This window comes from Bos javanicus, chromosome 8, assembly GCF_032452875.1.
Source record: "Bos javanicus breed banteng chromosome 8, ARS-OSU_banteng_1.0, whole genome shotgun sequence".
In the NCBI taxonomy this organism is placed as follows: domain Eukaryota; kingdom Metazoa; phylum Chordata; class Mammalia; order Artiodactyla; family Bovidae; genus Bos; species Bos javanicus.
Genome location: NC_083875.1, coordinates 22,401,522 through 22,471,745, shown reverse-complemented (window position 1 = coordinate 22,471,745; position 70,224 = coordinate 22,401,522). Strand labels below are relative to the sequence as shown.

At 38.5% G+C, this 70,224-nt stretch overlaps 2 protein-coding genes across 2 annotated transcripts; both read right to left on the bottom strand.

The window, feature by feature from the left end:
• Positions 1 to 16,777: 16,777 nt before the first annotated feature.
• On the bottom strand, positions 16,778 to 17,569 carry LOC133252491 (elongation factor 1-gamma-like). Its single transcript, XM_061425137.1, has one exon. The coding sequence runs from the start codon at positions 17,567 to 17,569 to the stop codon at positions 17,015 to 17,017; it is 555 nt and encodes a 184-aa protein (XP_061281121.1). The 3' UTR covers positions 16,778 to 17,014.
• On the bottom strand, positions 17,523 to 18,205 carry LOC133252492 (elongation factor 1-gamma-like). Its single transcript, XM_061425138.1, has one exon. The coding sequence runs from the start codon at positions 18,203 to 18,205 to the stop codon at positions 17,696 to 17,698; it is 510 nt and encodes a 169-aa protein (XP_061281122.1). The 3' UTR covers positions 17,523 to 17,695.
• Between the last annotated feature and the right edge of the window lie 52,019 nt (positions 18,206 to 70,224).

Here is a 70,224-nt window from a genome sequence, read left to right as displayed (position 1 = left end):
TGTAGAAGCCTAAACAGTCAGTCAGTGGGTATGAGTCACCCGGCTGTGGTCAGATTAGAAATTCTTAAAACATGATATAGAAGTCCAGATCTGAGGGGAAAAACGAAGAAGGGAGCTCTCTACGGCTTCTATCACCACCTCTACCTCTTGGAAGCCTAATTTTCCTTCTTTAGTTTTGGACATGTACAGATTGAGATGCTGCTTGTTTTCTAATCTTCCTTTCTTCTTTTGTTTTCACCCCCCCTTTCCTGACTTTTAAAACCAGACACTTATTTATATTGCACGTATAACAGACCATCATTAGGGAATTGATCTATGTAAAAATGCTTAAAAGAGGGAGAAGATGAAAGAGGAGAGACAGAAGAGGTAGAGATGGGCAAGAGCAGGGGAGGAGGGAAAGTGAGGAGGACGAGGACCCTGAGCCTGCAGAGACCAATGAGGAGAAGCAAAGCCTGTGTTCCTTTAAAAGACAGACTGATGATGTCATACTTTGCTAAACAATAATTTTCTGTTTGCCCATGCTACAACTAAAGAAAACAAAGGCAATTGTTGAAGTTCACCTAATTTAAGTTTTAAGGTGTTTTGACTTTAAACATCTTCCAGAGCAGTTTCTGTATTCTTGAGATTGCTCAGTAGCTCAGAGCCAAGGATAAGCTGGCCCCTGGGTGTTTTCTATTCTGAAGAGCTCTCCAGAAGACTATTAGGTTTGGGCAAGAACAGTGTTCCCACTGAAAGTCTCCTTGGCCTGCATTCTGAAGCAGAGTAATACAAAATCTAATTGGAAATAAAAGGCAGCAGCTGAAATGTCCTTTTCTTTACAGAACTCCATATCATTTACAGCAGTCAGAAGTTCCTGTTTAGTAAATGCCCGTGCTCTCCCTTAGCACTGAGGGTTCAAAGAACCTGCATGATGTTCTTTTTTTTTTCCCTTTTCTTTTGCATTTAGCACAGAGAAAGTTTCACTGCAAGGGTCATTCAAAGGAAACAGGTGGCTTGAGTCACGTTCATTCTTACAGGTCCTCAAGTACTTTTGAAGTCGTGATTATTTTTACTTTGAGGACACCTAGTGGCAGTTTATTGAAAGTGAAATCGCTCAGTTGTGTCCGACTCTTTGCGACCCCATGGACGGTAGCCTACCGGGCTCCGCGGTCCATGGGATATTTCCAGGCAAGAATACTGGAGTGGGCTGCCATTTCCTTCTCCAGGGGATCTTCCCAACCCAGGGATGGAACCAGGTCTCCTGCATTGCAGACAGACACTTTACTGTCTGAGCCACTAGGGAAGCCCTAGTTTATTACCTGTGTCCTTTAAAGCTGGAAGAAGCTACAGGATGTAGTAACCGCAGGCGAGCCTGTTTTTCTCAACACCTTCAGACTGAAGACAAACTTGCTCTGGCCCTGGGTGATTGGCTGGCCCTTGCCACCTTCTACAGCCAAATCCCTACCCTCACCTTTCACAGTTATCAAACAAAATCCCCTGCCTAATTGTTTCACAAGTGGTTTTTAATGAGTTCATTTTTTATTTGCCACCAATGACCTCTTTTTAAACATTACAGGATGACCAACATCTGGTCAATTCACCAACTAATGAAAAGATCCTGACGGTCTATTTTAGGCAGACATTTTGAAGAGTTTAGAAATATAAGACAAAGATCTAGGTGCATGGGATTTTTTGGGGGGGGAGGGGGAATCTCTTCTGATGGTGAAGAGCTCCTTCTCAGCTGTATTCTCAGAGCCATGACTTCATCCCTCTTCCCTTTTCCTTATCTCTAAAATGGAGGTGAGCTGTGCTTAGGTTAGAAGGTGGGTGTGAAGATTATAAGAAATCTCGCGATAACTCTCATAGCACCTAGTATCTGGTAGATACTAAATAATTGTTAAGAGCCTTCCCTCTCTACTCATCTAATTTTACTCCTGACCTGGGGCATGGCCCTTGCTCTGGTTGTCTTCCTGACAGAAGACAGCTGTTCACTGTTTCACTCTGATTCATCCCCATCTCAGTCCCAGAAACTTAACACATCTCACCACTTTCATTCTCACTTGCAATACAGATCTACTGACTTGCTCTGGATCCATCTTACAACCCTATTCTGTTAGAAGGAGATAAACCACACAAAGTTAAATCTCTATAGGCAGAGTTTCCTGTTAGTTATGATACCCAGCATCAAAACGGACTGTTTTAACAGTAAATTCCTTCCCTGATGGTCAAGAAGAGATGATGTGATTAGCTCTTTGCCAACAAGCCGCTCATCCCCTACCCCCTGCTTTTTTTGGCTTAAGTTTAGACCGGATGGTTTCTACAATCCTCACTGCATTTGGTATAAAGTCCAAGCATTTTGATATGGCCTTTAAGGAGCCACAAAACTGTCTCTGCCTACCTCTTAAGCTGCATCATGATCCACTCTTGGACTTGCTTATTACATTCCTACCCATTAATTAAAAAAAAAAATCTCCCATAAACCAAGTGAGCTCTTTATTGCTTGTGAAATTTGTACACGAGTGTTGTTTCCGGACCTCTCATTCTTCTACTCTTTATCTGACTAACTCCTTCTTAGAGGATTCATACAGGTTGCTTCCCTGGAAAGTTCCTTCCTGACACTAATCTAAATTTAGTCTCTTCCTTATACTCCTCTTCTTAGCACCTATCATAATTTCTAGCTATGTGTTTATGTTTATATTTTGTTTATTGTCTGTGTTCCCACTAGAAACAGATTTTCAGTGAAAATAGGGACATGGCATTTTTATTTATTTCATTTACCTAGCAAGATATTGGCTCATGCAGAGCACTCATTATTGAATGAATGAAGCCAACGCTATTAATGAGGAAAGTTCATTTATCATTTCCGCACACTAACCTGCCCTACATTTCCATCCACAAAGTATTTTTGTTCAGCAGCCTTCTGGGGATTCCCCTTTGCCTCAGAGGTTATTTTTGGCTGCTGATAGTTTCTAATGAACAAGAATTGTTTCCTAAGAAGAATCTCTATTTACCATTCAGAAGATACTTTTCCCCCTTAAAATAGACAATTCAATTAATGCTCCTTATATATCTTTTTGTTTAAACTTATAATAGCACAAATTCTTCTTGGACAAATTCCCATCACAACAGATAGCTTTGTGTAATGAAAAGATTTTTTCATGCCCTGAGTTTTGTGGGTTGAGAAGTAATCCAAAAATCCAAGTCTGTTTTTCACTCAGTGAGTAATGCACAATTCCGTAGTTCAGAATTTCATAGAATTTCATAGTTCTTTTTCTTTACATGTGGTTAAGCCTAACTTACTGGGGCTTCCCAGTTGGTGCTAGTGGTAAAGAACCCACCTGCCAGTGCAGGAGAACTAAGAGAGGCAGATTCGATCCCTGGATGGGGAACATCCCCTGGAGGAGGGAATGGCAACCCACTCCAGTATTCTTGCCTGGAAAATCCCATGGGCAGAGGAGCCTGGCAGGTACAGTCAATGGGGTTGCAAAGAGTTGGACACAACTGAAGCAACTTAGCACACACGCACAGTATGAAGAGCAGTATATTTAGATCCAGCATTATAATTTTTCAAAAACTAACCAGACCTTAAGACTAGAAATCTTTATAATTAAAATATGAATCATTTTGTCTTACTTTGGCTTCCCAGAAAGCAGAATCTAAAACACAGATTTTTGTACCAGTAGCTTATTTGTGAAGTGGTTTCAAGATTAAGACAGGGAAGGAGAGAAATCCAATGTGAGGGCATTATTGAAATTATTTTTGTGATCAATAGGGGCCTATGCTATGCTATGCTAAGTCGCTTCAGTCGTGTCCGACTCTGTGCGACCCCATAGACAGCAGCCCACCAGGCTCCTCTGTCCATGGGATTCTCCAGGCAAGAACACTGGAGTGGGTTGCTATTTCCTTCTCCAATGCATGAAAGTGAAAAGTGAAAGTGAAGTCGCTCAGTCGTGTCCGACTCTTAGCGACCCCATGGACTGCAGCCCACCAGGCTCCTCCGTCCATGGGATTTTCCAGGCAAGAGTGCTGGAGTGGGGTGCCATTGCCTTCTCCAGACCTGCATATAGGTTTCTCAAAAGGCAGGTCAGGTGGTCTGGTATTCCCATCTCTTTCAGAACTTTCCAAAGTTTATTGTGATCCACACAGTCAAAGGCTTTGGCATAGTCAATAAAGCAGAAATAGATGTTTTTCTGGAACTCTCTTGCTTTTTCGATAATCCAGTGGATGTTGGCAATTTGATCTCTGGTTCCTCTGCGTTTTCTAAAACCAGCTTGAACATCTGGAAGTTCACGGTTCACGTATTGCTGAAGCCTGGCTTGGAGAATGTTGAGCATTACTTTACTAGCGTGTGAGATAAGTGCAATTGTGCGGTAGTTTGAGCATTCTTTGGCATTGCCTTTCTTTGGCATTGGAATGAAAACTGACCTATAACCTTGATACGGCATGTTGTAGGGGGAAAAAACCTTGAATTCTTAGTGAGGGTTTTTCTTTTATTTTTCTCCCCTTTTAAGAGTTTTTCAATAACCTTGTAACTCTCTCATTGAAGTTCAGCAAAACTGGCCACAGGGCGAAGTCGTTTGTGGTGGTTAGCTGAATACTAGCAGCTGGCCCAGCTTATCTCAGTGCTTTGAGTCAAGAAACGGCAAAACCTTTAAGACTGTGCTTCTATGAAGGAACTGGTCAGAGAGCTTTGATCTCCCAGGTGTCTTGGTAGCTATAGACGATTACAAAGTGATACATTATCTCCACTGACATTTTCCCTAAAAAGATGATTTCCTTTGTTTTAATTGAGACTAGAGTTGAAAATTGCTTCAGAGTCTTAGTGCTGGGCCATATTTAGAAACACAACCTGGAATCAAGATTGCTGGGAGAAATATCAATAAACCTCAGATATGCAGATGAAACCACCCTATGGCAGAAAGTGAAGAGGAACTCAAAAGCCTCTTGATAAAAGTGAAAGTGGAGAGTGAAAAAGTTGGCTGAAAGCTCAACATTCAGAAAACGAAGATCATGGCATCTGGTCCCATCACTTCATGGGAAATAGATGGGGAAACTGTGGAAACAGTGTCAGACTTTATTTTTGGGGCTCCAAAATCACTGCAGATGGTGACTGCAGCCATGAAATTAAAAGATGCTTACTCCTTGGAAGGAAAGTTATGTCCAACCTAGATAGCATATTCAAAAGCAGAGACATTACTTTGCCAACAAAGGTCTGTCTAGTCAAGGCTATGGTTTTTCCTGTGGTCATGTATGGATGTGAGAGTTGGACTGTGAAGAAGGCTGAGCACGGAAGAATTGATGCTTTTGAACTGTGGTGTTGGAGAAGACTCTTGAGAGTCCCTTGGACTGCAAGGAGATCCAACCAGTCCATTCTGAAGGAGATCAGCCCTGGGATTTCTTTGGAAGGAATGATGCCAAAGCTGAAACTCCAGTACTTTGGCCACCTCATGCGAAGAGTTGACTCACTGGAAAAGACTCTGATGCTGGGAGGGATTGGGGGCAGGAGGAGAAGGGGATGACAGAGGATGAGATGGCTGGATGGCATCACCTACTCGATGGACATGAGTCTGAGTGAATTCCGGGAGTTGGTAATGGACAGAGAGGCCTGGTGTGCTGCGGTTCATGGGGTCTCAAAGAGTCGGACACGACTGAGCGACTGAACTGAACTGAACTGATATTTAAAAACAAATACATGAACCTTAATTTTAGTCACTTGCAGCAAATGTGGTCATTCCACTTCCTAGTGTTTTGAAGTGCAGTTATGAAAGATCATCATAATGAAACCCAAAGTTTCCCCAGGCTGTGGTGTATGACTATGCCACGGGGAATATAGTCACAATGAAAGGAACAGGTTTTCTCTTTTTTCACAACAGAATTGTAGATCCGCTTCTCTCTTATCATGTTGATATTCGATCCTGAAATGTTCTCGCTTGTATTGTCCATCTTGCTGCTGCTGCTGCTTAATCGCTTAAGTCGTGTCCAAGTCTGTGCGACCCTATGGACTGTGGTCCACCAGGCTCCTCTGTTCATGGGATTCTCCAGGCAAGATTACTGGAGTTGGTTGCCATGTCCTCATCCAGGGGCTCTTCCCAACCCAGCGATCGAACCTGAGTCTCCTGCATCTCAGGCAGATTCTTTACCACTGAGCTACCAGGGAAGTGCATATTATTCATCTTAAGCCCTTGCAAAAATTCTGCAATTCACTTTAAGCATTGAGTCTCTACTTTTTACATTGCAAAGTGAGACTTAAAACATTTCCTGAATATGTCTTGCAAAACATCTGAGAATTTTCCTGAATGACTTAAAATAACTTTGGTTTGTTTAAACCAAGATCCAAACAAACCACTTGCCGATTTATTTCACTGAAGACTTTTTAAAGTCTGTTTTAATCTGGAATAGCAGTTTTTCCTCACTCCCCTTTTCATGGTTGTATCGGTCAGTTGTCCTATAGATTATTTCACTGTAGCAGATGCTTTTCGTACCCTGCTCATATTCCTTGCACATTCATTGTTCTCGTGTACTCTGACCCAGAAGACTCCAAAAGAAAGCAGCTTACTATGACTCTGCCCTTAGGCTTTCTTGCCTCTTTCTACCATCAGCTATACACCCTCTTCCTGTTACCGAAAATGGAAGAATGACTGCTTGCCACTCAAAAGCAAATAAAGAGGCAAGTTAGTGGAAAGGAAAATTTGGTTTATTTAGGAGCCTGGCGGGGAAATGGAGGAGGGTGGCCTCTTGTCTAAAGGCCAACTTTCCCCACTGACAGTCAGTGGGCAAGGGATTTTACAGATGGAGGGAGGGGGCTATATGCCAAAACAGCACAGTCAGCTCTGGCAGTCATCTTGATATTAGTCATGCGGTGTTCTGATTAGCATCATTTTGATTGTTTTAAGTATAGTTAAATCTTTCATTTCAGGATTGGCTTGTTTCCATTTCTTAGAGACAAGTTCTCAGAATTGTTGCATATTACGTCATAAGTTCTCAGAATTGTTGCATATTATGTCATGGCTTCAGTCTTGTCCTCCCGTAGTTAACTTCTTCCCCCCGGTGGGACTTTCGATATCTATAAGACAGATCACAGAATATGGTTCAGAATATTATCTGTCACACTTGAGGAGGAATTAAAGGTCTTGATTTTACTTAATGACTAAACTCGTTATTTGGTCTCATTTGACTGTTTTCCTTTGTTTCTACATTTTCTCACTTCTTTGATTAACCTTATTCTTCAGTTGAAGTTTTTCTACAGATGCTGGGGACATGCAGGCCAAGGACCATAGAGTCCTGCTCCATGTCACTCCCACTCCACCACCCCAAGCAGCCTTCAACCAATGACCGAAGTGAGTGAATAGAGGATGTATCTTCCTAACCTTTTGGATAACTCTGAGATAAGTTCGTAAACTATTGATGACAGGAGCATTCAAATGAAGATGTAGGATCAGAACACAGGTGAAATCTATTCCCTCTGTGATATGAGGAAGCATTAATATCAGATTGTTATTGTGAACACTGAGTACAGATTTTCCCATAGGAAAGTCCTATACCAATGGTATTAATTACTACAGCAGTTTGTCATTCTGAAGACAAACATTAAATTGTAGAGCTACTTTTCCTTATATTTACTTTCAAAGTATAAATACTTTCAAAGTATTTTCTTTTTAAAACTCATAGGTTTAAGTTATAATTTGCAGGTTCTATGAAATTCCATGTACAGGCAAAGAAGGAAATGCCTTTGAAAGGGAGAGATACATTTTTCTTAATCCAAAAGGACCTCATTTGCTGCAGTTCCAGAGAATCTTATTTTAACTTTAATTCACTGATGCTTTAATAGTGTTAATCTGAAGCAATGGAGACAGCTTTATTAATTGGAATCTTTCATTACAGCCATGATTTCATTGCTAGGGGAGTAAGTGGCCTATGTTTTTTAAAAACATTCATTAAAATGTCAATAAGTATCAGTCAGAGAAATCATTTCCCAAACCTTTTAATCTTAAAAATAGGGTGAAAAGAACCTTCACGCTCATATCTTTGTGCCAACAAGGGCTGAGATGAGCAATGTCTTGAGTTAGAGCCCAGAACTGGCTGATTCAGTTTAGTGCACAGTTTTTTTATTGTCATTTGAAATTAAAGAGCTAAACCAAAGTTTAAAAAAAATACATAAGAGAAGAGCAGCAGCTTATGCAGATCATTTGCCAAGTTGTCCTTTATAGGATAGAAGGCATACAAAAATGCAGTTTTTACAGGAGTTTTGACAGGCCTAGAATCCTCATTCATGTTGTGTGTCTTAGATCATCCCAAGGGTCTAATGACAGAAATAGGTCATCTCCCCAGAAAAATGCTCATATTTACAAATATTTTACATGCTATTTTGAAGCATTATTGACACACTTCCTCCCCTAAAGTCCATAGATTTTAGGTAATGAACTGCTGGTTTAGGTGTTCAGTTCCCAGAAACAGTCATCAGAAGGACAATTCAACATTTAATCTTGAGTTTGAGCCCTGATGTCACATAAAGCTGTGTTATAGTTTGGTTTGAAAGAGGTCTGAATTTCAAGGGATGATGTGATCAGTACATTGGCTCCCATACTGGGATATATCCACTCATACTTACTTTACCTAATCATTCAGAGGAAACAAAGCAGTCTTTCAATTCAAAGCTAGTTTGAAAAAACATAATGAAAAAATAAGACTCTCCAAGGAGTTGGATGTAGGCATTAGAATGCAGTTCAAGAAGCAGACAGGCATGGAATATATTTCCATGAATGTTCCTTCTAGGTCCCAGCTGGATAATGAAAACCTGAACCCTTCACCTGAAGAGTAACAGGAGGGGTTTGGATCAGAGAAGGGCTGTGTTTGTTCTCTGCATCTATCTTGTTTCTAAGCACATGTTCTCTAATTCAGGAATTGAGTTTCTACTTTGTGCCTTAGAATGGGTCTGGACATTTAATTTCTTGATTTTATCTTTAAAATTCAGCACATTTCTTTTCTTTATTGGGCACAGTCAGCACCATCTGAAGTTTGCTTCAGTGGAGCTGAGGGTGAGTATATTCCTAAGATGACTTATGTGCTTGGGAGCTTTCTACTATTTCAAAGTAAATACATGCAGTTTTCTAAGAAGGCACCCCTAATGGTAGCCATTTAATTTCCCCACATTTGTAAGGTATATGTAATTCATAAAAGGCTTTCATATTAATGACCTTCTGAATGAAGGACAGGCATTACTATGTCCAGCTTATGGGTGAGGAAATGGAGGCTTGCAAATATTTGAGGCATACTGTCAGTAAATGAGAGCTGAGATTACACTCCGGCTCTCTGACCTTTATGTGGATGCTTAAGTTCTTAAGTGTACTTGAAAGTCCATTTTTTCTTTTACTCATATGTTGGTTAACTGAATTTATTTAATCATAGTTATGGTTGTGACTAAATATCACCTTGGGCCCATTTCTGGCTGCATTTCCATCCTATTAGTTCTTGGGTGGATTGGGTGGATTTGAAGCCAGAACTAGTCTGAATTCTGCTTCTGAATCAGTTTGTCTCATGATGAAAGTAGTCCTTTTGTTTTTAAAGGTTTCTACATGAATTACCGCATCTGTTTGATGTCATTCTCAGAAAAACAATTCATCCATGAAAGGTCATTTCACATCAGCTTTACAAAAGAATAATCTTAATTTTGTATGAACTCATTGTATAAAGGATTGTAGTTATAATAAAACCCCATCATCAAGGATGCCAGAGTGAAAGCCTCCTGCTCGTACCTGTGTCATTCTTACATTCTTGGTGCCTCCAAGTGCATGGCACTGGGTGGGTGTCTACTTAATTGAATATTTCAAAACATCATCACATTGGTCTTGTGGAAATAAAATTTGAATTTAAGAAAACATTTCCCAAAGCTTCTAAATTTTACAGAAATCTTAGCCTCCATATAGGAGGAAAGTTCTAAAAGTGCTAAAACTATAGCATTCCAAAACATCCTTCATCCTAGTATTGTGCATGAAATAGGACTAGGAACAAGCAAAAGCAAGCTCACCAAACACACAAATATGCCATGCACTCAACTTGACTTCTCAACAAAGAGGAAAATTAAAACTCTCTTTTCCTATTTCTGCATCTTTGCTTCTAAATGTTGACCGATTGCTTTTAGGTAAATATGTGTGTGTTGCTGTACATTGAAATATAGCGACAAAACACCCGTAATGCTGACAGTGGAAAATGCATGCCTCTGTGGTCTGAAGAGCTCAAGCAGTACCTTTCTTTCAATTTTGTGTAGAGCAGAGCTACACCCTGCTTCTATGTTGTTAAGCACTAATTGCCTAATTACAGTGCTTTGGGACACTGTTAAAAATTGTGCCTGAGGCTTTTCAGCAAATTCAACTTTAAAGCAAATGATCCTAGTAAACACAGTACTAAACACAGTACAAAGTTTCTTCTAGAAAGATTATTTAAGGCCTATTACACTTGCTAGATCTTTAAATTACAAAACACTTGAGTACTTAGTGAGCCTGTTGCCTCTTCTCATGAGGACTTTTTTTCAGCACCAAACTATAGAAGGAAACATTATGTATTTGAGAAGAGTAGGCTCAGATCATGTGGCATGTGTAGACGTCGGGGTAGGATGCTGGGACTTTCCCCATAAGCCACTAAGTAAGCAGATCTTCTTAATCTGAAAGCAGTTTCCTTTATATGAGGTTGCACAGAGTTGGACACGACTGAAGCGACTTAGCAGCAGCAGCAGCAGGCCATTTTGAAGAGGCATAATGAGTTGTTCCTTATCAGGGCATTATTTATAAATACAGAGTTAAAAGTTTATCTCAAAAAATACTCTCCTTGTGTTAAAATACAGTCATGTAAGCTACAAGGGATTTGAGTGTGTGCTAAATCATTGCATTATTTGAACACATTCCTTTCTTAAAATCTGTGTGGAAAATTGTATCAAACATTTTGCATTATTGAGAATATGTACAACCACAACCACAATATGAGGCATTTTCTCATACATTTCTTTTTAGTTTTTCTCAGCTCTCGGCTGGCATTTCCAGATCCATTTTACAGAAGAGGAAGTTGAGGCTTGGATGGACAAATATCCTTGTAAGATCACACTACTGGTAAGAGGCAGGAGCATGGGTGTTATGTATAGGTTAATTTCAAGTTCTTGGACTCAATTGCAATGTGTGTGTGTGCGTGTGTGTGCGTGTGTGCGTGTGTGTGCATGTGTATGTTTGCGTGTGGGGGTAGGATGCTGGGAGTTTCCCCACAAACCACTATATAATTCTAGGACACCAGCAGGGTGTCTAAGAATCCCACTCAATTCAATTCAATTCTTACTCTATCTGTTGTACCTAAGTATAGCATCAGGTTCCACCATCAGTCCTATACGACTGTCCCCCTGCCCCCAATTCAGACACCAGTTGCAAGCACAGGCTGTTACCTATACTTCTGACAACTGGCTATGAATCAGAGCGTCCCACAGTCTCCTCCTCAGATTTGAAAAATTTGCTAGAGCAGCACACAGAACTCAGGGAAACATTTTGCTTCCTAGGTAACCTGCTTATTACAAAATGATATAATTCAAGAACAGCCAGATGCGCAGGGAAAGGTATAGGAAAGGGCTCAGAGTTTCCATGCCCTCTCAGAGTGAGCCATTCTCCCCAAATCTCCATTGCTCACTAACCTGGAAGCTCTCCAAACCCTATCCTTTTGGATTTTTATGGAGGCTTCATTACACAGGCATGAAGGATGCAGTCAATGGCCATTGGTGACTCAATTTCCAGCTCCTCTCCCCTCCTAAGAAGTCAGGGGATGGGACTGAAAGCTCCAAACCTCTAAGCACATGTTAGGTCCTCCTGCTAGTCAGCCCCCATTCCTAGGTTGCGGGGGGATCCCAAAATCACCTTATTAAGTATAACAAAAGATATCTTGATTGCTCCCATCAGTTAGAAAATTCTGAACTCTGTGCCAGAAAAGAGGACAAATACCAAATGTATATTTCTTATTATAAATCACAATATCAGTTAAAAATGAAAACAGTGATGACATTTATACAGAAGATAGGGCAGAAAGGGAGATTTTAAAAATGAAAAGATCTATAAAATATGCTGATAAGAAGTTGATTATAAATAAATTTTAAAATTGGGGATGTATTTTAATTAAATGTTTTTAAAATCTTTTAGCAATTTTTTTTAAATTCTAGGCATACAACATAGTGATTTGATGTTATTATAGATTATACTCCAGATGAAGTTATTATAAAATGTTGACTATATTCTGTGTGCTGTACATTACATCCTTGAATCTTATTTATTTTATACCTAGTAGCTGGTACCTCACAATCCCTTTCCCTATCTGTTTCACCCCAACTCCTCTTGCCTACTGGTAATGACTAGTTTACTCCCTTTACCTGTGAGTCTGTTTCAGTTTTTTGTTATATTTGTTTGATTCAGTTTTTAGATTCCATATATAAGTGAGATAGTATAGTATTTGTCTTCCTCTGTGTGACTTAGTTCTTTTTTAAAAAATTTACTTATTTTAACTGGAGGCTAATTACTTTACAATATTGTATTGGTTTTGCCATACATCAACATGAATCCACCACGGGTGTACACGTCTTCCCCATCTTGAACCCCCCTTCCACCTTCCTCCCTGTACCATCCCTCTGGGTCATCCCAGTGCACCAGCCCTAAGCAACCAGTATCATGCATTGAACTTGGACTGGCGATTCATTTCATATATGGTATTATACATGTTTCAATGCCATTCTCCCAAATCATCCCACGCTCTCCCTCTCCCACAGAGTCCAAAAGACTGTTCTATACATCTGTGTCTCTTTTGCTGTCTCGCATACAGGGTTATCGTTACTATCTTTCTAAATTCTGTATATATGCGTTAGTATACTGTATTGGTGTTTTTCTTTCTGGCTTACTTCACTCTGTATAATAGGCTCCAGTTTCATCCATCTCATTAGAATTGATTCAAATGTATTCTTTTTAATGGCTGAGTAATACTCCATTGTGTATATGTACCACAACTTTCTTATTCATTCATCTGCTGATGGACATCTAGGTTGCTTCTATGTCCTGGCTATTATAAACAGTGCTGCGATGAACATTGGGGTACACGTGTCTCTTTCCCTTCTGGTTTCCTCGGTGTGTATGCCCAGCAGTGGGATTGCTGGGTCATAAGACAGTTCTATTTCCAGTTTTTTAAGGAATCTCCTCCACACTGTTCTCCATAGTGGCTGTACTAGTTTGCATTCCCACCAACAGTGTAAGAGGGTTCCCTTTTTTCCACACCCTCTCCAGTATTTATTGCTTGTAGACTTTTGGATTGCAGCCATTCTGACTGGTGTGAAATGGTACCTCATAGTGGTTTTGATTTGCATTTCTCTGATAATGAGTGATGTTGAGCATCTTTTCATGTGTTTGTTAGCCATCTGTATGTCTTCCTTGGAGAAATGTCTGTTTAGTTCTTTGGCCCATTTTTTGATTGGGTCATTTATTTTTCTGGAATTGAGCTGTAGGAGTTGCTTATATATTTTTGAGATTAGTTGTTTGTCAGTTGCTTCATTTGCTATTATTTTATTCCATTCTGAAGGCTGTCTTTTCACCTTGCTTATAGTTTTCTTTGTTGTGCAGAAGCTTTTTAATTTTAATTAGGTCCCATTTGTTTATTTTTGCTTTTATTTCCAATATTCTGGGAGGTAGGTCATAAAGGATTTTGCTGTGATTTATGTCAGAGAGTGTTTTGCCTATGTTCTCCTCTAGGAGTTTTATAGTTTCTGGTCTTATGTTTAGATCTTTAATCCATTTTGAGTTTATTTTTGTGTATGGTGTTAGTGTTCTAGTTTCATTCTTTTACAAGTGGTTGACCAGTTTTCCCAGCACCACTTGTTAAAGAGATTGTCTTTTCTCCACTGTGTATTCCTGCCTCCTTTGTAGCATAATACATTCCAGGTCCATCCATGTTGTTGCAAAAGGCAAAATTTCATCCTTTTTTCTGGTTGAATAGTATTCTCTTTTTGTCTCCATGAAATTAATTGACACAGTTGCCTATCCTGGTCTCGAAGTCATGTCCTTGTGTGGGTATTCCTATGCAGTCTGTGTGTTCCTGGTGGTTCAGGTGGAAGAGCTAGATCTAAAGTGAACACAGGCCATGTCTTCTCCTGGCTGTACTGCAGTTGGTGCCTTGGTGCAAGGTGTGGCTAGGGATGGAGGGGCTATAGCTAGAGCCAGGTGTGAGCTGGGGCTTCTCTTGGGCTCAGTAATAATCTCTGCTGTGGTTGGGGGCATGGCCGGGGCTCAAGGGCTTGGAGCTGCCCTCCTGAGCTGTCTTTGCTCCTTCCTTTGTGTATATGCACACCCGCCATGGCAGTTTCTGCCCTGGCTAGAGGCAGGACTGAGGCCCAAGCTGGTTCCGTGGTGAGGCAGGCAGGGCTGAAGCAGGAGGCTGATGTGGGCTGGAGGGTCTGTGGGGCTGTCCTGGCAGGATGGCCAGAGCATGAGGCAGTTTTCAGTCTGCTGTTTCTGTGCTGAGATGGGGAGCAAGCAAACCTGTGCATGCGTTCATTGAGAGTGGAGTCTTGGTTTTTCACACTCCTCTGTTAAGCCCCACTGATATTTAAATCAATTAAGGCGATTTGTCTTCCTGGTGTTAGACCCCACAGCTGGGTTACCTAATATGTTGCTTGAACTCCTCACTCCAAAGGGAGGCTCCCCAAGCCTGTGATATCCTCTTCCCCTTGTGGGTCACCTGCTAGGGGTGTGGGTCCTGCCTGACTAGATCACTTCTCCCCTTTCTACCATACTCCATGTGGTTCTTTCTTTGGAGCTTTGGTTGTACAAGAGCCATTCTGCTAGTCTTCAGATCATTCTTAGAGAATGTTGCACTGTATGTATTTGTAGTTTTGATGTGTTTGTGAGGGAAAGTGAGCTCAGAATCTTCCTGTTCTACTATCTTGATCCCATCAGTCTCACATTTATTTTAAAATCACTCTCCATCTTTTATGTTAGTCTAGGTTTCAAGTATCAGATTTGCACAAAGTGGGACTCACCCACAGCATTTAGAACTATACCTATGTAACACTTGTTATATCCTTTAACACATGTAATTCATATAATCCATTCACCTCTCTTGGTCTTTCTAGTTAATAGATATTGTGGTGTCTTTTATTGCATTGATAACATATTATGATATTTATATCAAATATCACCTTTATATATATATCTACAAAGTCCTTTTATGCCCTTCCCTGACCTATTTGAATTTAATGTTAAGCTGTACACATAATTATGTACTTCAAATGTAACAGAAATAGCCTTGACTTTCATCATCAGTAGTTTCTCTTTTGGTGTATTTTTTAAGATTTTTTTTTTTTTTTTAGTTTAGACTGTGAAAATCCAGAAGTAGGTAAATTTACTCAGAAGGGTCACCTTAGAAGTTAGTGTCTATGTATATATTCACTACACCTAACCAAATCAACAAATTAAAAAAACAATAGAAAAAAAACTCTCAAGGGAACATCTCAAGAAAAAACTTACTTTTGGTGTAGACTTGCCTTGTCCATAGTAGGCATACAAAAATATTTCTTAAATTGAATTGAATAGATTATTCCTTGTTAAGGGCATTTCTTTGTTATAATCTTGACACTGATATATGATTTGACAATGCTGCAAGTTAGATTTTCTGAAAAACATACTCAGATAGCAATTGGTACCAACTTCTGGTAGGGAGCGTTCTTAGGGAAATAGCTAGGAATGGGCAGAAAGAGAAGTCGGTCTACAGTGTAATCTCAACCAAGACTTCAGTCAACCCCTTAGGGAGCTTTGAAGATGGGTTGACCCTTCTGATTTGTGTCTTATTCTGGTAAGAGAGCCTAGACCTTTATAATCTGGAACTGACCACTTATTTAGTATGAACTTCCCTACTTCCTTCCTAGTAAGAGTCTGACCTTGGCCAAAACAGCTGACTCCAGCTAAGGGCAATTTCTGGAGAGGGTTGACTGTAGAAATAGCAGTACTTCCAGTGGCTGGAATAATAGGAATAAATCCTGGTACTTTGTAGGAGGATCTGAGAGAGGTACACACTGGATTCTGTATAGGTAGGAAGTTAAATTCAGCAAAAATGGCAAAAAGCAGTATTTTGACCATGTCATTTTTTTTTCACATCTCACCTTTCAATCTCTAATTCTGTCAAAGGATGGGCATTTTTATTTGTTTCTTTACTTTCAATACACAGGTAGATTTGCAAAGTCTGACTTGGCTAATTATTCTGACAATTTCCTATTCATTATCTCACATAGCAGGGAGCCTCATTGGACCATCAAGCCTGTAAATTTATGATTGTACATCAATCTGAGAAATATATTGCTAGCTGCTGGCTCTGGGCTTAGGGAGCACCAGATAAGCCAGGATGTGCACAGTTAGCCCCAAGGTTTGGTCAGGAGCACTCGGCCATCCGACAAGTAAAGGAACTTTGCAGTAATTGAGAAAATGAACACCTTGGGTTATTTTCTTGCTGGCAATATTTAGAAGCTCTTATCATTGAATTGCCCTGCTTTGTTTCTCATTATCTATCAAAAGCTTTGCCAGGAAAGAAGCTATTTGGCACAGATTGAATTTTAGCTTGTTTGGGGGTGAAGAAGGTGATTTACAAAAGATGTTAAGTTCTAACACAGTACAGATTCAGGGCTTTCGATTTTTATATTTTGTATAATTTTTCATTACATGGGTGAGATGGTGGAACTTAATCTGCAAGTTCTGAAGATCTTCTAAAAGTTTACATACTATTTAGCTATATATACATCTGGACATTTTCTTTGCCTTTTTTTTTTTTTTTTCCAATGTTCAGTTTCCTTTAATGACCCCCACTCTCCCCGAAGGGCAGGTGCAGGCGGCTGGGCGATGGCAAGAGGTGTTCATTTGAAGATCTTGCCCTGATTGAAGGCTTTGCCCACATGCTGGAAGGCCCCTTCCCAGCAAAAGTATTCTCGAACCAGCGTCTGGGTCTCCTCGCTGCCGGGATCCAGTTTCCGCCATGTGTATGACTCCTAGTCCACCTGCCAATTTGGACTCAGCAGAAAAGCAAGCTCCTGGCCTCGAAAGACCCAGACCCCAGAAATGGAGCTGCTATTGTTGGTTCCAAAGAGAATGACACTGGCAAAGGCATTCTTCCTCAGTTTGTCCAATCGCTGGAACATTCCAGTGATGAGGTTGCAACTCATGAAGGTCTGGGTGAGCTCTTCAGGGAAGCGATACTCAGAGTACCACAGGGACCAGCCATCCTTATCAAAGTGATCCCAAAAGTACGGCAGCGCCACGGAGAGCGTATCCTCGTTGGAGTACTTGCGCTTAAATTCATCCAACACAAAGGTACTCTTGGGCAGATGGGCAAAGGGATCCTTGGCCTTCGGCTCGGCAGCCAGCGCCTGCTCACATTCATCCAGCTCCTCCTCAGGAGAGGGGGCAGCCGCCTTCTTCTCCTCTTTGCCCTCCTTCCGCTCCACCTGGGGCTTCGGCTTCTCTTCTCGAGAACCTTTCTCCTTCCGTGGGGTGTCCTTTTTAGGCTGGCTCTCTGCAAACTTTTTAGCATCAAACTGGGCCATTTTCTCACAGAGTTTCACCTCTCCCAAGACAGCCCGGAACTGGGGCTGGTTAATGCAGGTGAGGAACCAGTGGTTGGTATTAGGGAAGGCCTGGCAAAAAGAAGGCTCCAGAACCTGTTTGTAAAGCTACAACAGGGTGCAGACAACTGTGATGTCAGCCAGCGTCACGCGTTCGCCCACCAGAAAAGTTCTCGTCTTCAAGTGAGCATCCAGCAGCCCCAGAATTCGCCTCATCTCCTCCTTTGCATTCTCTGTGGCCTGCTTGTTGTGGTGCATGATGCCCAAGGTAGGGAACACCCAGGTGCTGGCCGGTGGCACTATGTCGCTATCAGCAAAGCTCACCCACTGCACCACCTGCGCTGCTGCCTCGGGAGTACTTCCCCGCAGCTCCTCGTTGCTCACATAGTAGGCAATGGCATTGCTCTCGAACACACAGAATCCATCGTCACCCTCAAAGGCTGGAACCTTGCCAGCAGGAAATTTACGGAGAAATTCGGGGGTGCGGTTGGTTTGGCCAAAATGGAAGTGGGGTGGTGCGGAGAGCACGCGGACCTGAGCCCCGCTGTACTGAGCGGCAATGAGGGCCTTGAAGGCCCTCCAGTTTTCAGGATATGTGTACAGGGTCCCAGCCGCCATGGTGATTCCGCAGAGAAAGCTTTCTTTGCTTTTTTACTGAGTATATTTGGCTGTAATTAGATGTTCAAAGTGACATACGATACCAGAAAGCTTAGAAATCATTGCACTAAAAATAAAACAAAATAAGACAGGATTCACTCTCTGATTTTTCAAAGCTTCTCTATATCATGCTTAAAAGTGTATTTGGACACTCCACAAGTACCCTCTTCAAGTTTTCTACAACTCATTCATCACAAGCAAACCCAATCACTGTTTTCTCTATTTCTGTTAATACCACAGTCGTTTAATCCTCAGTTTAGAGATCTAGGCATTATTTCCTTCTCTTTTGCTTTGTTCCCCGATTCTGAGATCCATGTCATGATGTGGTTGAAAGACAAATTATTTTATTTCCTAGATATCCACTTATCTTGGTGGACTCTTATACACTGCTTCTCATGGTGCTTCATGAAACTTTGCTCAATGAGAAATAGTTCTGGAACAGGATAGTTATAAGAACAGAGTAGAAACTATTTCTTTATGTTAGGACAGAAAGAGCCAGTAAGGTCTAGTTTGTGGGGAAAATACTTAGTTTTTTGCATTGTGGTGGATGAATTAGGAGAGGGCCTTTCAGAGATCAAGCTGAACCTTGCTACCTTATCTCAATGATTATATAGGGGAAGCTATATGATCTGGAATCAGTCGCATGTAGGCTGAGTTTCAGAGGTCAATACTCTTTGAGAAGACTTGCTGTGAACTCTGCTCAGTAGCAACACTTCATACCTAGAGGGGCAAAAGACCTCATTTAAATTCACAATTTGGGGGAAACACAGATGTTAAGTGAAGAAACAGTCAGGTCACACAGGCAAAAATTCTTGTCCCTAGCAAAGTTAGGCAGATTTTCCTGGTGTCTTATGAAGTTTGCCACACATTCCTGAGCAGGAAGCTGCTCTTCTAAGACCTCCCTTTCTATTTCCCATGTATTCTTACAATGAATTCATTGTAAGCAATGAATTGGAAGCAATTTGCGTGTCTTTTCCTTGAAACTCTTGAGAATCTTGCTAGGCTGATAAAACCTCTCCAACTTAGAGGAAATATTGCCCTGCCAGTGAGCTTACAGGTGTTTACTGATGCCCAAGAGTCCAGTCACAAGATAGAAAGCCTTTTATTCCACTAGGAAAGATGAGGAATAGGGAGGAAAAGGAGGAAGTCAATTTTTATTTATTGGGAATCTATTATGGTACAGACATTATACTAAGCCCTTTATTTAGATTATCTATTTGTATACATGACACTACCATCCAAGGTAGATGTAACTATCCCAGAAGAGGAAATTAATGCCAGTGAGTTTATGCAACTTGCCCAAAGTCAGTCATCTTTCCCTTAGGAGAATTTGTCATTTACCTATTTTCCCTCAGCTCCAAGTCAACTCTCCTAAAACTTCTTTGCCAAGGTTGTTCTCTTTTTATTTAGTTGTTAAGTTGTGTCAAACTCTTTTCTGACCCTGTGGACTGTAGCCTGCCAGGCTCCTTTGTCCATATGGAATTTTCCAGGCAAGAATACTGTAGTGGGTTGCCATTTCCTTCTCCAAGGGATCTTCCCAAGCTAAGGATCAAATCTGCATCTCCTGCATTGGCCAGGCATATTCTTTACCACTGAGTCACCAGGGAAGTCCCTGTTGTCTTTTAGGATCTGCCAATAGGGGCACTAGAGAGAGACTGGAAAGCGTAAGGAGGAGGGAGAGGACTTCTCTCCTGTTTTACCTATTTCTACAGTGTGAAGTGGGCTTCCCTGGCGGCTCAGTGGTAAAAAAAATCCACCTGCCCATGCAGGAGATAGGCTCAATCTCTGATCCAGGGAGATTCCCTTGGAGAAGGAAATGGCGACCGACTGCAGTAACCCACTCCAGTATACTTGCCTGGGAAATCCCATGGACAGAGGAGGCTGGTGGGCTATGGTTCATGGTGTCGTAAAAGACGTAATTTAGCAACTAAACAAAAACAATGACAACATAGTAGGAGGCCCTAGCAGCGAAAGTTGGTTCCAACCTCTAATTACTTTTAGCACCCTAAGAACAGTGTCTTCATACACTCTTGGGGTACCAGCCATGGCCAATTATGTGCCCTGTCCTTTGAGGGCTGAGCACCAATTCCTAAGGCTCCTGGTTCATGCCATAGGTCCTTGTAAACTCCTCTCTGCCTTATCTTCTTTCAGTCTTAGGGTAGTAACTGCTTCTTGCCTAGTCTACCTCACAGCTCCCTTCTTTCTATTTTAGTCATCCAACACCTGTTGTACCAATTTCCTATATTAAGCCCTTTGTGTGTGTGTGTGTGTGTATGTATATTATTTGGCCATACTGTGTGGCTTGTGGGATCTTAGTTTTCCCATCAGGGATTGAACCTGGGCTAACATTGTGAGAGCTCAGAGTCCCAACCACTGGACAGCCAGGGAACTCCCAAGTCCTTTGTGTTTTGAAATGTCTCCGTGGTTTCTGTTTTCCTGACCAGATGTAGATTGTGTGTGTGTGTGTGTGTGTCTAACTGTGGAGTGGATACACACGCAACTGGGAGTACCAAAGGCTGGAGAAAACTAGAAAAATCTCTGATCTGGTCCAGTAAACTGCTGGCTGCATCAGAGGAGTGTTAGAGGAGGCATTATCTTGACTGAGAAGCTCTTGGAAGAAAATGTATGATTTCCACGTTATCCACAGTTAGAATGTCTCTTAAAGCACGGAAGAGTAAGGTTCAGAGAAATGCTTTAGATGCCGTGTCTCTTTAAAGTGAACGCAAAAGGCCACACAGAGGAGTCAGGTTTTCATATTGTGGCCTCTTTTCACTAAGTCAGGCTGTAAAAGAAAATCATTTACATTTTGATCCTTTTCACTGGAGATACCAGAATAGTCCGCCATCACGTGTCCAATCCCTCTCTTACTTTCAGAGAGCTTGGGGTGAAATGGCATGAAAAATTTGTTCCTCCCCCATCTAAAAATTACTCAGTTTTTCTTTCCGCTCAAATGTCATTGAATGCTTTCAATTGTTTTCTAAGGGAACAAATTACCTATTTATTGAAATGAGTTAACTGTAGCTTGCTGACAAACAGTATTTCATTTTCAGGAGCAGCTGTCAGACTTTTAAAACATGAAAAGCCCATCAAAAACATTTTAGAAAGTACAGCCAAAACCTTATAAGTGCCTTTCTAAAATCTGTTCTGCTCAGATGTATTCAAGGTAATTAACTAGTAGTTTTTGTATTCTGGGCAGAGGATTTGGGTTCTGTTTTTTGTTTGTGTGTGTGTTTTAGAAGTTTTCATGGATACATTCTTAAGTTCAACAAATGTACACCGCATGAAGCAGTGACGATAAAAATGACCATATTACATTGGAGACCTACAGTCTGCCCAAGGGTAATGAAAATTTCTTCCAAATTGGGGTGGCATGGAGCACCCTGATTTATCCCTCTCCTTTGCTTATAATTCCCTTTTACCCAGTCCTCCAACCTTATTTTTGGGTAGAGCCCTTTGGGAGCACACCAGATGGAATGATCAAAAGCCCAGATGGGAGGTAAAGGACCCCTTAATGCTAAGCAGTTTGGAATAGAAAAAAGCTTGGAATTTCAACTGGGTACCCATTTTCTGAAATGTATTTCATGTAATCTTGCCCCACAGTTGCTCCATGAAAACAGCATTACTCCAGTCACTCATATGAGGGGAATGAGACAGACCCTCACTTGGGGATTTGGGGCTTCCCAGGTGGCGCTAGTGGTAAAGAACCTGCCTGCCAGTTCAGAAGACATAAGACACATGGGCTCGATCCCTGGGTTGGGAAGATTCCCTGGGGGAAGGCATGGCAACCCATTCCAGTATTCTTGCCTGGAGAATCTCCATCAGAGAAGCCTGGTGGGCTGCAGTCCATGGGGTCATAAAGAGTTGGCCATGATTAAGCGACAGCACAGCACAGCAAAGTGACTTAGCACACATGCATACACTTGCAGATTTAGCACATAAGTCATAGGCTAAAGACTCTCAGAAGTCCTTCAGTAAAGAACTCATCTAACTTTGCAGAAGGAAGTAATTTCCACATTTATGTGACCATGGAGCATCTCCTTCCTTTTACATTTTGTATGGTGCAACAACCCAATCTAATTTTACTTGGAACACATGTTTGGGATACTGTGTATAAATGAACGAAGGAAGAGGAAGACATTTACAGGTCCTTCAGTAAGTGAAGCCAAAGGAAGATTAGCTTTATATATAGTCATATATACTATCTGAAAAATGGAAGACATCTTAGATCAGTTAGGACTCTCTGTTGAAAGGGCTAAGAAAATTGTTTCGAAGAGGCTTAAAGGGAAAAAGAGAATTTAATATTTCACAATGCTGAAAAACTGAGGGTCGATGTGGCTTCAGACATGGCTGAATTCAGGGACCAAGCAGTTTTCCTTCATCTGCAGTGTTCTTGTATATTTTCTGGAAGTTCATTCTGTCTGTTTGTGGGGCACGGTAGCTACAGAGTCTCCATCCCTTCGTGTTTTCAGAATAGAGCCCCCTTGTTTGGTGGAAATAGTAATGGACCCTTTCAGGATAAATGAATTGAGAGGGAAGGCATTGAGCACCGTTAAAAAGAAACTGAGGATGGTTGCTATAGTCAGAGGAAATGGATGCTGGGGAAGACACACAATCAAAATGTCAAAATAATAATCTAGTGCATCTGCCTGCCCTGTTTTTTACTGTTCTGACAGGAAGGAAAAAACCCTTAGAGCATGCTTTAAAGGTATGTGTGCTTATTTGAGTGACTGGAGAAGGGGAGAAGCTTGGAGTGTTGACCTGATTCTCAGATTGCACTGGAAGAGATGAGAAAGATATCCTGGTCAGGAGCAATCACTGGCGGAGTAGAAGGCAAAGCAGAGGCTCTTAGAAGGAAAGAATGTGTTGAACTATTAAAGTCCCCCAGATAGTTTGGAAATGTGGCCCTAGTAGTTTGCTCTAGCAGGAGCTCCCAAAGTCAAGGCAAGAAGAATCTAGAGAAGACACAGAAGGAAAATGGAAGCCCATGATTGGCCCATTTTGAATCTCATTCCTTTGGTTGCCATCCTCAACCCAGTGTCTAATCCCTTACAATTTTGCATTGCTTAGAGGGTTACCCCAGCTCTTCACTTTGTCAGTCCATCTCTCCCGTCCATATCACCAAGAATAGGTCTCTACAAATGATCACACAGCCCCTGACCTCTGTGGCTTGGATTAGGAGTTTATTTTTGGTGACTGGTGAGAGATGGGATGTGAATTATTATTTATTGTAAACAGGGAAGATACTTTCCTTGCCATCCAAGGTGGTATTTGAGTGATTTCCCTCCCTCTACTCACATCAGTACTTGGTATGTATTGAAGTTCAATGAATGCTTCTGTGAATTTTGATACTTTTGGGAATTATTGCCCAAAGAACCTTGTTGCCCAGTCTATAAACTGGCTCCTCCCAGTCTTACCAGTCAGAACTTACACTTTTATGCTCCATCAATGCAACCCTTTGAAGTTCTCCAAGCATTCCTATGCTGTATACCACTGTCTTGGGTTTGGTTCCCTGGAAACAGCCTGAGATGCAGATTCTTGTGCCAGTATTTACTGAGGAACTGCCTTCAGGAGAAACCTGAAATGGAACAAGGGAGGCACAACAGGACAGGCCAAGATGTGGGTTCACCTGATCCTATGGGGAGCTTTTGGAGCATGAATTATACCATAAAGCTTTCCTACCCTGAGGTAGGTAAGGGGACTGGCCATATCAGTGTATTATTGGTGTTGGGCCACTTTTGGAAAGGGGAGTAACTTAGGCATTTCCAGGCAAGTTCTTTCCCATAGGTTGAGAACAATTCTCAGAAGAATGCAACTTGGAGTTCTTAACAACCCATCCTCAGAGCAGCTGGGAGATCTACTACAATCATCCCAAGTATTTGCTTACACAATTCACTCCATGAAAAAGCAGCAGCCCCTCCTCCTGTGTTACTGCCTGAAAACTTGCCCTAATATAGTAGTTTTCAAACCTTACCTAGGAAACCTACCTATTCACTCATACCCTCATCACCCTTCCCCTTCTTGGATTAGTACCCTTTTTCCTTCACTAACACTCTATGCACTTATTATACTCTTTGGAATTATACTTGGGAGAGTCTTTGCTCTCCCAAGACTCTCCAAGGAGAGTCTTTTCAAGGAAAAGCTTTGAATGAGTTTACCATAAAAATAAATTCTGTCTTGTTACCTTGCAAATCCTTGAGGACAGCACTCTATCTTATTCATCTCCTGGCCCTTACTCCTGGCCCTTAGAACCTCACCTGATGCCTTGTAGGAGTTCCAACACAGGTTTGCTGACTTAAACAATATCAATCTTGTTTAGGATTGGTATCATGGAAAAATAAGTTGAACTTACCTAAGTTAAATACATACATAAATTAAAATATGTTTAACTTACCTATGGGAAAATATGTCAACCTAGAGTAAACTTTTTGAAACTAATTTATTTTCCAGTTGAAGATTGCCTTCTCTAGTATGCTATGTCTATTCCTAAACATACAGAGAAAGACATTAACCTGCCTTTTCGTACACAAATGAGTCACTTCCAAAAATAAGCACCATTTCTTGACCAACACTTACTTAATTCATCAACCTGTAATTTGCTTTTGGAAAAATCATCTCATAAAATGATGATGACTTGAGGTTTAAGAAATCTGGTGCAGAGCTAGAAAAAAAAGTAAACTTCGTGGCAACATTGCAAAGAACAAAATGCAAACTGCAGTTAGTGTTGGTAGCTGTTAAATGCAAGCATTCACTGTAGCAGACAGTCTTTCTTTAGAAAACACAGGCCAATGACAGAAGATAACAAATAGACACCCTTCTCTCTAGAAGAAACATAATAATTAGCGGTGAGGGGGGGGTGGAAATTAGCGAAAGGTGACTTTGGAAGAGTGGCTGGAGAGTATATAATGTAACGACTGTTCAGATGCATATTCATCAAAGCTGTTGACATAGTTCTCTTATTAGCTAATATGTAAAATGTTGTTTTAAGGAAATGGTGCCTCTGTAAAATACCAGAGGCAAGAGAGTCTGGAGTAGCTGCCATTAAACCTCTTTGCTAATTGGACACACCAGCTACTGCTATCACATTAATCTGCGGCCTTACCTGACAGGCTAAACAGCCTGAGCTAACAGAACATTTAGAATTAATGTGTTTACTTTAAGAAACATGAAGTCTGATTCCATTAACATTCAAAGTCATAGAGGCTACAGAATTAAACATTGGAGGCTTTTCTTTCTTTCTTTTTCTATTTGATAGTCCGGTGTTTACAGAACTTACATTAATGATGAAGCGATGTAATTTTTTTTGTCTTGGAGGCTGAAAACATAAAAAATTGGATTAAAATTATGAAGCTACTCTGACATGATATATTAAAGAGCTCTGAATGATGCCTAGGGATGGAGGAGAGAAGAAAAACACTTGAGTAAGTAAACAGAGTTTATGAGACTTGTTTATGCCAGGAAAGCAGGATGAATATTTCTGACTAAAAGTTAATTAACTATTTTGCTTCAGTGAGCCAATTTGTCGTCCTAAACTTTGATTCATTAACTGCAAACTGAGAGAGTTGCTTGTTCCTTGGTGTACTCATATACTGTGCTTGTGTTAAATGGTGCCATGAGATATTGTCTGCTCTATCCAATTGAAACTAACGGAAAAGGCTATTATACTGAAAGTAAGACTTTTTAAGTAGCAGTAAGTAGATGGGTATTCTTTCAGAGCTATGCCCCAAAACTATATAGCTTAATTGCAAAGCTAATCAGCCCTTATCAAGTAAAATGAGGGTATACCAGGATTTTTGAATCTGTACATTAAATGGGGCATGAAAGTTGCCCAGTTGGAGATTCTATAGGCTTAAGTCTTGTGAACTTACCAGCAGTACTGCTTCATTTTTTGCCACTTGGAGACTATAATTTAGAAAAAAATCTGTTGTAAGGAGAAAATAAATCTCCATTTGTCAATAATGGAGATTATTTGTTTCTAATAATGATATGTTTTGTGAAAGTCTGTTTGCTATGTATAAAGGACCTTTGAGCTTATGACTGGGTTAATGAAAAGATAAGCATTTAGGAGAAAAAACCCTGGCCATACTCCTAGGATAGTGATGTTTCAGGTTTTAATCACAGTTACATCCCAGCTGATGAGGGGTAAAGAATCTGCATGCCAGCGCAGGAGAGGAAGAGACAGGGGTTTGGTCCTGGGGTTGGGAAGGGCCCCTGGAGTAGGAAATGGCAACCTGCTCCAGTATTCTTGCCTGGAAAATTCCATGGACAGAGGAGCCTGGGGGGGCTACAGTCCATGGGTTTGCAAGGAGTCAGATATGACTGAGCCACTGAGCACAACCACACACACACACACACACACACACACACTCTCTCTCTCTCACACACACACGACTAACTCTATATCATAGGACATACTTGAGAATATTTGTGAAAATTCATGCAACTTAGTTAATTTGGGTCTATAAACCTTAATCCAAGTAGTGGAAATGTTGTTCTTTACAAGAAATGGTTGCTTTTTTCCACAGTAAAGCTTATGGACTTTCTGTCTTACACTGCCTCTCTGTCCCTAGTGTGGAAACAGAGAACATTCTGCCCCTCTCTGTGAAAAGTCTTTTTGTGAATGCAGATTTTAAAGCCCCTTCAACATGGGCTAGACTATAAATTCCATGAAAGTAAGGGCTTTGTATGTAAATAGCTGCATTCCCAGTTCCTGGAATAATGCTTATGGAATGAATAAAGTAATGAATGAGTGAATGAACAAATGAATGAAGGCTTCAGGGCATTTTAAATATCCTGAGGAGATTATAATATTGTTTCGGTAAAATGAATAATGAGTTAATCTGGGTTTCCCCAGGGCTTTGAATATTGGGTGCATGGAAAGTAAGTAAGTGAATAAGCATGGACTGTGTGAAATCTTTGTTCTAGTTACTGTGTAACTTTTGGCAAGCTATTTAATCTCTCTAAATCTTAATTTCATCATTCACAAGTTAGGGTTAATAATGATAGTATCTTTCTCATAGGTATACTGAGGAAATATTTCATTGAGAAATGAAGAAGGTATTGTTTGTAAAGTGCTTTGAAGAGTTCACCTACTTAGCTGTAATTTATGAAGAATTTATGAAGATGCCATGTGCTAATGGCAAAGAACACTCAAACTACCACACAACTGCACTCATGTCACACGCTAGTAAAGTAATGCTCAAAATTCTCCAAGCCAGGATTCAGCAATATATGAACCGTGAACTTCCAATGTTCAAGCTGGTTTTAGAAAAGGCAGAGGAACCAGAGATCAAATTGCCAACATCTGCTGGATCATCAAAAAAGCAAGAGAGTTCCAGAAAAACATCTATTTCTGCTTTATTGACTATGCCAAAGCCTTTGACTGTGTGGATCACAATAAACTGTGGAAAATTCTGAAAGACATGGGAATACCAGATCACCTGACCTGCCTCTTGAGAAACCTATATGCAGGTCAGGAAGCAACAGTTAGAAGTGGACATGGACCAACAGACTGGTTCCAAATAGGAAAAGGAGTACGTCAAGGCTGTATATTGTCACCCTGCTTATTTAACTTATATGCAGAGTACATAATGAGAAACACTGGGCTGGAAGAAGCACAAGCTGGAATCAAGATTGCCAGGAGAAATATCAATAACCTCAGATATGCAGATGACACCACCCTTATGGCAGAAAGTGAAGAGGAACTAAAAAGCCTCTTGATGAAAGTGAAAGAGGAGAGTGAAAAAGTTGGCTTAAAGCTCAACATTCAGAAAATGAAGATCATGGCATCTGGTCCCATCACTTCATGGGAAATAGATGGGGAAACAGTGGAAACAGTGTCAGACTTTATCTTTTTGGGCTCCAAAATCACTGCAGATGGTGATTCCAGCCATGAAATTAAAAGACGCTTACTCCTTGGAAGAAAAGTTATGACCAACCTAGATAGCATATTCAAAAGCAGAGACATTACTTTGCTGACAAAGCTCCATCTAGTCAAGGCTATGGTTTTTCCAGTGGTCATGTATGCATGTGAGAGTTGGACTGTGAAGAAAGCTGAGCGCGGAAGAATTGATGCTTTTGAACTGTGGTGTTGGAGAAGACTATTGAGAGTCCCTTGGACTGCAAGGAGATCCAACCAGTCCATTCTAAAGGAGATTAGTCCTGGGTGTTCTTTGGAAGGAATGATGCTGAAGCTGAAACTCCAGTACTTTGGCCACCTCATGCGAAGAGTTGACTTACTGGAAAAGACTGTGATGCTGGGAGAGATTGAGGGCAGGAGGAGAAGGGGACGACAGAGGATGAGATGGCTGGATGGCATCACTGACTCGATGGATGTGAGTTTGAGTGAACTCCAGGAGTTAGTGATGGACAGGAAGGCCTGGCGTGGTGCAATTCATGGGGTCTCAAAGAGTCGGACACGACTGAGCGACTGAACTGAACTGAACTGACTGATGAGGTTATTAATCCAAATGTGGAGATTGTCCCAAAAGAGAGTCAGAAAATATCAGTATTTGCAGTTGAGACTCTGTAAAGACAATGGACATTTGGGTTACTTCCACCTGTTGGCTGCTCTGAATAATTCTGCAATGAATGTAGGTGCAGAAACATCTCTTGGAGATCCTGTCCAAGCATCTGTTTATTCAGCATTACTGGTGATTAAATCAAAACCAGATGGAATGGAGCTACTAACATGAGAAAGTAGTTATTGCTTGCTTTGATCTAGCAAATTATTTCTTATTCATTAGAAAGTATATATGGCTTCACTGCAAAGATTTGGATGATCCTTAATGTGGATGTTTGTTATGCAGAAATGCAGGCTCTTCATTTCTCTTGGCACCCACTCCCATTTTCTTGCGTCTTAGCTATTATTTTGATGTTTCTAAAGTTTCTGCCTGTGTTCCCCCTTTTCCTAGGGTTTGATCTTTTCTTCTGTATCAGACAAGTCCACAGCATCCTCTTATATCTTTGAATTTCCCCTGTGTGTATCTGAGGGCTAGGCATTCACTTCAGTATCTGTTTGTGCTGGGTTTCTTTTTTTTTATTTTAATAATTTATTTATTTATTTTTTGGCCAGGCCACTTGGCATGTGGGATCCTAGTTCCCCAACCAAAGATCAAACCTGTGCACCCTGAATTGGAAGTGTGGAGTCTTAACCACCCGACCACCAGAGAAGTTCCCTGTGTGTGCTATTCTGAGCCTCAAGTGTGGAGATAAAGAGGAAGAGAATAGGGGTGATCAGCAGTCTGTTTGCAGTAGCTTTTTGGATCTTCAGCTGTACTTAGAGAATGAATGAATGATTCTGTGAATAGCTACACGACATCTTGTGTTGTTGGGTTTCTGTTGAGCTGTATATTTGTTGGTCAGTGTTTGAGCAGTACTACAAAGGACTGTTCATTAAGTGGAGACTTAGAATTCAAGTTGGTGTGCATATCCTTGTTCTGGTTTCATATAGGACCTAATGGCAGCAGCATAAGGTTATCCATTTGTAGTGAGGATGCAGCAGGGCCAGTGATAAAGGCATGGAAGCTAGCTTGGCAGGGAGTTTCAGTGGGGCGCTACCGAGCCATCACTACTTAAGGTGAAAGTACATAATAAAAGGCAGCAGAGATCAAGAAAAAAGGGTTAGAGACCAGGGCAAACGGATGTGTTCGGAGAGAGATCAAAACTATGCAAGCTATTTGGACATCAGAAATGGGACCAACGCAAAAAGAATTAAGGCATTTACAGAGCTCTTGGATTAATAATATTAATAGTAAGAGTTTGGAGAAGGCAATGGCAACCCACTCCAGTATTCTTGCCTAGAGAATCCCTTGGACAGAGGAGCCTGGTGGGCTGCTGTCCATGGGGTCGCACAGAGTCGAACACGACTGAAGTGACTCAGCATGCCTGCACGCATTGGAGAAGGAAATGGCAACCCACTCCAGTATTCTTGCCTGGAGAATCCCAGGGATGGGGGAGCCTTGTGGGCTGCCGTCTATGGGGTTGCAGAGAGTCAGACACGACTGAAGCGACTTAACAGCAGAGTTACATTTATTGCCTACTTAATCTGTGCCAGACAATGTTAGGTACTTTTATGCATTGTGTTATTTAGTTCTTCCTGGAGAAGGCAACGGCACCCCACTCCAGTACTCTTGCCTATGGGAAAATCCCATGGACGGAGGAGCCTGGTAGGCTGCAGTCCATGGGGTCGCTAAGAGTAGGACATGACTGAGCGACTTTACTTTCACTTTTCACTTTCATGCATTGGAGAGGGAAATGGCAACCCACTCCAGTACTCTTGCCTGGAAAATCCCATGGATGGCAGAGCCTGGTGGGCTGCCGTCTATGGGGTCGCACAGAGTCGGACACGACTGAAGTGACTTAGCAGCAGCAGCAGCAGTTCTATGAGGCAAGTTCTATTATTACCTTAATTTTACAAATGAGGAAACTAAGTCTCAGAGAGATTAAGGATACGATTAGTAAATGAATGAGCTGGTTGTCAGACTCAGCAGTGCTTTCTGGTTGTGAGCAGATATGAACTGGACTGAGGGAACAAGGAGTAAGTACAGTGTCACTTATCTCACTGTACTGTGACTTGTAATGAACTTTATGGTGAGTAGCAGGTATCATTTGTCGTTTGATTACAATTCAGTCAATGGTTTTGCTTGAATAAATGATATTTCAACTTCAGTTCAGTTCAGTTCAGTTGCTCAGTCGTGTCCGACTCTTTGCGACCCCATGAATTGCACCACGCCAGGCTTCCCTGTCCATCACCAACTCCTGGAGTTCACTCAAACTCACATCCATCGAGTCAGTGATGCCATCCAGCCATCTCATCCTCTGTCGTCCCCTTCTCCTCCTGCCCCCAATCCCTCCCAGCATCACAGTCTTTTCCAGTGAGTCAACTCTTTGCATGAGGTGGCCAAAGTACTGGAGTTTCAGCTTCAGCATCATTCCTTCCAAAGAACACCCAGGACTGATCTCCTTTAGAATGAACTGGTTGGATCTCCTTGCAGTCCAAGGGACTCTCAATAGTCTTCTCCAACACCACAGTTCAAAAGCATCAATTCTTCGGCACTCAGCTTTCTTCACAGTCCAACTCTCACATCCATACATGACTACTGGAAAAACCATAGCCTTGACTAGACGGACCTTTGTTGGCAAAGTAATGTTTCTGCTTTTCGATATGCTATCTAGGTTGGTCATAACTTTTCTTCCAAGGAGTAAGCATCTTTTAATTTCATGGCTGCTGTCACCATCTGTCTCCCTCAAATTCAGTAGTTATTTCTGCATAATCATACAAAAAAAGGATGTAGAAGTAGAAACTTCAAGATTTGAATTCTTGAGGGAACTCTATTTCCAAAATACTCTATCCTCTTCAAATGCATTTCCAAACATACCACAATTATCTTAAATTCTTGTTCAAAGATATTGTCACTGTGGAGAGAGGTATTAGCATTAACTGATACATGTTTTAAGAGTTAGAAACATCTGGCTTCCAATCTAGATTTTCTAATTTTTCAATCATATATCTGGTATGAAATTTTTGAAGAAAGAGATATTGAAACAGTGATCTGAGACTCTGAAACTTGAGAAAGAATCTCGCTTTGAGAGGAGGAATGGCAAGATTGCAAATGTGGAAGAGTGAGGATTGTGTGGGATAGAAAGAATGTTAGATTTGGTGCCAAAAGATTTAGGTTTATATTTGACCCCTGCTACAGAGAAGGCAATGGCACCCCACTCCAGTACTCTTGCCTGGAAAATCCATGGATGGAGGAGCCTGGTGGGCTATGGTCCACGGGGTCGCTAAGAGTCAGACACGACTGAGCGACTTCACTTTCACTTTTCACTTTCATGCATTGGAGAAGGAAATGGGAACCCACTCCAGTGTTCTTGCCTGGAGAATCCCAGGGACAGGGGAGCCTAGTGGACTGCTGTTTATGGGGTCGCACAGAGTCAGACACGACTGAAATGACTTAGCCCCAGCAGCAGCAGCAGCTGACCCCTGCTGATTTCAAACCTGAAACTGAGAATGGTAATGTTGCATTTTCAGAGTCATCCCATAGTTCAAACAAAATAGTGTTATATGAGTGTCCTTTGTAAAATATAAATTTAATAAAGCAAATAGTAGGCACGCATTATCACAGCTAAGTTTCTAAAGCTTAATTTTTTACTTACAATGGTGTTTCTAGGATTGATTTTGAGAGTCAAGATAAATTCCTAGAACAACTAAGCATAGGTGAAATGGGAATCGTTCATTTGGTGAGATATTTGGTGAAGATGAGACAAGATATTAGACCTTCTCTTAGAGACAACGACTTAATCAAATTTACCTACATTCAATTTGAGTGGCTGGAGCTTCTAGTTTCAGAAGTGACTTCTAAGACCCACGAGAGGGAGCTCATGCACTTCTTAGGCTCTGCTGGTTAGCTTTCCAATATCTCATTCAAAACAGGCAGTCGTTGGGGAGGTGAGGTGTGATGGAGAAAATGATCATGAGAAATGAACTCCTTCAAGAAAAATTATTGGGAGATACAAACTTAATTTCTTTACTATGTCTGAAAGCTATTGAGAAAATTCTGGCCAGAATCCTTTTAACTGGCTCCCTTAAAGGAGGAAGAACTGCTACTACCATTTTAGATTAATATCTCTGCCTTAACACCCATTCCAAATATTCTCCTCTTGCAAAAGAGCACTGAGAGATGATGATCCAGCAGGAATGATGTCCCACTCCACTTAGCCCAGGCAGCCTTGGGAGGCAACCAGGAATATCATAGTTTTGGCATTTGTGATCACAGCCTGTTTCAGTTAAATATTCAGGGAGAAAGGAGTCTATGCACACAAATTTAAATAAGTGTTGATTGTCTGAAGTACTTTTGTAAAGGCTGTCATAGACTGGGAAAGGATGAATGAGTGTGTGTGTGTGTATGTGTGTGTGTCGGGGCGGGGGCAATGGGGTATGTATGTGTGTGTGTGTGTGTGATGAGGGGATGGGATGGAAGGCAGCATGGACACATTCTCAGTTTTGATATTTTTCATTTCATGATGTGGCACACTTCTCAGAGTTATAAAACGTGATCAAAGGAGAGACGTCTAAAAGGCACTAAACCCTCTGCTTGTGAAGAAATTCTGCCAATGAAAGATGAGTTTCTGGCTCATCCATATCTTGTTGTGTTACATTACAATGGATGAGTAGGCTCAATAATATATTCAGTCAATGTATTATAAGCATTAATCATTATATTGAATGATTATTTTCCACATAAGCTTTGTGTAAACTGAATTAGTATGCATGAAATGGAATTTTATACTTCAATCTTATAATAAAATTGAAAACGTATTTTGCTGTAGACATTTTTGGATCCAATACCTAATAACATTACTAAGGCAGTAAATCTTTTAAAATCAAACAGTTAAAGGAAAATAATGACTGTTTTGACCAATAATTAACAAGAAAATATTTTACTATTCATTACTAAATCAATAAGGAAACAAACCACAAAATACCAATTCACGGGGTTAAAGTTTAAATTGGATGAGCTGCAATGAGGTCAAGCTGTTACCAGGAAAGGCCAACTGGCCGTCTCCCAAAGGGTCTACATAGGGATGTATTCATTGTCTACAAAATCAGAAACTAGTTTGGGCAACCCTTTTGAAGTGAATCCACTTTGCAAGGATTAACTAATGCATGAATTAAAAAACAATGGGAAATGTAGCTTGCAATTAGAATCATCATGATCAGAGAATTATTTTCTAATAGGAAAAACTCCAAGGGAAGTCACATTTAATTAGAAGCTTGATTTGTGTAAAATTAGAACAGAAAGGCTGATTTAAAATAGTTTGAGGGTTTTTTCTTTTCCTCATGTAAGCTGTTTGAGTCACCGTTCCCTATTGCAGGGATAGTTTTTCCAAAGGCATAAAAATATTAAATACCCGGGAGCCAACATCCTCTTCTCTGGACTCTATTTAGATGGTAAATGAGGCCTAGCTCTGTCCCTTGTGGGATTTCCAGTCTGGAAAAGTATGATAAAATGCCTAATATATAAAATAATATCTTAATTGACTTACTAATAACATTTATATCAGAACTTTTCCCTCATCCAGAAGTCCCACCATGACCCCTGTAATTACTAATACCCTTCTTTTCCCAAAGGTATCCATTGTCACCAAAGATAAGTTTTGCTATTTTCTGAAAATTCCATAAATGGAATCATAGAGTAATAATTATTTTCTTCTGTCTTCTTTGACTTAAGACTGTGTGTGTTAGGTTCATTGATATTGATTCATGTAGTTTTAGTTCATTTGTTTTAATTGCTGTATAGTATTCTACTGTATGACTAAATAAGAAAAAATCTCTAGGCTAGTATACTGAAGATCAGGAGTCAGTAGAATTTTTCTGTAAATGGTAAGATACTAATTATTTTAGTCTGTGTGGGCTGTATGGTTTTTGTTGCAACTATTCATCTTTGATATTATATTATTACAGCAGTCGTAGACAATGTGTAAATGATAGCTGTGGCTGTGTTCCAATAATGTAACAAATGAATGACAGGTTGGATTTGGCTTGTGGATCACCCTTGAATATTTGGATTGTTTTCAGGTTGGTGTTACCATGAATGAACCTGTGTAATTTCTTGTATGTGTCTTTTGGTGTTTGCATGTAGGTGATTCCTTTCGATATGCAGCAAGCAATGAATTACTTTGTTCAGCTTTGGTAGATGCTGCCAACTTTTTCAAAGTGATTTTCTAAACAGCCTAGGTGCTCCATGTTTTATCAACATGTGAAATTTTCATTCGTTGAAAATTTAGCCCTTTTGGTGGGTATGTGGTATCATTTCCCTAATGTAAGCCTTTTCTGATATGTCAACTGAGAAAGCCAGTAAATTCTGTCATATGAGTGTATACATTCCACTGATTGTTCTATGGGTTTGTTTTATTTTATGCAAACGATTACCTGAAATAAAATAAAAATCAGAATATTTAAGTGTGCAGTTCAAAACAAAAATATAAAAATACTGAAATTTGGCTTGGCTTTGAGAACAATGGAGGGAGGGGATATATGTATACATATAGCTAATTCACTTCCTTGTATAGCAGAAACTAATGCAACATTGTAAAGCAATTATACTCTAATAAAAACAACAGCAACAACAAATTAAATGGAAGAATAAAGAGCTTTTGAAGTGCTTTTACCTGAGAAACTTTTAGGGTTTCAGAGCAGAGAGTTTAAGATTAAGAATTAGTTCTAGATTTATAACAGCTAGTATCAAATAGGTTATGAGGCTTATAAACTGTATGAGCTTGAAAAAGTAACTTTAAAGCATTGTTGTAAAGTAGAATTAATAATATCTGTACCATCATTTCCACATGAATTTTGTGAGTATAAAATATGATTATATTTGTGATAATGTAAAATATTCAGAGAGAATTAAACTTCATTAAGGGTTCTTCATCCACTCAGGATACCAAATCTTAAATGTCAGGAATCTCCCAAAGTGTACATTCATCTGTAAAAATAGTTGAATAAATTCTCTAACTTAAAACCCTCTGAAGATAATAAAAGGGGCAGTTTGACTAAGAAAAGTATGATGTTGTGATTTATAATAAGAAATATAGATTTTACTTTTATCCCCTTTTCTGGCACAGAGCTCCTAAAATCCTTGGAATTTCCTGAGAGGACCAATAAATGCAACTTTTGTTATGTGTTAGTAAGGTGACTTTGGGACCCCATCTAAGAGTGGGGACTGATCGATGGGAAAACCAACCATGCAATTAGATGATTGGAACTTTCAGCCTCACTCCCAACCTCTGAGAGGCAGAAAGGCTGGTGGTTGAATCAATCACCAATGACCAATGGGTTAATCAATCACAAGCCTCTATTCAAAAAACCAAAAGCAGGGGGTTTGGAGATCTTCCCGGTTGGTGAACAGGGAGATTATGTGAGACTGGAGAGGGCATGGAATCTCCTTGCCCCTTCTCTATACTCGCCCTATGCCTCTCTCCCATCCGGTTGTTCCAGAGTTATAAATCCTTTTACAACAAACTTGTGATACTGAGTCAATGGGTTTCCTGAGTTCAATGAGCTACTCTAACAAATTCATCAAACTCAAAGAGGAGGTCACAGGGACCTCTGATTGATAGCCAGTCAGTCAGAAACACAGTTAATAATCTGGGCTTCTGATTGACATCTGAAGTTTTGAACAGGGGGCATTCTTGTAGGACTGAACACTTAAGTTTTCAAATCTGACACTGTCTCAGGATAGACAGTGTCAGAATTGAGTTGAATTGTAGGATCCCTAGCTGGTGTCAGAAAATTCTTGTTGTTGGTGTAGCAATACCATTCCTCCACCCCCTACACACACTGGACTTGGTCTCGGAACACCAAAAAATAAAACCATACTGTATAATGGGAACTACATATGTGACACAATTAGATTATGCATAGATACATTATCCTACTGTGAATTGGAGTTTTGGCATTTTCTAGCTCTTACTCACAAAGCAAAAAAGCTGGACAGAAAGTTCAGTTATTGAGATTTAGGAAGTGTTTCTCTTTTGGTTTGGGTTTATCTTTTCCTCAGTTCAGTTCAGTAGCTCAGTCATGTCTGACTCTTTGCAACCCCATGGACAGCAGCAGACCAGGCTTCCCTGTCCATCACCAACTGCTGGAGCTTGCTCAAACTCATGTCCATCGAGTTAGTGATGCCATCCAACCATCTCATCCTCTGTCGTCCCCTTCTCCTCCCACCTTCAATCTTTCCCAGCATCAGGGTTTTTTCCAAAGAGTCAGTTCTTCGCATCAGGTGGTCAAAGTATTGAAGCTTCAGCTTCAGCGTCAGTCCTTCCAATGAATATTCAGGACTGATCTCCTTTAGGATGGACTGGTTGGATCTCCTTGCAGTCCAAGAGACTCTCAAGAGTCTTCTGCTACACCACAGTTCAAAAGCATCAATTCTTGGCACTCAGCTATCCTTATGGTCCAGCTCTCACATCCATGTGTCTACTGGAAAAACCATAGCTTTGACTAGATGGACCTTTGTCAGCAAAGTAATATCTCTGCTTTTTAATATGCTGTCTAGGTTGGTCATAGTTTTTCTTTCAAGGAACAAGCATCTTTTAATTTCATGGCTACAGTTATTATCGACAGTGATTTTGGAGCTACCCAAAGTAAAGCCTGTCTCTGCTTTCACTGTTCCCCATCTGTTTGCCATGAAGAGATAGAACCAGATGCCATGATCTTAGTTTTTTGAATGTTGAGTTTTAAGCCAGCCTTTTCAATCTCCTCTTTCACTTTCATCAAGATGCATATTTTCCTAGGTGCTAACAATTCTTTTCTGTTTTCTAATTTTGTTGGAATATGATAGCTCTTTGCCTCATTGGATATTATTTGCCAACATTTTTCAGAGTCTGCTAATGTTATAGTCCAAAGTTCAGATCTTTAGTTTTGATGAAGATGTGGTTTTTCCATTAAGTTCTGCATATTGACTATGATTTTTAACAGGGGATGGCATTCTTTCCCTTAATTTTCTTGTTTTTTTTGGCTGTCCCACTTCAGTGGTTGGAAAGTCTACATAGCTTATGTCTTTCAGCGAGAAAAATAGCATCTTGTTTAGGGACCAACCTGATAATTTATCTCCCATCAAGGGAAAAAGGGATGTCATACTATTTTGCAAAATTTATTAAACATCCGTGGCTCAGAGTATGTTTTTTTGACCATTTCATTCCTAATAGTGGCTATCCTCCAAAAAATAGTTTTTAAACTGTAAAGCTCTCAGTTCAGTTCAGTTCAGTAGCTCAGTCATGTTCGACTCTTTGCGACTCCATTGACTGCAGCATGTCAGGCCTCCCTGTTCATCACCAACTCCCAGAGTTTACCCAAACTCATGTCTGTTGAGTCATCCAACCATCTCATCCTCTGTCGTCCACTTCTCCTCCTGCCTTCATCTTTCTGAGCATCAGGGTCTTTTCCAATGAATCAGTTCTTTGCATCAGGTGGCCAAAGTATTGGAGTTTCAGCTTTAGCATCAGTCCTTCCAATGAACACCCAGGACTGATCTCCTTTAGGATGTACTGGTTGGATCTCCTTGCGGTCTAAGGGACTCACAAAAGTCTTTTCCAACACCACAGTGCAAAAGCATCAATTCTTTGGTGCTCAGCTTTCTTTATAGTCCAACTCTCACATCCATACATGACTATTGGAAAAACCATAGCCTTGACTAGATGGACCTTTGTTGGTAAACTAATGTCTCTGCTTTTTAACACGCTGTCTAGGTTGGTCATAACTTTCCTTCCAAGGAGCAAGCGTCTTTTATTTCATGGCTGCAGTCACCATCTGCAGTGATTTTGGAGCCCCCCAAAATAAAGTCTGTCACTGTTTCCACTGTTTATCCATCTATTTGCCATGAAGTGATGGGACCAGATGCCATGATCTTAGTTTTCTGAATGTTGAGTTTTAAGCCCACTTTTTCACTCTCCTCTTTCACTTTCATCAAGAGGCTCTTTAGTTCTTCTTCACTTTCTGCCATAAGGATGGTGTCATCTGCATATCTGAGGTTATTGATATTTCTCCCAGCAATCTTGATTCCAGCTTGTGCTTCATCCAGCCCAGCATTTCTCATGATGTACTCTGCATATAAGTTAGATAAAATAGGTAGGGTGACAATATACAGCCTTGACGTACTCCTTTTCCTATTTGGAACCAGTCTGTTGTTCCATGTCTAGTTCTAACTGTTGCTTCCTGACCTGCATACAGATTTCTCAAGAGATAGGTTAGGTGGTCTGGTATTCCCATCTCTTCCAGAATTTTCCACAGTTTGTTGTGATCCACACAGTCAAAGGCTTTGGCATAGTCAATAAAGCAGAAATAGATGTTTTTCTGGAACTCTCTTGCTTTTTTGATGATCCAGCAGATGTTGGCAATTTGATGTCTGGTTCCTCTGCCTGTTCTAAAACCAGCTTGAACATTGGAAGTTCATGGTTCATGTATTGTTGAAGCCTGGCTTGGAGAATTTTGAACATTACTTTACTAACATGTGAGATGAATGCAATTGTGTGGTAGTTTGAGAATTCTTTGCCATTGCCTTTCTCTGGGATTGGAATGAAAACTGACCTTTTCCAGTCCTGGGGCCACTGCTGAGTTTTTCAAATTTGCTGGCATATTGAGTGCAGCACTTTCACAGCATCATCTTTTAGGATTTGAAATAGTTCAGTTGGAATTCTATCACCTCCACTAGCTTTGTTCATAGTGAACAAAAGCACAGTTGACTTTGCATTCTAGGATATCAGGCTCTAGGTGAGTGATCACACATTGTGATTATCTGGGTCATGAAGATCTTTTTTGTATAGTTCTTCTGTGTATTCTTGCTGCCTCTTGTTAATATCTTTTGCTTCTGTAGGTCCCTACCATTTCTGTCCTTTATTGTGCCCATCTTTGCATGCAATGTTCCCTTGGCATCTCTCATTTTCCTAAAGAGATATCTAGTTCTTCCCCTTCTATTGTTTTTCTCTTTCTTTGCATTGATCACTGAGGAAGGCTTTCTTATCTCTCCTTGCTATTCTTTGGAACTCTGCATTCAAATGGGTATATCTTTCCTTTCCCCTTTGTTTTTCGCTTCTCTTTTTTCACAGCTATTTGTAAATCCTCCTCTGACAGCCATTTTGCTTTTTGCATTTCTTTTTCTTGGGAATGGTCTTGATCCCTGTCTCTTGTACAATGTCACGAATGTCTGTCCATAGTTCATCAGGCACTCTGTCTGTCAGATCTAGTCCCTTAAATCTATTTTCCACTTCTACTATATAATCATAAGGGCTTTGATTTAGGTCATACCTGATTGGTCTAGTGGTTTTTCCTACTTTCTTCAGTTTAAGTTAAAGTGCTAGATAAATATTAATTTATAATGTTCATTGTATTGAACCTTGAAAGATAATTTCTTTTTTCTCTTGCTCTGTGAATTTTTTTTTTTCTTCCTACAAAAGCAAGGGAGAAAATCATGATGATGAATCCTAGACAAATGGAAGAAAGAAATTTCTTGTCTATTTCTTATATTTCCATATTTTCCAAAGTGAGTACCATAAACTAAACCTATCTCCTGAAGTTTCTTTTTCCTAACAGCTTTATCAAGATATACTTGGTTCACAAAAAAAAGGACATATTTTATGTATATAATTTGATGGGTTTGTGGATACACATACACCTGTGAAACCGTAATCACAGTCTTTCTTTCCTTGTATCGACTAATTCTCTGTCTGTGGAATACAAAGAAGCTCAAGCTTTAAACTTTCTAATTTTGTTCTTGCTTTTAATCTCATTTTTGATGAAGCATTCTAAATTTTTACAATGAGGGAAAAGGCTCCAAAAGCTCTAGACATAAAGTCTAACTCTGTTTCAATATATACAATTTTCTTTTCCCCTCCATAGCTAGTGAAATTCACACTCAGGATATGCTCTAATTAGTTTCACTTTTAGGAGTCTAACGGGATCATCAAAGTAACAAGTCTCAACTGCACAACTTGACATCTCATTAACACGTGCATTACAACATATGGTGCTTAGGTGACTTGAGTTAGGAGGTGGTGGAGGTGGGGTAGAGTCAAATTTTCCTGGCATTTGACATGTTACCGTAAGGAAAATATTAGTTACATTTTCTGAGCACAGTAGATGATCATGAATGGAATAGAATCTTCAGGTCCAGCTATTTAAATGAGTTATTGTGTATATGATTCTGATACTTAAGTGAAAACATGCCTAATGCCAATATAATAGAGCAGAATATATATTTGATGGGGAGTTGCCATGTTTTGGCTCATTTATTGCAAAGGTGATCTAATTAAGTTCATTATCTGAAGCTCTAGATATAGTGTTTATACTTGAAATTCTTTTTCTATAGTTTCTGTAAAAAACTCAAGTTCTTTCTTCTTGACTTAGATTTGGATATTCTGACAAATTGTCACCTACAGTTTAAACAAAGTTTATTGAATAGACTGTATGTTTATTTAATTTGAAATATGCCTTGTTTTGTAGAAAGAGGAATGGGAAACTCTGGTATAGCTAGTTTTAAAAATTAGGCTTATGACATTTTTAAATCTAAATGTTAAATTGCTTTTACTTTAGCTATTCACAAATATTTTTCAGTTAGTCTACATGGTAAGAACTTCATTGAACACTATAAGCCTGAGGTGACCAGATGGTAGAATTATAGGATTTGGAGCTCAGAGGGACTCAGGGGTCATTTAATCCAACATCTTAACTTTACAGAGGTGAAAACTAAGCCGTGGAGCTACAGCTTATATTTTTTAAACAGCAGTTTCTTCCTTAACAAAATGAGAGAGCTTTAGACAGACAACTGAGTCTATGATGAATGGATGTAGACAACCAATTCAGTTATGACAGTGTATTTAATATCCTAAACAAATGAAAGAAGAACCCATGGGAAGAGTTATGATACAGAATGCATTAAGGCCTGATGTCATAAGTCATGCAATAACATTGCTGTAGGTAGTGATTCTCAATTCCCAGAGCAAGAAGTATCATTTTTTAAGTAACTATAATCGGTTTTCACACTGAGATCTAGGATTTCAAGGTATATATTCTGTAGAGTTGTATGTACCACCATGGAGAAATGTTTTACTCCATTACCATGCTTTCTCGTTTATTTCACTACCCTATGTGTTTAAAACATTGCAACCTCTTCTCTTAAGGTTTTGTAGTTTTGCTTTTTAACATCTTTTTCATTTTGGATACAGCATTTTTTCCTTAAAAATACATAATAGAACTTCAAAGCAGTCCTTTAAATTCCAGTGATGCTTAATTTGATCAGAATGTTTCATTTATTTTTGGTACAGAAATTACTCTTATGAATAGCTTATAGCATAGATTATTGGAAGAAGAAAAACAGACAAATGCCACATGATGCTCTGAATTTTTAAAGGTTTATTCAAGTAATGTTTAAAAATATGGAAGCAAAGAGGAAAATCAGCATATGTAACAGTTATAGGCAATTGTTCTCACTAGGGTAGTATAAAAAGTGTAAGAGTATTTATTTGCTTCTTTGTTTTTCTTTTAATTTCTTTACAGTTGCAGTTATTTTTTATTTCTCTAATGATATAGACAACATCTTTTCATTGTGATAAAGTTTTAAAACTATATAACATATAATTAAACTTATTTCTTCCATTATGAATACCAAGAATAAAATATTATGTGATAATTTGTCTTTAATATGATGAAAACTTTGGCATTCATAATTTCATTCCTTCTTTATCCTCTCAATTTTTTTAATGTTAGATGGGATTTTGGTTCAATTTAGTATTATTTCTTTCAAGACTAACTTATAGATGCCATTTTGATATTTTGCTTTAAAGTTTAAGGGCTTATTAGTAATTATATTCTATTGCAATTAAAAGATTAACCATACTTATAAATACAAAGAGTATTTGGTTGGGTTATTTTATCACTATCAATGCTTTTATTCTGAAATTTCCATAGTTTGTTTCTTTATGTGAATTCACCGCTTAGTTAGCTAGACTATGTTTTTGAGCAATTTTACAGGAAGAAAATATAGGTGTCACAGTCTCTTGCTTACTTGTCTAAAATAACTTTTGGTTACTCTTGAACTTGCAAGACTGATTGACTGTACATGGAATTTTTATTTCAGAATCATTTCCTCTTCAAGCCATTGACACCTAGTATTTTGTGCTGTAGAAGAGAATTCTAATCCCAAACTGATTCCTTTTTTTTTTTGGCCTCTATTTAGGTAATGCTTTCTTTTCTCTGCTGTGGTGATTGTAGACCTTTTAAAATACAAGAATTTTAAAAATAGAAGGTTAAAAATTTTGTTCCTATTTGTATGCATCCAGAATTTGACATTTTACTAGGTAAGAAGTACTCTTATTTGGTAAAATCCTTTTTATCTAGAGTCATGTCTTGGCTTCATTTCAGAATTTTTCCATTATTCTTTAGCTGTTGCTCAGTATCTACAGAGGAGCCTGGTAGGCTGCAGTCCATGGGGTCACTAAGAGTCGGACACGACTGAGCAACTTCCCTTTCACTTTTCACTTTCCTGATTTGGAGAAGGAAATGGCAACCCACTCCAGTGTTCTTGCCTGGAGTATCCCAGGGACAGGGGAGCCTGGTGGGCTGCCGTCTGTGGGGTCACACAGAGTCAGACACGACTGAAGAGACTTAGCAGCAGCAGCAGCAGCAGCAGCAGCAGCAGTATCTATTATGCTCTGTTGTTTTCAGTACACACAGATATCTTCAAATCTTATAATCTTTGAGTGGATTGCCTTAATTTTTGTGTAAGTTGTTAATTATCACCATTGTAGTTGGTAAATTTACAGCTGAGTTTTTAGTTTCGTATTATCTCTGATCTCAGAAGCCACCTGATTTTGTGACTGCTTACTTAGATATCCAAAGCTGGGATGTTTTATTAAATGTCATTGAGAATATTAATCCAAATTTTCCTTGCAGTTTTCTCTTGTATCTTGATACTCACTAACTTTCCCTCTTAAAATCATTCTCCTGGATTACAGTACAGTTCTTCATACATTTTATGACTTTTCCCTACTCTTGTTCTTTCATCTTGATATGACAAAATGACTTGATCTGCTGTTCTGGCCCTCTTGTCTCCTGGCCATTGACTCTGAAGGAAATTCCATCCTACCGGCCTTGACCTGATATTTTCTGACTCCTCTTAGTCCAAGATTTTAGAGTGAGATTCAGTTTGAGTTTCCTCTATTTCCTCGCCATTGATCTTTATGTCTTATTCTGTCTTGTTCTATACACACCATACCTAGTAGAAATTCCTTATATTTCTGACAGATAACATTCTAGTTTTGTACAGCTGATAAAGTTTATTGCTTATTTTTAAATCCTGTGGCCTCTGTATTCATCTATGGAGGTCTAGCAAAATGCCTTTGCTATTTCAACATATTACTCAGAAGTACCCAGGCTTTTCTATAGATCAATTAGTTTTTACCTTTTACATTTGAGTAGGTTAAACAGTCATCTGGCTTCTGACTCTATGATCTGTCAACTTTCCATATACTATAATCCATCTACTTTACTTTCCAGCCATGTAGAATCACCTTCTGTTTTCCATTAAACAATCACACTGTCATATCTCTGCATTAAATACCAGGCACACTCCTGAAAATGCATCCATCCATCAGTTTTCAGATCAAAGTCTTTCTGTCTTCTTCTAGGCAGATCTATTCTCCATTATCATAATCATTCTGTTGTTTAGTTGTTACTCATATACAGACATCTTCCCACTAAGATGTAAACTTCATGAAGGCAGATAATGCAATTTATTCAATCCTGAATCCCTAGCTCCTAGAAAAGTGCCTGGTCCATAGACGGTACTTGAATGACTGGATGGGTGAATGATTGAGTGGAGCAAATCCATTACAAGCACTTTGGATAAGCAAGTCAATAGAACATGTGTAAGGGCTGAGTATGGAATGATATACTTTGGTCATCAGGTTCACAGGAAAACATCTCAATAAACAAACCCAACTACCACAACCAATTATTGATCTACTCTTTAATGGACTACTGCTAGAGATGTAAAGACTCAGGGAGCTTACAGCCTCCCATTTCTCCCACATCATTCATAGGCTGCAGAGCTCTTACAGAACATATTTGTGTCGGGTTTTAATTTTAATGAAGAGTAATTTTGAAAAAAAATTACGTTAGAGAGGTATGTTGGACTAAGGAATCTGATGCACCTTTCATTTAAATCCCACATCCAATATTTATTGGTTGCCTGGCAATATTTGAAGCTCTTTGATCATTAATTGTTTTATTTTGTTGTTAGATATGTAAATACAAATACACATGATAGGTATATGGTACTGATTTGAAATCGTCCTTTCCCTTCAACTTATATTAATAATGTTGCTGTTGTTTAGTGGCTAAGTCGTGTCTGACTCTTTGCGACCCCAGGTACTGAAGCCCACCAGCCTCCTCTGTCCATGGGATTTCCCAGGCAAGAATCCTGGAGTGGATTGCCATTTTCTTCTCCAGGGGATCTTCCTGACTCAGGAATTGAACCCACGTCTCTTACATTAGCAGGCTGATTTTTTACCATTAAGCCAACAAAGAAGCCCATATTAAGAATATAGGAAAATATAGTCTTCCTTCATATGAATTATGTGATTAATTTATATTTGAAAATAAATTGGTGACATTAATATCACAATTAATACCTTTCCAAGTTAGAAAGATAGTTCTCAGTAAAATCTTAAAGCATGACATGTATTTATGACTAGTGAGAAGAATCCTCTACATATTCCCTTAGTTATGGTTTGTACACAGTATTTAAAGTTTATACATTACTATACGTTTATCGGTGAGATTTCAAAAGGCCTGTCCACATGGTGTATCATCTGATAGTAATAATGGAAACAAGAGCTACTTTGTTTCATAACTTTATGGTTTGCAAAGCTCTTTCTTACACACTTCGTCCTTTGATGCCAGCTGGTAATGAAATGTTTTCTAATTATTATGCATCATTTGGTGGGGTGAGCCTGAAGGCCAAAAGCAGTTAACAGGTATTAATTGTAACTATTTACTTTTCTCTGAACTTTAATTGACATTCCCACAGGTTAAAATCCTTAAATATTCTATACATTTGCTTCCTCAGCTTTTTCTCTATTCATTTATCTTTTAAATATACCGTGTATCGACCACTTGATAAATTTTTGTGGCTCAATCTAGGTTGTTTCCTACTGCAGGTGATTTAATGCAGGTTTCTAAGGGTTCTTTGTTTTCTATTGAGCATATAGTAATTTGTGCTGGAAACATAATAAATAAATTCCCCAAAATGGTTATTGAAACTGAAAACAGTTAATAGAGACAATTTTTACATAGTCCAGTTACATAGACATAGTGCAGTTGGCCAACACCATATTTATTGACTTTAAAATCATTTAAGTGTATGGATTGAAAATAAACCAAAGAGCTTTTGGGTGACTGTAAGGTCATGGAGTTCAGTGACTCTCAACTTTCCTCAAGTTAGAAAGCCCAATCATAGTGTCTAGGATATTGAGTCTCATTAATCGTCAGAACAAAAACTTTTTTCCCAGGACTATATATATATTGTTGTTGTATAGTCACTAAGTCATGCTGAACTCTTGTGACCCCATGGGCTGTAGCCTACCAGGCTCCTCTGTCTATGCAATTTTTCAGGGAAGAATACTGGAGTGGGTTGCCATTTCCTTCTCCAGGGTCTCTTCCTGACTCAGGGATCAGATTTGTGACTCCTGCATTGGCAGGCTCTACTGCTGAGCCACCAGAGAAGCTCATGTATATATATATAATAATTTAGGGCAGATTATATAACATGAAGTTGATGGGCAGTAGTGTTTGGAGTTGGAGAAGGCAATGGCAACCCACTCCAGTACTCTTGCCTGGAAAATCCCATGGACGGAGGGGCCTGGTGGGCTGCAGTCCATGGGGTCGCTAGGAGTCAGACACGACTAAGCGACTTCACTTTCACTTTTCACTTTCATGCATTGGAGAAGGAAATGGCAACCCACTCCAATGTTCTTGCCTGGAGAATCCCAGGGACAGGGGAGCCTGGTGGGCTGCCGTCTATGGGGTCGCACAGAGTCGGACACGACTGAAGCAACTTAGCAGCAGTGTTTGGAGTTGGTTTTAATTGTATAATATAAAACCCAAATGGACAAAAATGATTATCCTGTTTGTAGATGAACACTAGAATAAGAGTGCTCAGAAATATATATTTCTTAATACATAAGTGTTAAACAAGATAATCAGCACAAAATGTCATGCATGATATTTGGGGATCAACAGAAAATAGAATATGCTATAGGAAGCAAATTCTTTTTTTACCAATACTATGAAAAATGTCTATCCTAGCTAGACTGTTTCTATATGTAATTGGTTTCTCTCTATATATATGTATAGATAATTTGATAGCTGCTTTGATAGATGCTTTGATAGTTCCATTTCCTATCTCTTGTGGTACATCACATATTTGTCTCAAATATTAACTTTACTTTCCCTATATACATGTTCCTTGAACATGACTGTGGCTCTTCCCATTAAAGAGAAAGTGCAGTTGTCTCTGGCTCTTGACTTTAGATTTCTCCATGTGACTTGCTTTGGCTAATAGAATAGGGAAATTACAGTATGCCAACTTTAGCTTAGACCTTAGGTGAACTTGTATGTTCCTCAATCAGGTTCAGCCCAGATTAACTGACTTTCAGTGGATCCACAGATGTATGAGTGAGCCAAGCTAAATACACTGTGTATCTAGCTGTTTGCCTGATTTTTTAAAAAAATTAATCAGTCTATTGATATATCACTTTATCCATCCTTCTCTTTATGTTTCTATCTAACCTCCAACCTTATTGTGTTAAAACTTGAAATATTTATGAATCTGAATTCATCAAAGGGAAATAGATGTAATTCATCCAACACTCTCTTGTGGATTGTAAATAGAAAGTAGGTAGAAAAGTGCTGAAAATTCTGTAATATAAATACATATTTTTCTTTAAAAGATATCTGTTCCAATTTCAAAGCAATAAGGAGTGGAGGCAATTTTTTTATGTTTCAGATATTAATAGTTTTATTGGGCTTCCTGATATGGAAAAAAATTAACAAATCCATTCGATATCAGAATTGATCAACCTAATATTTACTGAGCGCCTACTATGGTCCAGAATATACTAGAGATGCATAATATACAGTATTCAACAAGAGACACATGATCCCTACCATCAGCCTGGAAATGATGATATTAATCTAAATAAATATTAATCCAAATCAGAATAAATACATAATGATTAATTGTTTTATGTGATACGAAGGAAAATTGTGGGATGTTATAGGAGCACATAATAGGGGGCTTTATCATAGGGTCAGAGAAGGCTTGTTAAGTGACATTTTAGCTAAATTTGAAAGATGAGTAAGAGTTAAGGTAAGGAAATCGGATTTGGAGAAGAGCATTGCAGGGAAAGGGGAAATCTGCGCAGAGGTCCAGAAAAAGGAAAACATGTGGTGTATTCTTAGAGCTGAAAGAAATAAAAAGTTAGTGTGACTAAGGAATGGTGATGAGGTTGAATCCAAACCTGGGGACACATGATGTTGGACCCTGGAGTCCATTTAAAAGTGTTTGGCTTTATCCTAAGTTCAATTGAAAGCTATCAAAAGATTTTAGAACAGACAGGATTATATTCACATTTGCATTTTAAAAGATCATTTTGGATGCAGTGTGACAAAGCATGAGAGAGAAAAATGGACCTAGTGAGGCTCAACAGCCAGGTGGTGGCAGTAGCTTAGGTGGAACACAGAGGCAGCTTAGACTTGAATAGGAAGGGAATTTTGGAAGTAAACTAGAATTTTATGGTGGGTTAAATATTGGAGGTGCTAAGATTAACCAGTGGTGTATGACAAGCTTTCCAAAGCCTCAGTGACATACAACAGTAGCATTTACTTAGCACATGCATCTGTGTGTTGGCTACCTGTGATGGGCTATTAGCAGCTATGCCATGTGCCTTCCTGATTTTGGGTCTTCATACATTTTTACTTAACTACATGCTGACTAGTTTTGATGTTTCTTAGTGTTATCTTTGTCTTTTCACTAGACTGGATTGTGGTTTCTTGAGACTATGAAGTATCATTCACATGTTAAAAATATTCTCCAATATATAGCAAAGCATGTGACTGAATAAATGATAGGTCCTTAATACCTTTTAAGTACTGGTTTATCTACCACTTTGTATAATATTTTGTTCAGAATTTGGAAGGGGCATATTGAATCACTTTCTAATGCCTTGCTTACTTGAGAGATGCATTAATATATTAACTTACCCAGCCCTTTATTTAGAAGTTATTCCAGCAGTCACTATACTAGGTCTTCAGGATTCAAAAAATTCCAAAACCTTATCCCATCCTCATGGAACTCATTCTAGTAAGTGAAAGATATCTATAAAGGAAAACAATATGTATATGCCAGTCTTAATTATCAATAAATGCTATTACTTGACCACTATAAAAGTCACATTTAAAAATGCACTCTTGCAAAATAACCATTAAAATCTCAGACCAATCAGCCTGAATTATATAGTCCAAATGCAGTGAACTTTGTTCATATCTTTTCAAAGATCAGTTATCCTCATTCCAAACTCCTAATCTACAACTTTGATTTAAATGCAAAATGCTCCCACTTCTTCCTTCTATAAACAAACATGTTCTTGCCTCTGGCCCATTCATTGAAGCTTCCAAAGACCAACATTCAGTAAATAGTATTGAAATGAATTTTATCCTTTATAAGGAGCTCAAAAATCTAAATGCAAGAAGAGAAATAATTTGACAAATTCTATTTAAGCTCCCACATGTATCCTAATTCCGGACATCATATGAGCATTGTGAAGCTAATACATACAAACAAAAAGAGGATTTTATGACTTCTGATTAGAATTAAAGAAGGAAAATCCAAAAGATTTTGTAATGGAAAAGAATGATGTTCTCTATTATGTTCCCAGTTATTATTTAACATTGAATACTGATACTGAAATAATGGAAGAATTTATTTTCAACTATTTTTAGTTCTGAAGACTGAAGACTTACAATAAATAAAGAAACCATTCCATCTTCAATTTTTTAAAAAGAAAATTGTAAAGCTACCACATTAAAAATATTATTTTATAATGCTGGTAAGTAAATTCTCTATATACAAATATCAAATGCATCAGCTAGACATATATTAGACTATTGGGAAATCTTGCCAAGTGTGAAAGTGATGGTTTTCACAGCCGGTACAGAAAGTTTACAGTAATTATATTTGTTATTTATACTTTAAATTCATTTGGTCTCAAATAGCTGAAGTAAAAGTAGAATTTTTACCCATATAGGGAGTGCTAAAATGATTTAAACTCTAGTAAAAAGTTTTGGTAAAATTAAAAAAGAGACATTTCCATGGCTAAGTTTTTACAGTCTTATTTTTTTAACCTCCAGACAAATGTTTTGCTTTTTATTTAAATATTTTTACTCTGTTAGTTTTGAAAGCAAAAAAAGAAAAGTGATTTCATGTAATTGAATTACTCATCAAACCGCAAATATTTATTAAACAAAATTGTTGATCACCTGGATTTCATCTATATGTTTATAAAAAGCTTGTGATTTCTTTTTATGAAATTTTCACAAGGTATAAGGAGGAAGAAATTTTTTTGCTAGGTAAAACCTGTGAAATTAGAGAATTTTTATTATCTGATATTCAGAGGCCTACTTTTGGTCTGTAGGATAAACTTTATGTACCTTAGCTTGTAATTGCACACAAAGAGATGATATTTAAAAATTTTCTATATGTCTTATAAAAGATATTTCCTACTCAAATTCAACCACTTTTCTACTGCCAAAACCTTAAGTCAGAATAATCCACTATTTCTTGCATTTACATATACACACTCACATACATACATTAAAAAAATATAAATGAGATCTTACCACACACATTTTGAGATATTATTATCATTTTAAGAGTTTATCTTGGTGATTCGCTAGTCTCAGTCTATACATAATTATTCACTAAGTACAATGAATTTCATAGAACTGCGATGACATAATTTATTTAGTTACTGTCGGAGAGAAATTAGATTGATTTGATTTATTTGTTTTAAAAAGTATAGCAATGAACTTATACATGAATCTTAGGGCAAATACAAATTTCAAAAGGCCAAATATATGCTGTCCTATGCTAAGTTGCTTAGTTGTGTCTGACTCTTTGCGACCCCATGGACTGTAGCCTGCCAGGCTCCTCTGTCCATGGGGTTCTCCAGGCAAGAATACTGGAGTGGGTTGCCATGCCCTCCTCCAGGGGATCTTCACAACTCAGGGACTGAACCCATGTCTCCTGTGATTCCTGCATTGTAGGCAGGTTCTTTATTGCTGAGGCACCTGGGAAGTATCTAGGATAAATATATAGAAATAAAATTCATGCATATGGTTTACATACTTAGAAATGCTAAGTTTTAATATATATCGTCAAAAGTACCCTCTAAAAATGGTTTATGACTTCAAACTTCCACGAATGGGTTATGAAAGTAATTGTTTCTTCATCAGATCAGATCAGATCAGTCACTCAGTCGTGTCCGACTCTTTGCACCCCCATGAATCGCAGCATGCCAGGCCTCCCTGTCCATCACCAACTCCCGGAGTTCACTCAGACTCACGTCCATCGAGTCAGTGATGCCATCCAGCCATCTCATCCTCTGTCATCCCCTTCTCCTCCTGCCCCCAATCCCTCCCAGCATCAGAGTCTTTTCCAATAAGTCAACTCTTTGCATGAGGTGGCCAAAGTACTGGAGTTTCAGCTTTAGCATCATTCCTTGCAAAGAAATCCCAGGGCTGATCTCCTTCAGAATGGACTGGTTGGATCTCCTTGCAGTCCAAGGGACTCTCAAGAGTCTTCTCCAATACCACAGTTCAAAAGCTTCAATTCTTCGGTGCTCAGCCTTCTTCACAGTCCAACTCTCACATCCATACATGACCACAGGAAAAACCATAGCCTTGACTAGACGAACCTTTGTTGGCAAAGTAATGTTTCTGCTTTTTGATATGCTGTCTAGGTTGGTCATAACTTTCCTTCCAAGGAGTAAGCGTCTTTTAATTTCATGGCTGCAGTCACCATCTGTAGTGATTTTGGAGCCCAGAAAAATAAAGTCTGACACTGTTTCCACTGTTTCCCCATCTATTTCCCATGAAGTGGTGGGACCGGATGCCATGATCTTCGTTTTCTGAATGTTGAGCTTTCAGCCAACTTTTTCACTCTCCACTTTCACTTTCATCAAGAGGCTTTGTAGTTCCTCTTCACTTTCTGCCATAAGGGTGGTGTCATCAGCATATGTGAGGTTATTGATATTTCTCCCGGCAATCTTGATTCCAGCTTGTATTTCTTCCAGTCCAGCGTTTCTCATGATGTACTCTGCATATAAGTTAAATAAACACTCCTCCAAATGGGCATTATCAAATTTTAAAAGTGTATATAACCTGAGGAATAAAAATTACATAGTGATATTGTTTTAGTTTCAATTTCCTTTAAAACTATGAAGGTTTAGCATAATTTCGTATACTTATGTAGGGTACAGTTTCACCTGTGAATTCTTTCCTAGTAACTTTTATCCAACATCTTATAAGATCATTGCCTCTTCTTAATAACATGGGTGCTCTCTTTACACAATAATTATTACTACTTGTTTCTTAAATTTTTTACAAATATTTTCTCTCAGTATTCTTTTTTATTATTATTATGTTTTCTGTCAGTACTGTCTTTTACTATTATTATTACTATATTGTTGTTCATAATGATCTTTGCCACAAAGAAGTTTTAAGATTTTTATGCAATTAATCTGCTAGTAATTTTCTTTACTGTGTGTGAGACTGTTTCATTCCTTTAAGATTAAAAGCCATCATTCTATTAAATTTTTTTAATAGTTTTATTTACATTACCACTTTAATTATTCTATAATTTGTTTTGTGTATAGTGTTCCAATTAACCTTAATTTAAAGGCTAATCATACTTTTTTTAAAAAAATGTTTCAGTAAGTTTAGTTTCTTTAATTATGAATGCAAAAATCAGTTTTGAAATGTCAAAAAAGTTAAATCTTGCCATTTTGGGGTTAGATAAGTACTTGTAAGTATTAACTCCATACCAATTATAGAAACAAGTCCAATGTAGAGTTTCATTGGGTGGCTGCCTGACTGGGAGCTGGCAGGTTAGAAGCACAGTTTCCCACTTCCTTCTAGTTTCATTTTATTACAAAGTACACATCAAAGCAAGGGTGCTTTGAAGCTATAGTGCTCAAAGGGCCTGTTCTTGTCCCCAAAGTAGATTCTAGGTGACCTTAGGTGGCTCTTTTGGAAATCCTGCCAATGAAGCCAAGTGATGCTGGTGAAAATAATCAATAAACAATCATGGCCTCTGAGGCCAGCAATTTCCAGCTACAGCTCTGGCCTCCTCTCACATCTTTCACCTTGGGAGCCTCCAAACTTCCTAAAACCTCATTTTTTAAATAGTGCAATATTTCTCTACTAATTTAAATTTCCATTTTCTCTCATATATTAATATACACACATACATGTACACTCACCCATACATCTTCTGGACTCTCTATTTTGTTCCATTGGTAATATACTGCTTGCATTTTCAGAGTTTTAAAGTATTTGTTATGGCAAGTCATCTCAACTGTCCCTCTCAAATAGAAGTCCTGTTATGAATTTGGTTGGGATAATACTGAATTTATAATTATTTTATGGAAAATTATCTCTTCAATGTTGAGCTTAATTACTCTTAGTTATGCAATCATCCTTATGCTTAAAATTCCCCTTTTACCTGTCTGTGGACAGTATTTCTATTTAAGTTGCTTACAGACCATGGGAAAGGTGTGAAACACGCTCCTGAGTTGGCCACTAGTTTTCTTCCAGATGTGAGGCTACTTGGAACCATGCCCTGTGTTTTTCATCTCAGTGCCCATAATGCCGGCTTTCACGAAAATGGAAGTGTTACTTGCTCAGTCATGTCCTATTCTTTACAAGCCCCATGGACCATAGCCTTCCAGGCTCCTCTGTCCATGGAATTCTCCAGGCAAGAATACTGGACTGGGTAGTCATTTCCTTCTCCAGGGGATAGAACCCAGGTCTCTTGCGATGCAGGTGTATTCTTTACCATTTGAGCCACCAGGGCTGACTTTATCTGGGGTGCAAATGCACCGTCTTCTGCAGTTCTCCCAACACTCATCTGCTGCTTTCTCCAGGGCCAAATGTGACATGATGAATCTGTTGATTCTGGCTCTGAAGATCTTTCAACAACTTCTAGCTCTGTGGCAGTTTTCACCTCTGTGTGTTTTAAACTGTGCTTTCCTCTGGTTTTGAAATTCTAATACAATCCCATTGACTTTTTATCATTCAAGAATCCCATTTCTTGTTTCTTAACAATGTTTTGGATTAAAAAAATTCTTCCACACTTTTGGTAATATTCAGTGAAATGGTGGTTACCCTTCTTGTCACATTTTCAGTAAGCTATTGAAAACATTTTCTAGAAGAAAGCAAGTACCAAATCGTCCCATGAGATTCAGTTTCTGTATTTGTAAAGCAGGGATGGTGAGAAACTCTTTTACAAGGCTATTCTGGAGATTAAATGAATCACACATGTATCTTAAACTCTTACCATAAAATACATTCAATATATATCAAAGAATATCACTTTTCTTTAATCTTAAATAAAGCTCAACCTCATGAAAAAAAAATTCTGACTGAAGGGTCATGGAAGGGGCAAAAATAGGTCATCTTTTGAAAGCATCTGAAATTTCTCGGTAAAATCTGCTACTAGAAACACTACAGGCAGAATGATGGGAAACTGAAATTTGGTCAGTAATCTAGATGTATTTGGCCCCACAGCTATAATCTGTTAGCAGTAAGAAAACTTCATGGGAAAAATGATATTGGGATATTCTCAAGAAATGACAGTGACACTGTTAGTACTATCAAACTTCTTGTCTATTGTATAGCTGCTGTCGCAGCAATTCATTACTCTGATGAACTCTCAGTGAAGGTAGGGTTCAGAGCAGCATCAATTTAGCAGCATCATAGAAAAGGCCATGAGGCCTCAGAGTCATTTCAATGTGATAATATAGCAGCAGCATTTAAATCACTGATGTTGATTGTTCTAACTAAAATCTAGTTTTAAAAGTAATCATCTGTCCTATTTGTGATCATAAGCAGTTATCTTATCAGTTCAGTTCAGTTCAGTCGCTCAGTTGTGTCCAACTCTTTGTGACCCCATGAATCGCAGCATGCCAGGCCTCTCTGTCCATCACCAACTCCAGGAGTTTATTCAGACTCACGTCCATCAAGTTGGTAATGCCATCCAGCCATCTTATGCTCTATGAACTCTGTCAGAAGTCAAAATGAAAAGTTTACAAGGACAAGTAGCTTTTTGCTTTTTCATCAGTTTTTAACTCAACCCTGAATGTGTGTAAAAACGTAGAGGCTTACATAAATCTAGCCTTGGTAAATTCAAAAAAATTGACATCATTCCAAGGATCTTTTCTTATCACAATCAGGTAAGATTAGATGTCAACTACAGGAAAGAAACTATTAAAAATAAAAACATATGGAGGCTAAACAACACTCTTCTGAATAACCAACAAATCACAGAAGAAATAAAAAAAGGAATCAAAATATGCATAGAAATGAATGACAATGAAAACACAACAACCCAAAACCTATGGGACTCAGTAAAAGCATGCTAAGGGCAAGGTTCCTAGCAATACAAGCTTACCTCAAGAAACAGAGAAAAGTCAAATAAATAACCTAACTCTACACCTAAAGCAACTAGAAAAGGAAGAAATGAATAACTCCAGAGTTAGTAGAAGGAAAGAAATCATAAAAATTAGGGCAGAAATAAATGAAAAAGAAACAAAGGAGACCATAGCAAAAGTAAGCAAAGCTAAAAGCTTGTTCTTTAAGAAGATAAATAAAATAGACAAACTGTTAGCCAGACTCATCAAGAAACAAAGGGAGAAAAATCAAATCAACAAAATTAGAAATGAAAATGGAGAAATCACAACAGACAACACAGAAATACAAAGGATCATAAGAGAGTACTATCAGCAACTATATGCCAATAAAATGGACAACTTGGAAGAAATAGACAAATTATTAGAAAAATATAACTTTCCAAAACTGAACAGGGAAAAAATAGAAAATCTTAATAGACCCATCACAAGCACAGAAATCGAAACTGTAATCAGAAATCTTCCTGCAAACAAAAGCCCAGGACCAGATGGCTTCACAACTGAATTCTGTCAAAAATTTAAAGGAGAGCTAATACCTATCCTACTCAAACTCTTCCAGAAAATTTCAGAGGAAGGTAAACTGCCAAATTCATTGTATGAGGCCACCATCACCCTAACACCAAAACCAAACAAAGATGCCACAAAAAAAGAAAACTACAGGCCAATATCACTGATGAACAAAGATGCAAAAATCCTTAACAAAATTCTAGCAAACAGAATCCAACAACATATTAAAAAGATCATATATCATGACCAAGTGGGCTTTATCCCAGGGATGCAAGTATTTTTTAATATCCACAAATCAATAAATGTGATACACCACATTAACAAATTGAAAGATAAAAACAATATGATTATCTCAATAGATGCAGAGAAAGCCTTTGACAAAATTCAACATCCATTTATGATAAAAACCCTCCAGAAAGCAGGAATAGAAGGAACATACCTCAACATAATAAATGCCATATATGATAAACCCATAGCAAACATTATCATCAATGGTGAAAAATGGAAAGCATTTCCCCTAAAGTCAGGAACAAGACAAGAATGTCCACTACTGTTCAACATAGTTTTGGAAGTTTTAGCCACAGCAGAGAAGAAAAAAAAAATAAAAGGAATCCAGATTGGAAAAAAAGAAGTAAAACTCTCACTGTTTGCAGATGATATGATCCTCTACATAGAAAACTCTAAAGACTCCATCAGAAAATTATTAGAGCTAATAAATGAATATAGTAAAGTTGTAGGATATAAAATTAACACACAGAAATCCCTTGCATTCCTCTATACTAACAATGAGAAAACAGAAAGAGAAATTAAGGATCACCATTGCAATGAAAAGAATAAAATACTTAGGAATAAATCTACCTAAAGAAACAAAAGACTTATATACAGACTTTGACAAAGGAGGCAAGAATATACAATGGATTAAAGACAATCTCTTTAACAAGTGGTGCTGGGAAATCTGGTCAACCACTTGTAAAAGAATGAAATTAGAACACTTTCTAACACCATACACAAAAATAAACTAAAATGGATTAAAGATCTCAACGTAAGACCAGAAACTGTAAAACTCCTAGAGGAGAACATAGGCAAAACACTCTCTGACATACATCACAGCAGGATCCTCTATGACCCACCTCCCAGAATACTGGAAATAAAAGCAAAAATAAACAAATGGGACCTATTTAAAATTAAAAGCTTCTGCACATCAAAGGAAACTATTAGCAAGGTGAAAAGACAGCCTTCAGAATGGGATAAAATAAAAGCAAATGAAGCAACTGACAAACAACTAATCTCAAAAATATACAAGCAACTCCTACAGCTCAACTCCAGAAAAATAAATGACCCAATCAAAAAATGGGCCAAAGAACTAAATAGACATTTCTCCAAAGAAGACATACAGATGGCTAACAAACACATGAAAAGATGCTCAACATCACTCATTATCAGAGAAATGCAAATCAAAACCACTGTGAGGTACCATTTCATTCACAGTCAGAATGGCTGCGATCCAAAAGTCTACAAGCAATAAATGCTGGAGAGGGTGTGGAGAAAAGGGAACCCTCTTACACTGTTGGTGGGGATGCAAACTAGTACAGCCACTATGGAGAACAGTGTGAAGATTCCTTAAAAAACTGGAAATAGAACTGCCTTATGATCCAGCAATCCCACTGCTGGGCATACACACTGAGGAAACCAGAAGGGAAAGAGACACGTGTACCCCAATGTTCATCGCAGCACTGTTTATAATAGCCAGGACATGGAAGCAACCTAGATGTCCATCAGCAGATGAATGGATAAGAAAGCTGTGGTACATATACACAATGGAGTATTACTCAGCCATTAAAAAGAATGCATTTGAATCAGTTCTAATGAGGTGGATGAAACTGGAGCCTATTATACAGAGTGAAGTAAGCCAGAAGGAAAAACACCAATACAGTATACTAACGCATATATATGGAATTTAGAAAGATGGTAACAATAACCTGGTGCACGAGACAGCAAAAGAGACACTGATGTATAGAACAGTCTTATGGACTCTGTGGGAGAGGGAGAGGGTGGGAAGATTTGGGAGAATGACATTGAAACATGTAAAATATCATATAAGAAATGAGTTGCCAGTCCAGGTTCGATGCATGATACTGGATGCTTGGGGCTAGTGCACTGGGACGACCCAGAGGGATGGTATGGGGAGGGAGGAGGGAGGAGGGTTCAGGATGGGGAACACATGTATACCTGTGGCAGATTCATTTTGATATTTGGCAAAACTAATACAATTATGTAAAGTTTAAAAATAAAATTAAAAAAAAAAGAAAACTATAAAACACTGATGAAAGAAATCAAAGATGACACAAATAGATGGAAAAATGTATCATGTTCATGGATCGGAAGAATCAATATAGTGAAAATGAGTATACTACCCAAAGCAATCTATGGATTCAATGCAATCCCTATTAAGCTACCAACAGTATTTTTCAGAGAACTAGAACAAATAATTTCACAGTTTGTATGGAAATACAAAAAAACTTGAATAGCCAAAGCAATCTTGAGAAAGAAGAATGAAACTGGAGGAATCCACCTGCCTAAGTTCAGGCTATACTATAAAGCAACAGTCATCAAGACAGTACGGTACTGGCACAAAGACAGAAATATAGCTCAGTGGAACAAAATAGAAAGCCCAGAGATAAATCCACACACCTATGGACACTGTATCTTTGACAAAGGAGGCAAGAATATACAATGGAGAAAAGACAATCTCTTTAACAAGTGGTTCTGGAAAAACTGGTCAACCACTTGTAAAAGAATGAAACTAGAACACTTTCTAACACCAAACAAAAATAAACTCAAAATGGATTAAAGATCTAAAGTAAGACCAGAAACTACAAAGCTTCTAGAGGAAAATATAGGCAAAACACTCTCTGACGTAAATCATAGCAGGACCCTCTATGACCCACCTCCCAGAGTAATGGAAATAAAAGCAAAACTAAACAAATTGGACCTAATTAAACTTAAAAGCTTTTGCACAATGAAGGAAACTATAAGCAAGGTGAAAAGGCAGCCTTCAGAATGGGAGGAAATAATAGCAAACAAAGCAACTGACAAAGAATTAATCTCAAAAAATATACAAGCAGCTCCTGCAGCTCAATTCCAGAAAAATAAACGACCCAATAAAAAAATAGGCCAAAGAAATAAACAGACATTTCTCCAAAGAAGACACACAGATGTCTAACAAACACATGAAAAGATGCTCAACATCATTCATGATCAGAGAAATGCAAATCAAAACCATAATGAGATACCATCTCACACCGGTCAGAATGGCTGCTATCACAAAGTCTACAAACAATAAATACTGCAATGGGTGCGGAGAAAAGGGAACCCTCTTACACTGTTGGTGCGAATGCAAACTAGTACAGCTACTATGGAGAACAGTAATGGAGATTCCTTAAAAACTGGAAATAGAATTGCCATACGACTCAGTAATCCCACTGCTGGGCATATACACCAAGGAAACCAGAATTGAAAGAGACACATGTACCCCAATGTTCATTACAGCACTGTTTACAATAGCCAGGACATGGAAGCAACCTAGATGTCCATTGGCAGACAAATGGATAAGAAAGCTGTGGTATATATACACAATGGAATATTATTCAGCCATTAAAAATGCTTTTGAATCAGTTCTAATGAGGTAGATGAAACTGAAGCCTATTATACAGAGTGAAGCAAGTCAGAAAGAAAAACATCAATACAGTATACTAACACATATATATGGAATTTAGAAAGATGGTAACGATGACCCTATATGCAAGACAGCAAAAGAGACACAGATGTAAAGAACAGTTTTTGGACTCTGTGGGAGAAAGCGAGGGTGGGATGATTTGAAAGTGTAGCATTGAAATGTGTATATTATCATATGTGAAGCAGATCGCTGGTCCAGGTTCAATGCATGATACAGGGTGCTCAGGGCTGCCGCACTGCAATGACCCTGGGGGATGGGATGGGGAGGGAGGTGGTAGGCGGTTCTGGGGAACACATGTGCACCTGTGGCTGATTCATGTCTATGTTTGGCAAAAACCACTACAATATTGTAAAGTAATTAGCCTCCAGTTAAATAAATTCATTTTTTTTAAAAGTAGAGGCTTATATCAGGTATGAATATGGCCACTACCACTGAGGAATCTAAAAGGTAAATGATGGTCCCTGAATAGTGTGGTAAGTCAGAATAAAGCACAGATCTCTGATGAATTTTTCTGCTGTCTAGATTCGCATTTTCCTCTCAGATCTATAATGCTACTTTTCTTCTCCTTTTTTGAGGTAGAGGAAGGGTTCTGCTCTGATGCTAAATTTTGCACATCTTTTCATAGCCTAGTTGGCATCCATATCAAAACATAAATAAATAAATAAATAAATAAATAAAAAGAGAAGTACTGTATGAGTCTGGAAGCATCTGCAGTGAATTTGAAATTTCAAGGACAACTTGGAGGTACCAGTGATTCATGAAATAGGAATGTTAGCCAACTCTGATGTAATATTTTATATGAAGGGCTTTTCACTTACAAAAGTCTCAGTATTTAACAAAATTAAATATCCAAAGCATACATTTCATCCTGCACAGACTAATGATGTGCAAATCGGATTGAATGGACCTGAGAAGTCATTTAACATACAGCAAGTGTTTATAGCAACTGAGCTAAGCGGATAAAAAAGAGCCTGTTCTTTTGAAACTACAGGGGAAGGCTGTGAGCAGGCGGCCACAGGCATCCGGCTAAGTTGACTCTGTCTAGGACTCCAGGTTGTGGGGACATGACCATGGCCAGCTATATTTGCTAACCACACATTAAAAGTTATGAAATGTTTATTTTTGGCTTCTCAGGCTAGGGAAAGTTAAAGATCATATCTGTAACCAAATAGGCTTATGAGCCCTCTGTACTTCAAGCCTTCTCAGTAACCTTAGTCTGTGCAAACAAACTTAGATTTATCCCTTTTATAAGGGAGAAGAGATTATCATTCCTTATCGGTGAGCTACAGCAAGTACTGAATTATATACAGCCTCTAACATCAGAATTATTTTTAGCCTTATGCTTTGTGAGACTAATGTTGTGGAAGACCAGCACTACCATCTGTCTCTCTCTTAGAGACCGTAATCTTACTTGCTTCTGTTGGAAGAGTTCTGTCTCCTTGGAAAAAGAGTTTGTTATTACAATATTATGCAAGAAACTACTGAAGTCATTTTTAAATTGTGTTAGGAATCCCACTCTATTACAATCCATTCCATGTCCCTGTAATGTGGATCTCAGATAAACTGTGCAGGTGTACAATTTTGGCCCTATATTCCATCCAGTCCTTGAAAGAGACATTTTGAATTAGCACTTTCTCCCCCAAAGTGTTTAACACATGACTTTTAGAGTTCTTAGTTCTGTTTTGGACTCTATTCCTAAGGCCAGATTAAGTTTGACTATACATATGAAACTAACACTTTCACTTTAAGGGCTTCCCTCGTGGTTCAGACGATAAAGAATTTGCCTGAAATTCAGGAGACCAGGGTTTGATCCCTGGGTGTAGGTCTGGAAGATCCCCTGGAAAAGGCAATGGCTACCCACTCCAATATTCTTGCCTGGAGAATTCCATGGACAGAGGAGCTTGGGGGCTATGGGGTCACAAAGAGTCACGACACGACATGGGGACACGACTGAATGACTAACACCTTCAAAACCTATGAAAAAAAATCTCACTAGACTGAATGTATGGAAAAGGAATGGGGTGAACACCACTGAGAAGTATGGATTATTTTAAGTGAAATGCAATTTTATTGCATTCAAGTACATTTGGCAAGAAGAAGTAGGCTGGATGCTTACCTATGCATGCTTTGATGAATGAATAAGAATGTAGTATAATTTCCTCATAATTCTATGCTTTTGATATTTTTGAAAAAGTTATGGTAGAACACAAAATTTTCTGACAGCTAAAACAAAAAATGAAAATCATTGGAAACATAGTGCTATTTGTCAGAAAAGAGAAATACACAATTTTCTCAACAGGGATAACATTTTTACTGACATTGAAATGAAGGTAAAGATATTGCTCTTTATATACTTACTGGCCTAAGCTAGTTAATTATCTTTTTTTATTGAGCACCTACTACGTGTACTACTACATTTTATTGAGCACCTACTACAGGTACTGTGCTACGTACTGAGGTTTATAGACAAATAAGATATTGTCTCTGTACTCAAGGAGCTAACAACTAACACATAGAAGACGGTGCATAAAGATTTTATAAAAGTGCAATTTTATTCAAATGGTTGTCTTTTCCTTATATATATGGGGACACAATATTAAATCTTAATTAATGTATGTTATTCCTTGTATATTTGAGACAGTACTTTCAGGACCACACTTTTAATCCAGAGCATAGAGAACTGAGAGCAACAAAAGCTCAACATATCTACTCTACTGTCTTTCTCAAGTATCAAGTATATGGAATGAGACTTTGGCCGATTTTAATATTTTTGTGAAACTTTTAAGAGTATATTTGGAGTTTGGGTTTTTTCCCCCAAACCATTTGGCCAGTCACCATCTGCTCTTCCTAGAAATCCAGGGAGCTAGCAGAAAGGGTTGATATTTTCCTCCAATAAGATCTCTGAATCTGTTTGAACCGTTTTGTGTGCTCTTGATTGGTGCTGTTACCTCATTTCCCCAAGTTGGATTCCCATTTTTGGACTGAACCCCCAAAGCTAGAAATGGCTGTATTGAGAATAAAGTGACTTTGGGGCACAAACATTTAATCAGACTGGAAATAACCACCATATTAAAATCAGTGGTGCCTGATACCAAGGAGCTTACTAGAAGTCTTTTAGTTAAGGCTAAGAGATCTAACTTATGAGTTGTGGTCAACTTGCATTAGTTTTGACATTGTGCTTGACACAAATGGATGTTGCTTCACACCCTGGCCCTGGTACATGGACCGTAAGGAAAAGGAAAAAGGCAAACCACTCCAGATTGGTAGGTGGTAGTTTTAATAAGCAAGGGAACTTACATTTGAGGCTTTTCTCAGGCCACAAGATGAGTAGATCTCTGCATCTGCCTGCTAGAATCTTAAAAATTTATAGGGAGGCCTTAATTGAGTTACATCACATACACCATCCAGCTGGTCTCAACAACACATTATTCTCTCAAGGCTGTGTCCTCAAAAATAATTTGCACTGTGTGAACTGTGGGCAGAATTTAACTTACATTTTGAGGCCAGGCCGGGGGAGGTGGGGGAGGAGCCTCTGTTCATGTCCAGCCAGGAGATCAACCAGTGGTCACATCCTCTCAGTGACTTAATCTGACAATGAAAGCAGACAACACTTAAGTATTTTTAAAAATTTCCCTCTATTCTTTAATGTGTCAGTTTGATGACTTTGGACATTTGTGATACCATCGCTATAATCAAGGTCATAGACATATTCAACGCCTCGAAGTTCTCTTGTGTCCCTTTGTTCTTGTTTTTGTGTTAAGATCATTTAACATGAAATCTACCTGCTTGATAATTTTTGAAGGGCACAATACTGTATTTTAACTATAGGCACCATATTGTACAGCAGATCTGTAGAACTTAAACATCTTGCCTAACTGAAACTTTATATCCATTACACAAGAATGCCCATTTTCCTCACCCTCCAGCTTATGGCAATCACTACTGTATTTGTTTCTATGAGTTTGAGTATTTTAGTCAGATACTTTGTATAAGCAGAATCATGCAGTATTTGTCCTTCTGTGACTGACATTTCACTTAGCATAATGTCCTCCAGGTTCATCCATGGTGTTGAAAATTGCAGGACTTCATATTTTTAAGGCAGAATAATATTCCACCATGTGCATATGCTATGTTTTCTTTATCTATTGACCCAGATGCTTGGGTTGTTTTCATATCTTGACTGTTGTAAATAAGCTGTAATAAAGAGGAGTGCAGATATCTCTTTGAGAACCATATTTCAAATCATTTGGGTATATACCCAGAAAGAGGCTGACTGGATCATACAGTAGTTCTATTTTTAGTTTTTTGAGGAATCTCCATACTATTTTCCTTGGTAGCTGCACCATTTTAATTTCCCACCAACAGTGTACAAGGGTTCACATTTTCCACATTCTTTCCAACACTTGTTCTTCATTATTTTTTGATAACAGCCACTCAAATAGGTGTTAGGTGATCACAATCTCATTTTGTGATTTGGGCTTGCATTTCCCTGATAATTAGTGACATTGAGCCACTTTTCTTAAACTGGTTGACAATGAAAGCAGACAACACTTACATATTTATTTAAACTTTTATACTCATGTCTTCTTTGGAGAAATGTCTGTTTAAGTCCTCTGCCCATCTTTAAATTGGGCTTTTCTGTTTTTTTTTTTTGTTGTTGTTGTTTTTGTTCTTTTTGCTATTGTGTTGTATGAGTTCCTTATACCTTGGAAATTAACTCCTTACCAGATATATTTTTTACAAATATTTTCTGCTATTTCAAAGGCTGCTTATTCATTAGGGTGATTGTTTTCTTTGCTGTGAAGAAGCTTTTTAGTTATTGTTCATTTATTGTGAGGAGTGATTTAATTCCTGAATCCAAAGGATTGCCCAATGCCATGGCATATTACACTTGTATGATTTTAAGCGTCAGTGTTCAGAGACAGCATTTTATTTAAAGTTCTGTTCTCTATCATACAGACTTTATATTGAAGGCATGACAGTATCTAAATGATGGAAAGCCCAAAGCAATGATCGCATATCCATGCCCCATGTGAAAGGCTTTGTTTTAATGATGGTGTGCATGCTAAGTCACTCAGTCATGTCTGACTCTTTGCGACCCCATGGACTGTAGTCCTCCAGGCTCCTCTGAACATGGGATCCTCCAGACAAGAATACTGGAGTGGGTTGCCGTGCCCTCCTCCAGGTTTAATGATGGGCAGAGGGGTAAATCTCTACAAGATGTAAGGATATACACTCTTTTCTCAGAGTATTTCTATACTGGCAAACCAACACTCTGAAGTCCAAGTTGTCAAGAAGCCTAGGTCTCTTGTAAAGTGGGAAGAAACCACTCCACAATTCTGCTGTTCTCTAAGCTTAATGAAATGCTAGCAGGCTGCCCTGCTGTTCCCCATATCTTATATTTCCAGGCCTTGCCACCTGTGCAACAAAAGCAAGCAATCTATTTAGAAGAGTGTTTTTCATTCTCTTAACTCTGAAGGTCTTTATTCTCAGCATGAGATTATTGCAACAACTTAACAAGCCGTGTTTTCTCCCCCTATTTTCCTTTCTTTTCTTTTTTGCACCTATGTCCTTTTAAGTCCATTCAGGCCTTAGGGAAACATTTAGTACTTAAGCTTTGGTTTTTCAAGCTCAATCGGGTAGAAAATCTAACACAGAATGTGTGCACAAACGATAGCTCTGCACAATAGAGACAAACAAATAGCACAAAGAGAAAAGAAGAATATGAGTGTTCAGGGAGCAAGGCTGCACTTGAATTCAATTTCCCAACAGCAGACCTGATGCTTTCCCCCAAGATTCCCAGGTTTCAAATTGGCCGTATATTGAGGGCCAGTTACCTGGACAATGAGGGGAAATGGCAGTCAGTAATTATGATCTTGGTTTCTAGGTTGTTAAGAGACTAATATTAATCCTGAAATTGTATGAAGAATGTGTTCATCTGGCTATAATTGAATAGTGTTCTTGAAAGCATTTACCAGCAATGCTAATTTAACGCAAATCACCCCAGGGGAGTATTTCTGAGCTAATGGAGTTGCCAATTTATTGGTTAACTCAGGACAGTTACTTCAGTACAGAAATAGCAACCGGAAGCTTACAAAAAGACACAGGTATATACTTTCATTTTCTATCAGGTGAACAATTCATTATAAAGGTTATCAAACACATTTTGTTCTTTGAAAAATGAGATGCCTGTGTGAGCTGGCTGGCAAATGAATGTTAATGAATTACATGCAATTAAAAGCATCATAAGATATTAACACCAGGAGATAATAATGCTATTTTCAGAAAACACATTAAATTTGAATCAATATATCAAAATGTTTTTCCCAGTGAAATATCTATGTAGAAGAATGATTCATCCTACTCTCTCATTTTCCCCCCAAATTAAAGCATAGATTATAGGTGCCTTGTTTGTGTTTGTTTCTGTTCTGTGAGAGAAAAGAAGATTGAAAATCCCAAGAAGTTTCCAAAAGTGTTACATTTTTGAAACAAGACAAAAGAATCATGAGTATTTGCATAAACTTGCCTTTTAAGATGATTTTATTTTTCACAGTGAAGACTACTCTTTCTGTCTTTTGTGCTTCTTCAATCACTTATTTCATCAGAGCTGTCTGACAGGAAAAGGCAAATTTATGAACTTTTGGATATGTTTTATGTTCCATTTTTTTTAGACAATGTGTTTTTAAGTGTTATAGAGAATAGTATGCAACTAGGATTGAAGCGACTTAGCAGCAGCAGCAGCAGATAATTTCACTGATTCATGGGGCCAACTCTGTTGTACATATGAGTAAGAGAATAATGTTGCCACAAATATTATAGCTCTTGGAAGAGAAATGTAGAAATATTCTCAAAAAAAGGTTGCTTTGTTACTTAATCTGAGTTTGTATTGCTCACCAGATGACAGGCCAATAAATTGAGAGACAAGTTTTTGGCACAAGGAAGAATGACTTTATTCAGAAGGCCAGCAGACTGAGAGGATGGTGGACTAGTGTCCCAAAGAACACTCTTGCCTGGGCTCGGATGCTAGTTTATTCTATAGAACAGAGAGCAGAAGGTGAGGAGGTATTTTAAAAAATATGAAATGGTATTGCAAATATTTCCTGTTTCTGGCCAGACTTCAGAGAGGATGTGTTAATTTCTTCTTGCATCCATTCATAGGTGGGCATGGTTAGGATGATTCCTGTGAGCTTAAGGAAAGGTATTTAGCTTAACATTCTTTTCATGGGAAGCAGGGTTCTTGGAGATGGGCCACTATGTATAATTTAAGATATAGGCAATATCCCTTTAGTGATTAACTTGTAGCAGAAATGATAGAATATAAAGTTTAAAGAAACAGATCCAATATGGTGTCAGATTTGTTCTTCCCTATTACAGGTTTATTTATTGACAAGACCATAATATTCAGTTTGTCTCTATCATTGATGATAATGATTTGGCATCTTAACATTAAGCAAACACGAGGAATAATGGGGATAGAATATTAACATTATCACTAAAATGATCCAAGAAAAGAAAAATTTCTTCCCAGTCTGGTTCTCTTTTCAGGGTAATGCTGGCCTTATAAAATGAGTTTGGAAGTGTTCCCCTAAGAGAGTTGAACACAAGTGTTCTCACCACACACAAAGGACATTCATAAAAAGTGAAGTGATGGATAGGTTAATTAGCTTCTTTGTTATAATTATTTTACAATGAATACATATAGCAAAACATCACATTTTACACCTTAAATATATACAACTTTTATTTGTCAAGTATGCCTTAATGGAGCTGGAGATAAATAAATAATAATTGTTGAATAAAATTTAATGCAATATTAAACATAAAATAAATCATTATATTTAAAATTGAAAATACATTATCTCAATATTGGCATATTTAGAAAGCCTAAAATTAAACAAATGGTATTTTTCCTTAAAAATAGAGACAGCAGTTTGAATTTACATCTAAAATAACATAAAAAGCTATCATTGTGTAATTATGACTGATGTTCCTTTTCCAAGAAGTGCTTGGATTATCCAAGTTTGCATTCAGTTATTCTAATTTTAACTCAAAAGGTTTTTCATATCGCTCCTGCTCTTTTCTGTTCCCTACTCTTAGTTCAGTGTCTCACCTCAATTCAATGGTCTTTAACCAGTTTCCCTATCTTGACTCTATTAAACTCATCTTAGTGTCAATACAGCTCCCAGAATAGCCTTTCTAAAATGCAGAATTAAGTTTTTAATTATTAAGTTTGATGACTTTCCATGGTGCAAAGCCAAACTTGATTGGACACTAAGCTCCTGAATCACGACCAAGCCTTCCTTTCCTTGGTTGTCAACCACCATGCCCTTCCATAGATATTACAAATTAAGTTTATTTCTCTGAACACAATTTATAATTTCTTCTCTTTAGGCTTTGGATTTGCCATTTATTTTTCATGGATTGACACTTCTTTACTTCACTTAGAGAATTCAGACTTATCCTTCAAAATCCTTTAAAACATTAACTCCATATATATTGTCTTTATGATTCCTTCTGACAGAAGAACCAATCAATTAGTCTCCTGGGTTTATTTCTATGCCTTTATTTTAAACTTAATCCTTTAAAATATATTTGTTACACCATAAGAATGAACACCTTGAGATAAAGGACTTAGTTTTATGGCGGGGGGCAGGGGTTTGGGTATTTTTGGCCGCATTGTGCAACATGTGGGATCTTGGTTCTCACTGACCAGTGGTTGAATCTGCACCTGTGCATTGGAAGTTTGAGGTCTTAACCACTTGACCAGAGGGAAATCCCTAGGTTTTATGTTTTTAAATGTCTCATTATATAGCATAAAGCTTAACACGTCATGAATCCTCAGTAAGCATTTGTTGGTTGGATAGATTGATGAATGAAAATCAATCAAAACTGTTAAGCATTAGACAAAGTTACAAAGTAACAGAAGGACTTGCACCCCTGGCTATGCACATAGGGATTTGTAAAAAAATTTTACTTTAATTGGAGGCTAATTACTCTACAATATTGTGGTGGTTTTTGTCATACATTCACATGAATCAGCCATGGGTGTACCTGTGCTCCCCATCCTGACCCTCCCTCCCACCTCCCTCCACATCCCGTCCCTAGGGTCATCTGAGTGCATCAGCCCTGAGCACCCTGTCTCATTCATCGAACCTGGACTGGCAATCTATTTCACATATGATAATATATATGTTGCAATGCTATTTGCTCAAATCATCCCACCCTTGCCTTCTCCTACAGAGTCCAAATCTGTTCCTTACATCTGTATCTCTTTGGCTGTCTCGCATATAGGGTCATTGTTATCATCTTTCTAAATTCCATATATATGCGTTAATATACTGTATTGGTGTTTTTCTTTCTGACTTACTTCACTCTGTATAATAGGCTCCAGTTTCATCTACCTCATTAGAACTGATTCAAATGCATTCTTTTTAATAGCTGAGTAATATTCCATTGTGTATATGTACCACAGCTTTCGTATCCATTTGTCTGCCAATGGACATCTAGGTTGCTTCCATGTCCTGGCTATTGTAAACAGTGCTGTAATGAACATTGGGGTACATGTGTCTCTTTCAATTCTGGTTTCCTTGGTGTGTATGCCTAGCAGTGGGATTGCTGGGTTGTATGGCAGTTCTATTTCCAGTTTTTTAGGAGTCTCCACATTGTTCTCCATAGTGGCTGCACTAGTTTGCATTCTCACCAATGGTGTAAGAGGGTTCCCTTTTTTCTGCACCCTCTCCAGTATTTATTTTTTGTAGACTTTTTGACAGCAGCCATTCTGACTGGTGTGAGATGGTATCTCATTATGGTTTTGATTTGCATTCCTCTGATCATGAATGATGTTGAGCATCTTTTCATGTGTTTGTTAGACATCTGTGTGTCTTCTTTGGAGAAATGTCTGTTTATTTCTTTGGCCCATTTTTTGATTGGGTCATTTATTTTTCTGGAATTGAGCTGCAGGAGTTGCTTGTATATTTTTGAGATTAATTCTTTGCTAGTTGCTTCATTTGCTATTATTTTCTCCCATTCTGAAGGCTGCCTTTTCACCTTGCTTATAGTTTCCTTCATTGTGCAAAAGCTTTTTAAATTTAATTAGTTCCCATTTGTTTATTTTTGCCTTTATTTCCATTACTCTGGGAGGTGGGTCATAGAGGGTCCTGCTGTGATTTATGTCAGAGAGTGTTTTGCCTATGTTTTCCTCTAGGAGCTTTGTAGTTTCTGGTCTTACGTTTAGATCTTTAATCCATTTTGAGTTTATTTTTGTTTATGGTGTTAGAAAGTGTTCTAGTTTCATTCTTTTACAAGTGGTTGACCAGGTTTCCCAGCACCACTTCCTAAAGAGATTGTCTTTTCTCCATTGTATATTCTTGCCTCCTTTGTCAAAGATAAGGTGTCCATAGGTGTGTGGATTTATCTCTGGGCTTTCTATTTTGTTCCATTG

Excerpts from the sequence above, each read along its gene's own strand:
- LOC133252491 (XM_061425137.1), bottom strand. The coding sequence starts at position 17,569 with ATGGCCCAGTTTGATGCTAAAAAGTTTGCAGAGAGCCAGCCTAAAAAG.
- LOC133252492 (XM_061425138.1), bottom strand. The coding sequence starts at position 18,205 with ATGGCGGCTGGGACCCTGTACACATATCCTGAAAACTGGAGGGCCTTC.